The 72,089-nt window shown below is 36.0% G+C and overlaps 2 protein-coding genes and 1 pseudogene across 4 annotated transcripts; 2 read left to right on the top strand and 1 right to left on the bottom strand.

Moving 5' to 3' along the window:
• Positions 1-30,727: 30,727 nt before the first annotated feature.
• On the bottom strand, positions 30,728-31,123 carry LOC140509127 (small ribosomal subunit protein uS8-like). Its single transcript, XM_072616981.1, is given in 1 exon segment — positions 30,728-31,123. A coding segment is annotated over 1 exon segment (393 nt). The 5' UTR covers positions 31,121-31,123.
• A 5,109-nt stretch (positions 31,124-36,232) lies between these two features.
• Positions 36,233-71,131, top strand: ZSWIM2 (zinc finger SWIM-type containing 2). 3 transcript variants are annotated; one of them, XM_072612599.1, is made up of 9 exons: positions 36,233-37,308; positions 39,527-39,603; positions 43,657-43,697; positions 48,170-48,371; positions 52,101-52,352; positions 63,949-64,033; positions 67,448-67,569; positions 68,449-68,602; positions 69,929-71,131. In XM_072612599.1, the coding sequence occupies exons 1-9, from the start codon at positions 37,120-37,122 to the stop codon at positions 70,748-70,750; spliced, it is 1,944 nt and encodes a 647-aa protein (XP_072468700.1). In that variant the 5' UTR covers positions 36,233-37,119; the 3' UTR covers positions 70,751-71,131. The 3 variants fall into 3 exon arrangements, with proteins under 3 accessions (XP_072468700.1, XP_072468701.1, XP_072468703.1); XM_072612600.1 differs by having other exon boundaries at positions 68,512-68,602; positions 69,929-71,122; XM_072612602.1 differs by lacking the exon at positions 43,657-43,697 and having other exon boundaries at positions 37,174-37,308.
• LOC140505972 (T-complex protein 1 subunit eta pseudogene) lies at positions 41,672-42,790 on the top strand (annotated as a pseudogene).
• Positions 71,132-72,089: the final 958 nt, after the last annotated feature.

The raw sequence follows: 72,089 nt of genomic DNA, 5'->3' as shown, positions 1-72,089 counted from the left end.
TATGTACATCCTCATTTGCATTCTTTATATTGTACAGGTAATCATACATTGTCAATTATGTAACTATATAATTGAATGATTAAAATGTTAGGAATTTTGCTTTCTTGCAGCACAACTGGTAAGCTATTTGAAAATCTTGCTAGATAGACATAAGCATGAGAAGCCATCACGAAACCATCACAAACATTCTATTTATGGTGCTTCTCATTGCAGTTTGAAGGCTGTTTTCTGATTTCAACTTATTCTTTGCATATGTTACTATTCTGGGGAATATTCAAATGAACTAGTTGGAGACACTAGTCAATATTCAGGAAAGTTTCTGTGAGAGCATAACCGGTGTGTCAGTGGTAGAAGAGAAGAAAACCATGTCTAAAGAGATTCTTTCCCAGAAATGTTAGAGTGTGCTATATTTATGTGTGTATGTATAAAAATATATACATACATATAATCACACATATATGTGTATATGTGTGGATACATATAGGTGCTAAAAATGAGTCAGTATATGCATATGTACTAAGCAAATTTATCATTTCATATAGTGCTTGTCATTAGTCAGTGAAAAAGTAAATATTTTATACCAAAACTAACTGTTCACTTTCATCATCTGGTTAGATGGTCAAAATTTTTAAAAAAAGAATATTCATCTTTCAGCAACAGAGCTTGGAAACCTCTTCTACTATTTTTTACCATTTATTTGTGTGAGCAAACATCTTTACTTTAGTCACATTTTAAATAAGAATATAAATAAATTTTGTTCAGAATTTCATTGAAACTTTATTTTTTGGCATTGAGCCCAATATTATAAACTTATGTTCAAATAAAGAAGTCTACCATTGAAATTAAGTTTATATTTGATTATTATGTTAAACATCAGTCAAGTTATCACTTATTTCATTAAAAATGTTATTTATATTCCACATAACTTATAAAGAAATGGAATGAGAAAGTTTTACAGAAAAGAGTAAGCACATAATGTCTTGCTAGATTACTTCTTTTAATTCTCACATTAATTTAATTCTCACAGAATTTCCCACATAAAACATTCATAAATATTTTACTGGGTTTTTAATTTTATATTTAGTGTTTACATTAAAGGCAGAATAATATTTTGTATTTTACATTTACAATCATGTAAAGCATGTTTTTATTTGAAGTTGGAGAGTAAAAAATACATCATTTAATAAATTAAATCTAAAAGAATATTGGGAATAATATCTTAAATGGCCCTAGGAATTCACAACATATTTTGTTGTTGTTGTTTTAAGTCATTCACAGAACAAAAATCACTGGGAACCATTGTTGTATATTGTTCCCAGTGAAGAACTTCTATTAATTCAGGTCAGCAACTTCTCTGCAATTTACAACCTTAGGGATTGCCTACAGCACAGAGAGTTTAAGTGACTTGCTGTAGGTCACATAAGCATAGTGTCAGTAGTAGGACTTGAATTTTCTGATTTTAAAGCTGGCTCTCTATCCTCACTGAATCCTTTTGAGTGGTCAACCGGTTTCCACTTGAAGATTTCCAGAGATGTGCAACTCACTATTTCCTGAGGCAATCCTTTCTGCTTTTAGACAGTTTTAATTGTCAGAAAACTTTTTCTTATATCAAATCAGAATTTCCATAACATTTATCCATTTCTACTACAGCTGCCTTTGGGGGAAAAAATCCTAATCTATGTTCTGCTATTATGAACCCAACACAAAGCCTACTGCTAACTAGTCTTTGTCTCCAGTCTCCTTCCCAACAGGTTTTCCCCTATGAACTAAGGACCACGGGACCTTTCCTTCAGACTTGTAGCTAAAATCTTCCATTTGTATTGTCTCTCCCATTAGGGTATGAGCTTCTTGAAAACAGGAATTGTCTTTCCAATTTGCTTCCCCAGCACCTAGTATAGTACCTTCCACATAGTAACCTCTTAATAAATGCTTTATTCATTCATTCTTTTGTTCTGGGATCCAACCAAATTGGCTTTCTTTCTGTTCTTCACTTATGACATTTCATCTCTCATCTCCACATCTTTATACTGACTGATGCTATCACCATTACCACCCCCCTCCATGCCTGAAATGCACTCTCCTTTTAACTCTACCTCAAGAAAGCCCCTCTTTTCCTTTAAGATAGCACTCAGGCACCATCTTCTGCTTGCAGTTTTTCCTTATCCAGACAACTGCTGCTATCCTCCCAAACCAGCACATATTTAATTATTTTATGTATATATATATATATATATATATGTATATATATTCATCTTATATTTATGATGTACATATTTTTAATTGCTTTCTCCCCCATTTATTTTTTGTACTTATGTCCTTAGAACCTAGTACAGTATCTGGTAAGTAGTAGGCACTTAATAAACACCATTTATATTGGTGTGATCTCAGCTACCATCACTAATATTAGAATTTGAAATTTTTTATAAATAAATTTCATTTACTATTCTACATTTCTATATAAATACTATTTTTTATAAAAAATACATCATTCCTCAAATTTGATTTTCCTTCTTTATATTTCCTAAATTTAAATTGTTAATGCCTTAGGCAATGAATATCAACAATCAAATAATATGCATTTTCTTTCAAAAGTTAGGTTTTTTCATTTGAACTCTTCAAAAAGAGATGCTACTTGTTTTATGTTACATTATCTCATTATAGTAGTAACTATAATCCAGTCTTGTAGTGGATGAATTTTTAAATTTGTTTGTAGTAGTCAAGTTATGAAAAGAAACACTGGTTATTCTATATATCTGTGACCAAAAAGGCATTAGTATAAGAGAATTTGGAGAACAAGACAAATAGAAACCAGGTAGCAGACCTACATGATGTACCATACTCTCCCATTCTGCTCTTTTTCTTTTGATTTTGGTTGCATGGCACTGTTTTGTTTTGGTTTTTGTATCATTACCTAGAAATAAAGGTTTATTTCTGTGATATTACTCATCCAAATGTTTTCAAATATCCAGTTGTAGAAAGTCACATAGAGTAAATGTGTGCGTGTGTTCATCCTTCGTTGCCAAAGAAGACCATGCCATCAGAGAAATAATGACATGACTTGCACTTGACTTTGTTTTGAGTGAGGGAGTGCTGTGCAGGTCACCAGCCTCACTTCTCCTCCAGAGCCATCTGAATCCAATGACCCGATATTCATCAGGATGCCTGGAGATGACCCAGGATGAGGCAATTGGGGTTAAGTGACTTGCCCAAGGTCACACAGCTAGTGAGTGTCAAGTGTCTGAGGTGAGATTTGAACTCAGATCCTCCTGACTCTTGCACTGGTGCTCTATCCACTGCACCACCAGCTGCCCCTACATAGAGTAAATACTAACACAATAAAGGAGTTGTTGTGGTACCTTTCACATTAAGTATTTGTTGAACAATGACCCACTACAATTTCAAAGAACTGATGATGAAAACATAGAATTACCTCCATAAGAGAACTGATGAATTCAGAGTATATATTGAGGTATTTTTCCTATTTCATTTTTTCCCTTGATTTTTTTTCTTAGAATATGGCTAATGCTGACATGTCTTGCATGTGTGTGTGTTTATGTGTGTGTGTATGTGTATACATACATTATATATAATATATATATAATGGATTTTATTTTTCTTGCCTTCACAATGGTTGGAAGCGGGGATAGGGGAGGTAAAGAATTTGGAACAGAAAATCAAATTGAATTTTAAATAAGATAGATAAAATAAGCATTTGTTGAATTCATGTAGCTGAAAAAATACTAGTTAGGAAGTCATATTGTTAAGACTGGAACTCTGAAATAGTAACACATAGGCTCTGTCCAAATGAATTCAACCCAAGCCTTATTTCAACCTAAGAAAAAAAAGGTTTATTAAAGATCCTCCATATTGGCCAGACTCTTAAGGAATCTGAACATTTGTAATGCTATAGTAAGTGGGCCAGAGTGAATCTGAGCCACTTCATGGAAACAAGATGGATCTTATATATAGAAAGACAGTGGGAGGGCTCTATGGTTGGCCAAGTAGTCAGGAGTGATTGGAAGGGAGGTACAGGGAGGATGTTGATGGGAGTAGTCAGTAGGCTGGAGTGACTAGAGGTCAGAGGCCAAGAACCAAGATAATGGGGTTTAAGATGGGATCAAGGGTAGGAAGTAGCCAGAGTCAATCCAGAGGTACAGAAAATGAAGGCTTAGCCTAGGTTAAGGGTAACAGAGAATTGGGTGTAGAGATATTGAAAAATTTATAGCCTCAGGCAAAGGCCAGATGAAGCGTGCAAATTCAAAGAGAATTCAAGGTGGGGTTTTCCAGAGCCCATAAATAAAGGAGATCCAAATTCTTTTGGGGTAAGGGGCAAAGGTCTAGGATTGGACTATAGGATCATAGGCTCGTGTGAATTTTAGAACAAAAGCACCTTAGAGATCATCCCAAAAGTGACTTGACAAAGGTCATATGCATTATAAGTGACAGAGCCAAGGTTTAAAATCCATATTTTTTTAACTCCAAATCCAGTGCTCCTTCTCCTACAATATGTTGTCTCCAAGCAACTTGGATTCTATAGTCCAGATTTTGTCACTACTTAGTTGTAATATGTTAGACAAGTCCCTTACTTCCCCCATTTCTAGCTCTTTTTTTGTAATTGGATAGGACTGGATTAAATGGTCTCGAAGATCCCTTCCTGTTCTAAACATCCTGTGACTAAATTTTTCATTTCATTCAGATGTCGGCTTTCTGCAGGCATACATTTTGCTGCAGTATTATATCCTCTTATTCTACAGAGAAAGATGGTAAAAATAAAAGGTAGGTAAGTGAGACCAAAGAAAGCTTTGCAAGTCAAATAAAAAAAAACTCAGGACTAACAAATTTGTGCAATTTTTAAAATTACTTAAATTTTCAAGCTGAAGATAATTTTCCCAATTAGTGTAGTAAATTCTAGAGAGTTAAAATTGCTATTTCCATGCACCTATTTTGATGTCTGTGGTTCATCCTGGACACATTTTCAAAGACATCTAAAGAACCTATCAGTCTTCATGAATCAGAAGACTTTCTCAAAAATGTACAACCACCATGACCATATGTCCAAGCCTCTTTGTAGCACAAAATTAAAGCCCTGCCTAAAGATTTAAGCCTAATACACCATCAAAGAAACACAGTAGTATTGCTGAGTAACCCGAATGATCCTGACAAAAACAAAGCATTTCTTTTAAAATAAACTTGTTTGGCATATCATTAAGGTTGTGCTATTATTAGTTCCAGGCAAACAGATGTCTTCCTGAATAAAATCCAAGCCAGGCATCTTTTAATTTTTTTTTTTTTTCTGGCAAGCTACATACTAAATTGTTTTTTTTTCTCTAGCTAAGTAATTGAGGTGTTGTTGCTACAACGAGGCTTCATTGTAGCTACCGTATTTGACATGAATTTGCAATCTTATTTTTAACTGCAGATAGTGAAATCAGTTTGTTCTAATAAATGTAAATACTGCAATTCCCACCTTTTTCTCAAAAATTTAAAAGTACCCACTTTCAGCTATGGCACAAAATATTTAGAATCCTCTTTGGTAGCACCAACATTTATGCTTTGAAAATATATGTTCAATTTCCTCCTAAAATGTATACAGAAAGCAGATTTAAAACATGACATGATTGGTCCACTATAGTTAAAATAGTTAGAAGCAGTGATATACTGCAGGGTTTTCATGTTACCTTAAGACAGAACTTGCTTTTTTTCAGTTCCTGCATGTTACTTAAATAAAACTTTAATTCATGCTTTCTATTGGTATGTATGATTTTTAATCCATACTAATTTTATTGTACTAGACTTTAACTATATATACTTCTGGGATCAACATAAATGTCAATGATAAATGAAGTTATTTTAATTCCCAGAAAATATTGTTTTTATGTTAACTTTTAAGTGATTTATAACCGTAAAGCAAGTTCATCTATTAGTCTTACCTTCATGACTACGGTAATATGCCACTGACAATTACTACTAGGTCTTTAATCTTAATTGATCATTTTGGTTGCATGATTAATGAAATTTTAACTCTTTTTATCATATTCATCTTAATTTTAAAATGAGCCAAGACTTCAATGGTGTACTTCTTCCATTCCATACCTTGGTAGGCAGTTTTATGAGCTGCTGAAGCAAAGAAATTCAATCCCTTTTTTGGCTAATTGTGAGGCTTCATAAAGGGCTGAGGAATAGTTGATATGGTGTTTGCTGTCTGACAACTCCAGGAGAAATGCCAGGAGCAGAACAGAGGTTTGTACACAATGTTTGTAGATCTGACTAAGAACTTTGATACTGTTAGTCATGAGGGCTTATGGAAAATTATGTCAAAATTTGGTTGTCTGGAGAAGTTCGTCAGCATTGTACGTCAGTTTCATGATGGCAAGCTGCCCTGGGTTCTAGATAATAGCTCTTGTGTCTTCCCAGTCACCAATGGAGTGAAACAGGGCTGCGTGCTTGCTCTCATGTTTTTTAGCATGATGTTTTCATTCATGTTGTCAAATGCTTTCAGTGAGGATGAACATAGCATCAAGGTCAGCTACCACGCTGATGGTAAATTCTTCAATCTGAAAAGGTTACAAGCCAAGACAAAAGTAGAGAGAGTATAGATGCATGATTTTCTGTTTCTGGATGATTGATCACTAAATATAGCCTCTGAAGCTGAGATACAACAAAGTATGAATCAGTTCTCTGCTGCTTTTGTTAATTTTGGACTAACAATTAACACCAAGAAAACACAGGTGCTCCATCAGCCACCACCACACCATCCATACGTAGAACCATTGATTACAGCAAATGGAGAAGTTTTGAATGCTCTGGATAAGTTCACTTACCTTGGTAGTCTACTTTCCAGGGATGTACACGTTGACAATGAGGTTGATGCATGCATTACCAGACCTATTTCAGTGTTCAGGAGGCTCCAAAGGAAAGTATGGGAGAGAAGAGGTATTAGACTGACTACCAAACTGAAGGTCTACAGAGGTATTGTGCTGACCTCATTGCTGTATGCATGTGAAACATGGACAGTATACCAGTGTCATGTCAGGAAACTGAATCACTTCCATTTGAATTGTGTTAGGAAGATTCTGAAGATCACCTGGCAGGATAAGGTACCAGCCACTGAGGTCCTTACTTAAACCACACTGCAAACATTCACATTCTACTTCAGAGAGCACAACTCTGATGGGATGACCATGTTGTTCTAATGCAAAATGTACGATTGGCAAAAAGACTGTTTTATGGAGAACTCACACAGGGCAAGCACTCACATGGTAGTCAGAAGAAGTGATACAAGGATACTTTCAAGGTCTTGCTTAAGAACTATGGAATTGATTGTGTGACATGGGAGACACTGGCACAGGACCACAGCATGGCATGCCCACATCAGAGAAAGTGTTTTGCTCTACAAGCAAAGCAGAATTGAAATGGCTCACAGGAAACACGTGATGTACAAACTTAGAGTATCTACCCAAATGTTCACACAGATTATTTGTGCCCAACCTGTGGTAGAGCATTCAGAGCTCATATTAATCTGATCAGCCAGTCAGACACATTGAAATTTGATTCTAGCACAGTGATGTCATTTTGGTCCTCTTGGAGAACAAAGGACAACAGCCAACCAATCAGCAAACTGATCAGTAAATAGAAGTTTGTAGATGGTGTGTCCAATTATATCATTCTTTGCATTCTCTAGACCCTATTTCCCTCCCATTCAACACCATATCTCAACACCATATAAAAGAAAGCATTGCATATGTCTAAGGACCATTTTTTGTGTTTAAATATTTCCTAGGTCACCATGCCAAACACCTTCACCACCTAGTTGCCCTTCAAACTGGTAACGAGCCCTTCCTCATTCAGCTAAGCTGATCCTCCTAATATTTCTATCTAACTATGCTTCCAACTCATTCATAAACTCAATAAGCATGACATCTCTTCCTTCATCCAAGTCACTGAGAAATGTGTTAAACACAAAGCCATGGACAGAGCCCTGTGGAAGCTCTAAGCACTGAACTCTAAGTCAATACGGACTTAGATACACAAATGCTTATGTAAGTTTAGTGGCCCCTGTTTCTTTTTGAGTTTGACATCACTGGTATATGGCACTTCTATGATCTACTGGTGCAACAACCCTGTCAAAAAAGGACATAAATTTAGCTTAGCACAGTGGTTTCCAGAAAATGTATAGAATGTATATCTAAAATGCTTCCCCTCTTTTAAATAGATTTTAATTGATATATTTTTTTGCTATCACCTAGATTTCTCTCTCCACCCCAAGAGAACTATCTCTTTTAACAGTTTTTTTAAAAAAGAAAACTTCAGCAAAACCAATCAATACATTTTAAAAAATAATCTGAAAATATATGCAATATTACACATCCACATACTGCCACCTCTCGAAATAAGTGAGAGAAGGTATCATTTTATATGTTTTGAGGTCAAGTGTACTCTTTAAAATTTTGCAACATATATTTTCAATTATTTTGGGAATATTGTTCTTTCCATTTACGTTGTTGGAGTCCTCCTATTACTTAACATACCCCACCCCCAAATCCTTCCCTTATCCTTCCATTCCCATTGCTCTAAACCCCTTTCTATTACTCCCCTTTATACTATTCCCTCACCCTCCCCTGTAAAAATTCCTCCCTTATCCTCTCCTCTTTTTCTATCCCCTTAGCCTTTTATTTCTTTCTGAATTTAAAGGACTTTTAGATATATTTATATTGTTCTCCCTTAAACCCATTCCCAATGAAAGTAGGTTAGCAGAACTACCAGCCCTTCTCCCCCGTCTAATTCCTCTATCTCAGTTCTTCCTCTTGTACCTCATTTGTATAAAATAATTGCTTTTTACCTGTTCCTAAGCTGTTTTACTTTTTAAAATCATATACTCAGTTCTACTACAATATTTCTTACAAACTACCCAGTTACTAATAATCTTAGACATATGTTTTACATTCCATCATATAAAAGGTAAATAGCCTGCCCCATTGAGTCTCTTGTAATTAGTCATTGATATGTACCTTATATTTCTCTTGAATCTAATATGTCAAATCTTCTAAATTGTTTTTTTTAACAAAATCCTGAAAGTCTGACAATTTATCAAGGTCCTTTTTTTTCATTCAGGATTATGCTTAACTTTTCTGGGTATGACATTTTTGGCTATAACCCCAATTCTTTTGCTCTTCAACATATAGTGTTCCAAGAAGTGCAGTCTTTTAGTGTCACCACTGCTATATCTTGTGGGATTCTGATTGTGGCACCATCATATTTAAACTGGTTTTTGTTGTTGTTTTTGTTGGTGCTGCTATTACTAATAATATTTTATCCTTGAGCTAGAGGTTTGGGAATTTGATTATGATATTCCTATAGATTTTCCTCATAAAATTTCTTGCAGGTTGTGATCAGTAAATTTTTTTCTATTTTTGCTTTTCCCTTTTGTTCTAACATTTTAGGACAATTTTCTTTAATTATTTCTTATATTATTGTATCAAGATTCTTTTTTGATATTGACTTTAAGGTAGTCTGATTATTCTTAGGTTTTTTTCTTCTTTGTCTGTTCCCCAGATTGGTTGTTTTTCTTGTTTCTTTCACATTCTCTTCTATTTTTTTCATTCTTTATATTTTATTTTATTATTTCTTCATCTCTTATCCCTGCTGACTTCTTCTTGCCCAATTCTGATTTTCAAGAAGTCATTTTCTTCCTTTTGATTCTGGACCTCCTTTTCTAATTGGTTGGCTTTCTTTTCATAATCTTGTTATGGTTTTGTATTTTTTTTGGACTGTTCCTTTTAAAAAAATTTTTTTTCTCAATCTTTCTCATTTGATTTTTAAAGTCTTTAAGTTCTTCTATGAATTCTTTTGGGGCAGATGACCATTTGACATTACTCTTTGGGGTAAGAGAGGTTTTTCTTTGCTTCATTATCCTCTTCTGAAGATGAATCCCCCATCTTCTCCATTCCCATAGTAACTTTCTGTGGTTGGATTCTTTCTCCTGTGCCTGCTCATTGTTTTTATAGTGGCTTATTCTTTGTAATCACCTCTGGTACTGGAGTGTGGAGGATGGTATCACCTCTGGCCTCAGAGGCTCCTTCAGTTCTCCCCTCTAGCTTGGAACTGAAACCAAGAACTATACCCTCCTGTAAGTGCCCCCATAGTCAGTGGTGTCCCTGCCCCACTGCTTCTACACTCATCTGGTGTGTGCAAGTTTCTTCTCCCCCAGGGTAGCATCTCCGCAACATATTTGGGTCTGGTATTACTTATCAGGAGAGATTCTTTCAAGCTTCCACATCTCAGACACCTGACTCCTTAACACAGTCCAGGAAGTGAAAGTTCCTACTGCTGAACCAGGCTACCTACCTCCCAACCTAGCTAGCCCCAGGGTTTGCCACTTACTCTTTCAGTGGAAGTAGCCTAGGAGTGTTTACTCTTCACAGGGCTTAAACCTAGATCACAGGATTTTTCTTTGGATCTTCTGCAATTGTCCCAGAAGGACCACTGTTCTGTGCCACTCTTGTTTATTTTTATCTATGTTCCCCCTGAGGCACTATTTTGTCTTGTTTGTGGGGAAAATCTGGAGGTTCTGTAATTTTGTGGCCCCCTCCACCATCTCCCCAGAATCCTCTGTACATTGATGTAATTATTGTGTATATTGTTCTGCTTACAGGTTAGTATTTCCATGCTTCTCTGCATTCATTATATTTGTTGTTTCTCACAACACAGTAATATTCCATACATGCACATACTACAATTTGTTGAGTCATTACCCAACAGATAGGTATGTTTTTTGGCTCTAAGACTTAACTATACCACACCCCCATACACACACACACACACACACACACACACACAGTGTACATATATACACATGTATATATGGAACCTTTTCTTTTTGTTAATATGCTCCTTTGTGGCATGTACCTAGCAGTAGAATCTCTGGGTCAAAATATATAAACATTTTAGCCACTTTATTTGCATAATTCCAGAACTGTTGTTCTAACTCTAGATATGATGCTAGATATGATGAATACTCCCCTTTTTAATAAAAAAAAAAATGTCACCACATATTTCATGAAAATACATGCAAATTATTTCTTAACTAAAATTTTATTCTAATAAAATTAAGAATTTATTAAAATTTCCATATACCATTAAAGATGCAATAAAATAGTGTAACAGATACTTATTAACAAATCTTCATAACTTCAGTTATAATATAAAATAACTATTAATGTGAAGGGTGGATTTATTTTTCAATGCAAAATTTATATAAATGTGGACTAATTTTGATAATATTGCTATTTGTAATTTTTTCAACCATTAAAAATTGTTATTTTGTCCTTTTCCAACCATTAGATTATAAGCTCCTTAAGGGTCAAAGTGAATGGTCTTTTTTTAGTCCTTATCTCTCTCAATCTATCTGCTGAATTTGAAACTGATGACCACACTCTCCTCTCAGGACTTTGTGACACTACCCTGTCTCCTAGTTTTCCTCCTTCTTGTCTGACCAGTCCTCAGTCTCCTTTGTATATTTGTTATCCAGATTGTGCCCTTAACTGTGTTTCCCAAAGTTCTGGTTTAGGCTCCATACTCTTCTCTCCATAACCCCTCTCTTGGTGATCTTCTCAGCTCCCTTGGGTATAATTAGTTCCTGACTCCTAGATGTATATATTGTACCTCAATCTTCAATTTCACATAAATATATGTTAGAAATTTCCAAATTATATGTCCCAGAAACATCTCAAACTCAACTTGTTCAAAATAGAACTCCTTATATTTTGCTCAAACACTCCTCTTCTAGATGTCTTTATTTCCAACAAGGGCACTAGATCTTTCAGTCTACCAGGTTCATATCATATTAGTTGCCAAATTTTGTTGCTTCTACCTTCAAAATCTCTCTTACATGTAACCCTTTTGTGTCTATTCACATACCTACCATTTTATTTCAAGCTTCTATCACTTTTTACCTAGATTATTCCCACATAATTCTAATTGAACTCAAGTCACTCCTAACTTCAGCCCATTGTCCAAGTCAATAAGAAATTATTAAGCACCCAATATGTGTCACACAGTGTGTTAACCACCAAGCAAGCAAGAAAAGGCAAAAACAATAATAATAATCTTTGCTCATCAGGAGCTCATAGTCTAACAGGGGAATCAATATGCAAACAATTATGTACAAATAAGATACACGTGGGATGAACTGGGGATCATCAATAGAGGAAAGGCTTTAAGATCTCCATACAGTTGCCAAAGTGATTTTCCTTAAGCGTAATCTGATTATGTCATTCTTCAACTCAATAAACTCCTGTGGCTCCCTATGACCTCTAGAAACAAATATAACTTCCCCTAGTTAGCTTTTAAGGCTTTGCCCTAACTTATCTTTACCACCTTATTGTATATTACTCCCTCTCCTGCACTGATTCAGTCAAATCTCTCTATTCATCATACAAGATACTCTCCCATTTTCCTGTCTTTGTACTGGCTGTCCTCCATGCCTAGAACACACTCCATCCTCACCTCAAACTCACAGAGTCCTTCAATTCCTTCTTCCTTCAAGACACAGCTAGAGCATTACCTTCTACAGGTTGCTGTTGTTCCTTCATTTTCAAAGAGGATCAATGATGTCATAGAGTAATGTCTTGACTCATGAATGGATTGGATTTAAGTGAGGCAGAGTTGCACAACGTCATCCTCTCTCATCCAGAGTCATTGAAGTCCAGAGGCAAGACAAATGTCATGATGACTGAAGATGGCCCAGGATGCAGTGGATGAACTTGGAGTCTTTGGTGTTGGATAAAGCTCTAGAGACTACACAACGCATGCTTCAGCTGCCTTCATGGACTTAGGAACAAATTGTTCTCATCCACCCATTCCACTGGGGGAAGTTTTACATGCTTGGAATCCTTTCCTGATCATCTTAACTACTAATACCCACTCTTTCAGACTACCTTCTATTTAACTATTTTGTATTTATTTTCTTTATATTTATTTTGTAAATACATCTTTTTTCTGTCCCTTTTCAGAATATATGCTTCTTTTGAATAAGGATCATTTATATCCTAAGTGCTTAGCACACAGTATATGCTTAACAAATACTTATTGATTGAATTAATATTTCTCCTTGAATGTTCTTTTCCCAAAAATATTTTTAAAGCCCTTTTTATTGTGCTCAGCACTTATTCCAAGGCTAAGTCTGTTCTCTGCTTTACATTGTTAATACTTTTCCAGAACCATGTCACATTTTTTATATTCATTTTGAATTACCTGTCTTTTCTTCCATCAACTATATTGTCATCAAATGAGATCATATTTGTAAAGCACTAACAGAATATCTGAAATATAGTAGATGTTTAATAAAAGCTTGTTATGTTCTCCTTCCCTCCCTTTCCCTTATATGTGCAATACATAAAAAGATATGCAGTCACAATCATCTTTCTTTAGATGGATCTCACATTTTTCCTCTTTGTAATCACTTGTATTATCAAAATTTCATTCTTGAGACTTTTTCTATCTTTCTTGCTTTGCCTTTTCCTTTAGATGATTGACCATAGGATCTAAATAGTGAAAATACTTAATATTTTGAAATATTGTTAACTTTTCAGGTTAGCATTATAAACAAACAACTTAAAGAAATTGTTTATAATAGTATCTTACACTTGGTTTCAAGAACAAAGCATACAGTACACTCTCTGGTGATTATCCTACCAATCTGATTAAACAAGCTGAGCACAACAGAAAGTGCTATATCAGTACAAGCCAACTTGAACAGAGTAGGAAAACACTTCCTACTCTCCCTCCCCCATAGACTGATTCATTTGGTAGTTTCAGTTGACTAATCTCAAAATCACCAAGAACCTCTTGCTACTAGACCATGAATTATATATTCTTCTTGTAATTACTTATCCCTTTCAAGGCAAAATTCCCTTCAACTGCTCATCATTAGCCATCAAAATCATTTGTACTTGCATACCGCTCCCTGTTTCTTCTATCAAAAATAGGGTTCAATTGCCCCCACATTCCAGCATGTTACTAACAATAAATAACTGTACTGTGTGAAAAATAATCAGTGTGTCTAACTTAAAAGCTGTCATCTTTTACAAAGTTTTAAAAGTTTTAAAAAGTTGTCAACTTTTACAAAACTGTGCTAAAGAAAAATTCTTTAAACACAAATTCTAATACACTTATTGTACAAATGGCATAAACCTATTGTTCACTTAAACCAACTTCTTTCCTTTACATGCAACCATGTGAATAAATAACTTAATTAAGGATTTCAGATAGAATTTAATAGCTTCACTAAAGTTATCAAGTTCTACTTTTTCACATTTGTTAACATATCCTCTGTCACTTCTTTAGATGTTCTAAGATGATCTGAGCAGATGTTTTCAAATGGTACTTCCATACCAAATCATAGAATGTTGAAGTTGGGAAGAATTTTAAAGCTCTTCTTCCAGTTCAACTTTCTATCCACATGGAATTCCTCAGCCTCTTCTTGAATAATCTGATAGAGAACTAATCACTTCACAAGATAGCCAATTCCATTGCTAATGTACTCTAATTGTTCTTTAAAACAAACCAAAATTTACCATCCTATAACTTCCATGCATTAGTCCTATAGAACAAGTCTTCTGTAACTGACATCTCTGGAAATATTTAAAGACAACAAAAACTTCTCTCTCCTTAGTTTTTTATTCTCTAAGTTAAAATCTCCAAGACATTTCAAACACTTCTCAAGTGATATTGCTTGCAAATCTCATTGTAAAGTTTCTACTACTGTTTGTTCAACTTCATCTGTAAGTAGGATGTCATAAAGTTTGGTCCATAAAGTCTCTCCACCATTATCTCCACCTGACTTCCCACCTTCACCCCTGTGTCCTAGTGTACACTTAGAAGGAAGTCTCTTCCTGGTTGTGATGGCAAACAAAGTAGGATTGTTTGCTGTTTCTGTTTTAGTGTAATCAAGTGTGTCTGAGTGAATCTTGCCTTTATCAACCAAGAGTCTTTTACTAGAAGTAAAGTACAGAAACTAGAGTTTCTTTAACTAGAAACAGTTTATTTCTATTGTCAGTTATTTTAATGTGATTAAAGAAGATATTCCCCACCTATCAATGAGAAGATTTGTAGGAAGGCTCACACCTTTTGTTAATTTTCTAATGAGGCATTAGTTCTCTACGGTGGTGATGCCTTCCGGTTCTGAAAAATGTATAAGTACTCTGAGGGTGAGGTTTTCCTTTAAGGCTTAGTTTTTGGAAGAAGCCTTGTGTGTCAGATAAGAGGCTGGGAAGCTGCTAAGCAACTTCCCCTTCCCTGCCTTTGAAAACCCAGATGTTGGTGCTTTCTTCTCTGGTAACTACATATGTATGGTAAAGCAGTTGCATCTGTCTGTTGATTAGTGATGTATGCATTGCTTACTGTCAGACAGTCTGGAATCGCTGTCTGTTGATTTAGAATTCTGTGTATTTTGTCTGAAGTTCAGGGTACTGACTTTTTCCCCTGAACTAATTGAATGATACATGTGCTTGATTAAAGTGATTGTTGACCCCTCAAAAGTTGCCTTTCCTTTTATAAATGCAGGTATAAGAACCTGTGATAGCAGGTCCTTCTGTGTATGCTGGGTGCTTATACTGTCACACTGGTCTCTCTGTTGTCACTCTGTTTCTGTTGTCATCATTGGTTTCTATATTCATTCACCCTTCCTGTAATTCTGGGATGTCTGAGAAGCAAATAGTCTCTTCAGTTCTAGTTTTCTTTCTAAAAATGTTTCAAACACATCTTTACTACTAAACGTCCATCTTTTTTTTTTCATTTATAATTAAGCAGAGATTTGCTGGCTAGGTCATCCTGAGCTTCAGTGCTTTTGGAAACAATACTACATTCCCACTTGTATTTTCTGGTGGTTGCAAAATAGTTTTGTGTTGTTTCAGTTTCTTCTCCTTTCATTTAAAGGTCTTTCTTCTGTTTGCTTTATGATTTAATTGTTCCTGAAAAGAAACTGTTCAATTTAATCACTATATGTCTTGAAGTCTTAGGGTTTTTTGTTTTATTTTTTTTCTGGAGGAGATTTTTACCTTCTTTCAATTGATATTTCCTTTTATGGGTTTAGAAGTTCAGCACAGTTTTCTTGTATTGCATTATAGTGTTCAGATGTTTTTTGAATTGTCATGTTCTTCTAAGAGACCTATAATTTTTATATTTTCTTTATACATCCTGTCTTCAAGGTCAATATATTTTGCTTGAACTGAGAGTATGTTTTCTTTTAAAGTTACCTCTTTTTGCTTTTTTCTTTTAGATTGTCCTTTCTTTCTGTGTATTTCCAATTCCATTAAGTTGTCCTCTCTTTTATTTATTTGGTGAAGCTTGCCATCAGAGATTCAAGTTCTTCTTTTCTACCAATTATTTCTGCTTTATAGATCATACATTCTACTCTCTTAATTACAATTTCTTTTTTAATCCACTCAGAAACAATGTGATATGGTTCTATATTCTGAAATTCCACGGGCTACTTTGTTTCATCAAGTGCTTTCATTTTCTTTGTTTTTCATATCTATTCAGAGAGGTCTGAACTCATCTACTAGATCTGACGGCCATATTTCCCTGTACTATTAATGTTTTTCTTGATTTATCTTCTTATGCTAAGGATCTTTGAGTTTTCTTCCTTCTGAGATTTTTGGTAATTTCATTCTTCTTTTTCTCTTTGTTTTCCCCTTTCATTTTCTGACTTCCTCTCCTGTGGTAGTGATTTATCTGGAGGTTGGATCTCAAAGTATCTCACCTTCTTTCCACACTACCAATTCACAGTTCACCACCTTAGGTCTTTGCCCTATGTGACTTTTGAGTGTCAGAACTGACTCTAGCTTAATGCTAGACTCTTGCCATTAGGCTTAGCGGTCCCCACACATAAGCAGTGGTCGATCCTATTCTCTCTGTTCCTCGGTTCTCTGGTCCAGAGGTTCAAAGTGCTTCCATGTTGATTCTACTGCATCCAGGGTTGATTTCTGCAGTTTGGAGTTTATATATCTGAGGGGGACTGCAGAGGAGGTGGGTGGGAGGGGGAAGTTCTAGTTCAAGCCCAGATACATGTTCTTTCCTATTCCTTATGTTCCTGTGCTCTCCAGCAAAGATCTTCTGCAACATAGAACACTGCTATGGAGCTGGCCACTGAAGCCCCAGCAAATTTTCATAGCCTAGAACCTGGATCTTCCCAGCATTGGTAAGAGGGATGAAAAGACCAGATGACGAAGTTGGGTTTTGCTGCAAGTTTGTGGGTCAAGTCTTTGGTTTGGCTAATGTAACCTTATTTGCCAGTAGAATGGTGAGTAGTAAGGGAGGGGGTAGTGAGTGAGATCAGAGTAAGAATATTTCATGGGACTTTTTTTCTAACCTTTTCAGTTCCTGGTATACTAGGTCACAGAGAGAGCTGAAATTGCTTTCTCTCTGGCACATAATTTCTGTTTTGGATAGGTGTAAAAGAAAAAAATGCTTTATCTTGTTAGTCACATGCCCCAAAAGTCAAATATGTTCAATTTCATTGAAAGCATCAATGGGGATACTTTAGTATTTCTTCTCTCACTTCTTTACACTCCAGTTCTGATGGTAATTGATGTCTACTCACCTCCCCCATCCCCAACCCAAACTCCTAGATATTTCCACAGAATCGAACACCTAAGAAGTTCAAGGAAACCCCAGAGACAATCTATAAATTGAATAAGAATTCTCTCAACAACATACATCAGTGGTCATCTAAGTCTCAGTTTGATGACATTCAGTGAGGAGAAATGCACTAGCAGCTGAGACAGTCTTGATAGCTAAAATATTAAGAAGTTTTCTTTACATCAAGATCAAACTTACTTGTCTGTGGCTTCTAACCACTGTTTAATCTTCTTCCCCCTAAGATGAACAAAATAGGTCCTCTTCTATCTGACAGTAATTAAACTACTTGAACACAACTGCTATATCCCTTCTGAGTCTTCTCCAGACCCAATATCCCCAGTTCTTCCAGCTTGTTTTCATATTATATGATCTGGAGAGCCTTACACAATCTTCATCACCACCCATCTATCCTCACAATCATCCATATTTAGATGATCTCCAATTCATCAGTTTGTTCTGAAATGTAATACCCATAACTGAACACAACGTTTCAGATATGTTCTGTCCAGGGTAAAGTAAAAGAGGCAGCACTTTCACCTCCCTAGTACTAGTTCCTTGATAGAATGTGCATTGGTTGAGAAAAAGGACTTTTATTTCTGCCTTTGTATCACAAAGTGCCTGGTACGTGGTAGCTTTGTATTTGATAAATGCTTGCTAATTGAAGGACACTATGCCTCCCAAGGCAACCTAAAATCATATTAGCTTTTTTGACTACTCTATCACACTATTTACTACTACAGTTCACTAAATTCATCAACTCTTTTCAGATGCAGTCCTTGCCACCTGGCAAAGGGTCCTTCATCTTATACTTGTAAAGCTGATTTCTTTTAATCAAAATGTAAGCCTTTAAACTTATTTTTATTAAATTTCATTTTAATCAATTCAGCAAAATGTTCAAGGCTATTGAGGACTTTTTGGATCTGGGCTGTTATAAATGTATCAGTTAACCTTTCTGGCTTTGCACCATCTACACATTTGATAAGCTTGCCATCTATGCCTTTATTGGAATCATGGATAAAATTGTCAAACAGTAGAAAACCAAGGACAGATCCTGGGCATTCTACTAGAGACTCCTTCCAAGTAGACATCAAACCATAATCTATCAATTAAGGTATCAATCATAATCTATCAATGAAGTACCTACTATATGTCAGTCACTGTGCTAGACCCTGAGGATACAAATACAATGAGTAAAACTTGCCATGAATGACACCTCTTTGGGTTGGGCTATCCATTTTGAGTACAATCATCAATTGTTTTCTAAGCTAAGTAGAACAGTTTTGAAGCACAAGTAATAAAGAAATTAAGAGTTTTTTTTTATTAAAAGGAAATACATAGAGTAGTATGATCTTTTGCATGTTATTTGCAAACAAAGACAGAGTCAGGGACAAGAATATGAAGCTATTAGCAGTTAGTAAAGAAAGCGACAGCATTATTACAACTGAATTATTAAAGTAATAAATTATTATAATGCCCTCCCTAGACAAGAAGCTTATGAGACATAACAAAAAAATCAAAAAACCTTGCCAGTTAGTGACCCAAAGGAATATTGTTTTCCTTTGGCTGTCAATATATCAAGATTTTGACCATATCCAGCCTAAAATAGTACATTTTGCTACATTTTCATTTATGATCACTTAATAACACTTCAACATGACATTTTCTTTGAAGTATAGGAACAGTTGAAGCAAGATGAAAAATCTCATAAAATAATGCTAAGAAAGAAAGCAACCACTTTCACAAATCTTTATCTATGCTGGAACAATGAAGATATGTCTTAAAACATCTTTTTGCTATTTAATGTGGGATGAAGCTGATCCTCATATGAATCAGTCAAGTCACCACAAAATAGAAGCAAATGAAACTGTATTACATAGTTACTGGGAGAGAAAAAAAGTTAAAAATATCTTAATTATTTAATACTCAACAAGTCTTCCTAACAAGAAAGCTTATCAGTCACCATGACACCAAAGCAAGTCAATTCTTGCTCATATCCTTTAAAGTATATTTATAAACCAAATAATGGAAGAGGAAAATGTTATACTTTTGACCTTCTACATTGGCCAATTGTCCTCCATGACCTATTTTGATAATAATAAAAAAAGAGAGGGCTACTAATTGAAAAGTAAAGATACAGATGCAGGAAACATACTCATTAGGCTTATTCCTGTATGTGATGATTTTCTGTTTCTGTTCCACAGCGGCAGATTACAAAAGAGATGAACTAATCTGAGCAACTTTAAAACTTAGTTGATATTAATGTATATGGATAAAGAACTTGAAAAGACAATGATTATTACAATGCACAAAATCTTTTTACTTTCAGCTTTATATTTTAAAATAAGTTACTTTAGAATCCACTCAAAGAAACACAAAAATAGATTTGAAAAAAAAAAAAATTAATACTTTGCTGTTATATGCACTATGTTGCACTGACACCTAGTGGTTTGAAAAACTAGGTGGGAATGTTACACTTGATGCTATATAGACAAATTTTTATCATTACCTACATGAACAAATGAAACATTATATATAAATGTGTGCATATACATACATGAAAATGAGTACATACATATAAATAGAAGTACTCAAAGGATAAATTGACCTCAGAGTCAATTTACTAAGAAATAGCTTTGAAAGGAGGTTGTTGACATTTTTGAGAATCTAAAATATATTAGACACCATACAGAACATAATTTGAAAACAATCATTCTAAGAAGCTTCTCCAAAAAAATCTTGAATAATCCCTTATTTGGATTTTGAGGCAACCTTGAGTTCTTGCAAGTTATTACAATGAAACACAAGTTGAAAAGACTTCAGGTATAGCCCTGTAACAGACTTTATCTCCTGTCCAAGAACCAGACTAGCTGAGGACTAGGAGGGTCACCATCACCATCATGGCTGGTGCACAGATGACAGCTTTTGGTAACCTAGGGCTCCTAAAAGAGATAAAACACAAAACAGACTTCCCTCATGGGGCATCCTTCTACTTCTACGGTTAAGGTAGTATAGTGATAGAAAAAGAGATGGAATATGTTAAGAATCAGCTAGCTCTCAGACTAACTATAAACATTAATTTAAAGGATGATAATAAATATGGGATCTTTGCCCAACAGTGGAGAAACAGACTTGACTTCATTCTCATATTCCCAGTAAGAAAGGAAGTTAAGCTCCTTTAAGGCAGGAGCTGTTTCATTGATTTGTGTCTAGCATCTAGCGTAGTGCCTTATGTCATGATTTTGTTGGATTTTGTTTTGTTTGTACTGGACTTGAGTTCATTATGATAGGAAAGTCACAAAAAGGAAACTCTCTACCAATGCAGATCCAAATCTAGTCTACAATTTATAGTTTAAAAGAGGTGCCTGGAGCACTAAGAATTGAAGTGGCTTGCTCAGGGTCACACAGTCTGAATGTATAAGAAACAGGACTGGACCTAGAGGAGTCAGATTTCTGTCCACTACACCATGCTGACTCTCACATAGCAGTTGTTTGTTAAATGTGTGAATGAATGAGTAAAGTCAAGTCAATAAGTATTTCTTAAGATCTAAAGTAGAACAAAAGGTAGTCCTTGCCTTCATGGAACTTATATTCTCATGAGGAAAGATAACATATAAAAGGAATCTGAAAAAAGAAGGGGGAAGGTCAAAGAGATGAAGGTACTTGGCATGGGTACCTGACAAAGAAAGTCTTACGAGTCAAGAGTGCTGCCAGAGAAGAAGGCATGGTTGATCAGCCTCCTTCCTAAAATGATGGTTCCAGGAGGAACCAGCTGGCCAGAGATAGAGGCTGCTGGGGGAGGGCCCTTTTACATGCTTCTTGAAAAGAACAAAGAAATCAATGAAAGAAGACAATATGCTTCAGTTTAGGGGTGGAAATGATATGACATGCCAAGATTATTTCACAGTACAGGCGGAAAAAAATGTCATTCCAAAGAGTATTATACATCTATGCAATAAGAAAATTACTTTGACTATGGAATGAAGGATAAATTAGAGAAGAGAGAGACTTGAAGCATGGGAAATAGTTAGGAGGTTTTGACAGTAGCTTTGTGTGAGAAAAAGAGGCTGAGGTAGCATATCAGTGGAAGTGGGAAGGATGGGAGTCCAGAGAGATATGTCTACAGAATTTGGCAGTATTAAATGTGGGAGTCTGGATTTAAGGGACAAAGAAGAGTCATGAATTATTCCAAGATTTCAAGGCTGGGGGGGTGGAAGGGACCATCAACAAAATCAAAAAGTTAGAAGTAATAGATTTAGGGAGGAAGATTGTAAGCTCTATTTTTTTCATATGTTGAGTGTGAGGTATTGACAGTACACCCCCATGAAGATGTCAAACAGATAGTTGAAAAAACAGGACTAGAGCTTGGGTATATTACAACTAAGGGGAAAGGGTTGAAAGATGCCCACATTTAACCTAATACACTACAATCAGTAACTGCTCTTTCTCTGGCACATTCCTGAGAGAAAAGAGCCATGTGGCCCCCCTCCCAAGACTGAGCCATGAATTATGGGGGAGAGGTGGGGAAAGGAGGAAAGTAGCTCCTAACATATCTGGTGATCAGGTCTGGGATTTTTAAATATATAGTAATGTCTTGTGGTCAATCATGAATGATGTAACCCTTCTAGATTGTAGTCTCTAATGAGGTTTTAATGTGTTGACATCCCATGATCTATAACCATATAATTCTTCTTTGCTAGGATAAGCTACCAGAAATAGGAGGGTGACAGCTCTGTTTCAGTATACAGGCTCTGTTTCAAAGCCCTTGATCTTTCCTTACTGAGATTAGGAAAGGCCCCTATTTGAAATTCCTGAAAAGCTTTCTAAAGACAGTGAAAGTATAATAGCAAAGACAGCTAAAGGTTTAAAAAGTCAGTGGAAACTGGGATATAACAAATAGACATGCTAATTTATTGATGGTAGAATTGTGAATGATTTCAACCATTCTAAAAGTAATATAAAGTTATAAAAATGTTAATACTTGTTCTTACTGCTGCTTTCAAAACCTAAGGGAGTCACCACTGATAGTAACAAAATCTATCTGTAGAAAACTATTCCAAGCACATTATTTGTAATAGATTTTTTAAAAAGTTAGCTCAGGAACTGGGAAATGATTTTTAAAATTGTGATGTATTAAAATAATGTAATATTATTATATTGTAACAAATTATTTTAAAGAAACATGGGAAGAAATATGAAATTGTGCAGGGTGGAAAGAAAAAGATCAAAATAATAATAGATATGCTGAGTACAACTATGCAAATAAAAACAATAAACAGCTACAAAACTCAAATAGTGTTGATATTATATTATTCAATTTAATACAACCCATCAATTTTCAAGGTATTGCTAAACAACAATATGTCAAACACTGTGGGGGCAGTGGACATATGAAGACAAAAATGAAACCATTCCTGCTCTCAGGGAACTCACATTCCATTTGGGGAGACAACATGCCTACACACACACACACACACACACACACACACACACACACACACACACACACACAAACAAACAAAGCAATTTGCTGGGGAGGCACTAACTGCTGGGGAGATCAGAAAAGGCCTTACTGTAGAAGGTTGTGTTTAAACTGAGCTTTGAAAGAAACTATGGATTCTAAGATATGCAGAGATGAAGAAGGAATATATTTCAAGATGGACTTGGAGACAAGATCTGGATTCAAATTTGGCCTTTGATACTAGCTATGAGACCCTGGGCAAGTCACTTAATGTCGCAGAGTATCAGTTTCCTTACTGTAAAATGAAGAAGTTGGACTAGAGGTCCCTTCTTAAATCTGATTCTAAACAAAATAAGGATCCAATAAAATTCATTGAACACAAGAATGATATGATCAGATCTGTGCATTAGAAATATGAATTTAGTGACTATGTATACAACATACTGGAACAGGGAGAGCAAGGCAAGAAAACCAATACATAGAGCTTTTGTTTCTTTTAGGAACTGGTAATAAAAGGGTTCAGGTAGGTAGATGTACCCTCCTTTATAATCGCTTTTTTATTGTTTTTTCTAGGTTGTTTGGGACATAGCTGCTTTCATTTTTGCTTTTGTTTACATCATCTTTTTCATTTCTGTTAATGCATTTTTTCCTTATATGTCCTAATAGAAGCTGAAATGAAAGTTTTCAGCAAACAAAATTTTAAAGTGAAACAAAAAAATGACTCATGTCAGTATGTCATAGCAAAGGATCAACAAAAAGATCACCTCCCATTTTCCTCTCTGAATGGCCCTTTCTTTATTAGTTATGTGATTATCTTAAGGAGCTAGAGGTATACAAGAATAAACTACCTGTAAAAAGAGGTCATGATGAGGAATCATTACAATGTCCTGACCACTTTGCATTTGTTTCCAGGTTGGACTAGTTTCCAGGTGCTACAAGATCCACCTGTAACTTCTCTGTACCTAACACAAGTCCTAGAAACACCAAAGGAGTTTAGAGGATTACACACATAAGTCTTAAGTACACTTCATGAAGAAGACCTGAGTTAGTACTCAGTAAATCTGCTTTATGTGTTCCTGGATCTGTTGGAAATATAATGAGCTTTCATTCAACATTATCGATCAAGGCAATGTAATTCAAGGTATGCCAACATATGCCAGCATGCTTTAGCTCCTAATTCTTATACAGTGGCCATAACAGTACTAGACTTGTAGGAATACACAAGATTTTTCACAAACCCAGCCCAGAAATCCTGGTAGGAATATACATTAGATCTCTGTTTCTCTCTGAACAGCTGACTCAATATAGACTCTCACAAAAAACACTTATCCCAGATCCAAGGATTGAACCCAGATGAAATACCAGTTTACTGTACCTCATTGCCTTTTTTTGACACACACCCCCCACTCTTGAAAAAGGGGAGGAAACAAAAGATAGTTCCAGGCTTCTTCCATCTCCAGGAACTTCACTGGGTACCATTACATTAATATGGACTAAGCACTTCTATTGGACTCATTCTACTTTGAGTCTAGTGCTTTTTCTGGTTTCAACTCCATACAACAAGATGCTCCTCCCAGGATCATTTCTAAACTCACCACCATACACCCTACTCTCCCCTTCAGTTAGAGGACTGAAGGGTAGAGGGACCAAATTCCTCCCAATCTCCTATTTTATAGAGGGCAGAAATTAAACTCTCAGCTCATTCCACTTTACTTCTATTGCTCTACCTGGTTTTAACTATAGGGAACAAAATGTTTCCATATATAGCGCCCCATGGTGTCTCCCCCCATTTCCTGCTGCATTCTGTTTTCTCTCCTTTTAGAATGTAAGCAGTTCCTTGAGGGCAAAGACTTTCTTTTTATCAACTGGATCCCCAGTGCTTAGCACAGTACCTGGCACAAAGTAGGAGCTAAATAACTGTTGGGTTTGTTTGTTTTTTTTTTTTACTGGCTTGGTCTACTGCACCAGGTATCGTACCATTCAAATCAACCCCTAAAAGTCTTTTGGAAATGCCCTATCCATTGCTGGTAATACTCTAAGGTTCTGTCTCTTCCTTTATTAATCCCTCTACTATTAGGCACAGGTGGGGCTTCACAATAATAATCTCATTCATGAGTCAATTAGACTAAGATTCACTTTTGTTACTGCCAGCCTCTGATAATTTAATCAGCTTCTGACCTCTGCTCTTTAATTCCTTCAATGAAGCACAGATACACAGAGATAAGCAGATTTCCACAAAGGAATTCTGTTTTCCTGGAGACCTGCTAGATGAGATTCATCTCCTCTGGATCCCTGCCCAGAAGATTGCTGCCCTCCCCCCCCAAAAAAATCACAGATTTTCAATACAGGGGAAGGAGGGTTGGTCACCAGATAACAAAAGGGTGGAGTACCTCAGTTGAATGGATCTAAACATGAGCTCCCTAGCACTATCTCACCCAAAAGCATAGCTCTGCAACTAACACTCCAGCAAAGCTGGAGAATGGCCAATATAAATAGCCAGAACAGGAAAACTTTCTGTACGAGGCTTTATAATGCTGCAAAAGAGCATTTTCTGGATGGGAAGTAGGGAGGGGGTTATTCTTTGAAACATAGATTCAGGTATGGGATATGGCTGACTGTTCACAAACATAGGAGCCACTTCCTGGGGCATATGAGTCTCTTCTACGGATAAGTGGAACTAATGGTACATATCTTTCACCACTTGGTTTCCAACTCAAAGAAACTTGAGGAAAATAAGTCAAAGGTACTAGATCATTATAGCCCCTTTAAGGCCAGGACAGTTTACCTACACTAAAAAACAGTGAGTAAACAAGTACCCTATTGAAAAGGTATACTTCACAAGATGATTGTTTGAGTAGAACTCACACCTCAGCTCCCAGTTATTATCATGGACCCTACAATACTGGTTGGTTACCATTACCACTCCCCCATTTACTTGATCACAGCTCAACTAAATAAATGTAACAATAGCTATTCCCTTATTTGATCTATGACCTGAATTTAATCTGCCCTTGCCCATCTCTTAGTCCCCTACACACAGCTACCCAATCAATTTTCTGTCCAAGTCTTGAAACTACCAGCCACCTCTGCTACACCCTACCCTTTTTCTAGACTCCTGAAAAGCAATTCTCAAAGCAAGTCCTGAAAATCCTCAAGGCTCTTTCTGGGAGTCTATGAAGTCAAAGCTATTTTCATAATAATAGCAAAATATTTTAATTGCCCCACCCCAATGACCCTACCCCCAACACAAGCCACAGCTAGACTTTGATCCCATTGGTGAGCAGTAGTGAAGCCCCACCCTGGGGATGGCCAACATAACACCTCACCCCTGGGATGACCAGCAGAGAAATTTCTTTCCATAGCAAATTTCCACTCTCAGAAATAGATAAATCTAAACAAAAAATATAAAAGAAAGCAATTAAGGAAGCAAATGAAATTCTGGATAAGTTAGATATGATAGAGCTCTGGGAAAAAGTGAATGGGAATAGAAAGGAATATATCATTTTCTCAGCAGTACATGGCACCTACACACACACAAAACAACGACCATGTATTAGGACATAAAAACCTCACAACCAAATGCAAAAAAAAGAGAAATAGCAAATGTATCCTTTTCAGATAATGCTACAATATCAATTAAATTCCTTTCTTGTATTTATTTAGCATTTAAGTTTTCCCCAGTAACATGTAAAAAACAATTTTTTTTTAACATTTGTGTTCAAAACCTTGAGTATCTAAATTATCGCCCCTTCCCCCTTCCCACCACTTCCCCCACTGAGAAGCCAAGCAATTACATATAGGTTATACATGTGTAGTCATGCAAAACATATCCATAATAGTCATATTGTGAAAGAAAACATAGACAAAAAAAAACTCAAGAAAAATAAAGTGGAAAAAAAACAAAAGTTGCTTCAATCTGTATTCAGACAGGGCTGTTTTCATTAGTTCTTTCCCTGGGGATGGATAGTACTTTTCATATTAAGTCCTGCAGAGTTGTCACAGATCATTTTATTGCTTAGAATAGCTAAATCATTCACAGCTGATCATCTTACAATATTGCTGTTATTTTGTACCTAGTACATTTCACTTTGCATCAATAGATGTAACGCTTTCTAGGTTCTTCTGAGAACATCCTGCTTATCATCTCTTTTTTTGTTCTTGTTAAAGAAATGAAGCCTTATCAGAGAAGCTTACTTCAAAAAAACTTTTTTCATACTTACTATTACTAATTATATTTCCTTCCATCCTATTCCTCCACTCCCATTTATTCTATACTCTCTTCTTTCACCTGTACGTCCTCGAAAGTGTTTTGCTTCTGATTACCCCTTCCCCCATTCTGCCCTCCCTTCTATCACCACCCCTCTTCTCTTATCCCCTTCTCCTTCTATTTTCCTGTATGGTAAAATAGATTTCTATACCCCATTGCCACAGCATCTTATTTCCCAGTTACATGTAAAAACAATTTTTAACATCCGTTTTTATAACTTTAAGTTCCAAATTCCAAAGTTCCAACTTCCTTCCCTCCTTCTCCACTCTCATTGAGAAGGCAAACAATTCAATATAGGTTATACATGTGTAGTGATGCAAAACATTTCCATAAGAGTCATATCGTTTCCTTTTACCCCGATCCTCCTCAAAAGTGTTTGCTTTTGATTACCCTCGCCTCAATCTGCCCTCTCTTCTATCATCACCCCTTTACACCTTCCCCTCAACTTTCCTGTAGGGTAAGATAAATTTCCATTCCCAACTGAATATGTATGTTATTCCCTCCTTACGTCAATTCCAATAAGAATAAGGTTCACTCATTCCCTCTCACCGCCCTCCCATTCCCCTCCACTCTAAAAGCTTTTTTGGCCTCTTTTATGTAAGATAATTTACCCCATTCTACCTCTCCCTTTCTCCTTCTCCCACTACATTCCTGTCCTGTCCCTTAATTTTAGCTTTTAGATATCATCCCTTAATATTTAATTCACACACACTCATTCTCTCTCTCTCTCTCTCTCTACACACACACACACACACACACACACACACACACACACACACACACACACACAGAGTTGTTGCCCTTCATCTTCAAAGAGAACCAAAATGAAATCACCATTGTAAAGTGAAATTTCAGTGTGTCTCACTGTGGCTGATCAGACCAATACGAGCTCAGAATGCTCTACCACAAGTTGGATGCAAATAGTCCATGTAAATATTTGGGGTGAATATCCGAAATTTGTGCATGCTGCATCTACTTTGTGCTGTCTCAATTCTGCTTTGCTCAAAGAGCACAGCATCTTTTCTTATGTAGGCATGCCATGCTGAGCAGTCATGTGCCAATGTCTCCCATGTTACATAGTCAAAGTCAAAGTTCTTCAGAGAGACCTTGAGAGTGTCCTTGTATCGTTTCTTCTGGCCACCATGTGATCACCTGCCTCATGCAGGTTCTCCATAAAATAGTCTTTTTGGCAAGCATACATTTGGCATTTGAACAACGTGGCCAGCCCATCAGAGTTGCGCTCTCTGAAGCATAGTTTGGATGCTTGGCAGTTCAGCTTGAGCAAGGACTTCAGTGTCTGGTATCTTATCCTCCAAGTGATCCTCAGAATCTTCCTAAGACAGTTCAGATGGAAACAATTCAGTTTCCTGGCACGGGGCTGGTAGACTGTCCACGTTTCACAGGCATATAACAATGAGATCAGCACAAGGGCTCTTTAGACCTTCAGTTTGGTAGTCAGTCTAATACCTCTTCTCTCCCAAACTTTTCTTCGGAGACTCCCAAACACTGAGATAGCTCTGGCAATGCATGCATCAACCTCATTGTCAATGTGTACATCTCTGGAAAGTACGCTACTAAGGTAAGTGAACTTATCCATGGTATTCAAAACTTCTCCATTTGTTGTAATTGATGGTTTCACATATGGATGGTGTGGTGGCTGATGGAGCACCTGTGCTTTTTTGGTCTTAATTATTAGGCCACAATTAGCACAGACAGCAGAGAATTGATCCATACTTTGTTGCATCTCAGCTTCAGAGGCTGCATTGAGTGCATAATCACCCGCAAACAGAAAATCATGCACCAACACTCCCTCCACTTTGATCTTGGCTTGTAGCCTTTTCAAACTGAAGAACTTACCATCAGTATGGTAGTTGACCTTGATGCCATGTGCATCCTTATTGAAAGCATTTGTCAACATGGCTTAAAACATCATGCTAACAAGCATGGGAGCAAGCACATAGCCCCATTTCACTCCATTAGTGACTGGGAAGGCATGAGAGCTTTGTCCATTATCCAGAACCCAGGTAAACATGCCATCATGAAATTGACATACAATATTGATGAACTTCTCCAGGCAGCCAAATTTTGACATAATTTTCCATAAGCCCTCATGACTAATAGTGTCAAAGACCTTAGTCAGATCTATAAACTCTGTGTACAGACCTCTGTTCTGCTCCTGGCATTTCTCCTGGAGTTGTCAGGCAGCCAACACCACATCAACTGTTCCTCAGCCGTTTCTGAAGCCATACTGGCTCTCAGGTATATGACCATCTTCCAGGTGAAGGATCAGTCTATTAAGGAGGACTCTAGCAAGAATTTTGCCAGCAGTGACTAAGAGATAGATCCCCCTGTGATTGTCGCAGGACAACCTATTCCCTTTACCCTTATAGAGATGGATAATGGAGGCATCCTTGAACTCCTGGGGGATAACCTCCTCTTGTCATATAACCTGGAAAATTTCAGTCAGCTTTTGTATGAGCAATGGTCCCCCTACTTTGTAAATCTCAGCTGGAATAGAATCAACACCAGGTGCTTTGCCACATGAAAGTAGCCTAATGGCCCTCAAAACCTCTTCTTCAGTTGGAAGTTCAGCTAAGGAGAGACGGACTTCAACCTGAGGTAAATGGTCAATGGCCTCAGCATTTATTGGTGATGGTCCGTTGAGAACACTATGGAAGTGTTCAGTCCATCTCTCTAGGATCATGTCCTTATCACTAATCAATGTGGCTCCATCAACACTGAGTAGCTGTGATGCACCACAGGTTTTTGGTCCATAAACAGCTTTCATGTAATCATAAAAGCACTGTGGATTGTTACTATCAGCATAAAACTGAATTTTATCTGCCTTCTTACTGAGCCAGGAATCCCGCATCTCTCTAAGCTTTACTTGTACTTTGCTTTCGATGGAATTAAATGCTGCCTTCTTAGAGGTGGATGAACTATCCTGCTGGCAAATCCTGTGGAGTTCTGTTTTTCATTTAGCAACTTCTGAATTTTCCCTATCATTTTCATAAAACCAGTCTTGATGTTTGGGAGTGTTCTGACCCAGGGTCACAACATAGAACATATCTATCTATCTATCTATCTATCTATCTATCTATCTATCTATCTATCTATACATACACATATACATATATATACACATATGTACATATATATACATATATACACACATACATATCTATATCTATATACCCTCCCACTACAATAATACTGAGAAAGGTCTCATGAGTTACAAATATCCTCTTTCCATGAAGGAATGTAAACAGTTGAACTTTAATAAGTTTTTTATGATTTCTCTTTCTTGTGTACCTTTTCTTTTTTTCCCATTGGAGCATTTTATTTCTATGTATGTTTTACACTCCTTAGAAAAAGAATCCCAGAATTTTTCCCCCTGTGTGTTTTCTTCTTGCTTCCTCATCGTCCATAATGCCAGCTGAGGTTGTAAGCACAATGAGCCCAAACTGACAGGATGGTAGCATATTATTCTGCCATTTTTCCAGATCTTTCCACTGAACATCAAATCTGGGGCTGATTATACCACATTTGTTTAATCTGACCATGAGGTTCACAACAATTTTTCTTCCTCTGTGATCATCAATGATCTCAAATTTACCAATATAATCATGCTTCATCATCAAGGTAAGAATCTGGACAATTATTTTGGAGCATGGCCTAATGAGAACCTGGCATTTTCCTCACTTTTATGCATTGCTGATGCTTTTGAGAGCATCTACCAGGACATTCATGCACACCATGGTGGCAGCACTGCAAGATGGCAGAACAAGTCTGTTTACCTTTTCATGCTTCTCTTGAGTCTTGTATTTGAAAGTCAAATTTTCTATTTAGCTCTTTTTTTCTCCAAGAATACATTAAATTCCTCTATGTCATCGAATATCAATTTTTTCCCTCAATTTTTACATTCAGTTTTGCTAGTAGTTGATTCTTAGTTTTAATCTGGCTCCTTTGCCCTCTGGATTTTCATATTCCAAGCCCTCTGATCACTTAATGTAGAAGTTGCTAAATCTTATGTTATCCTGATTGTGGTTCCATAATACTTGAATTCTGGCTGCTTGCAATATTTTTTCCTTGACCTGGGAACTCTGGGATTTGGCTATAATATTCCTGGGAGTTTTCCTTTTATGATCTCTTTCAGGAGGTGATCAGTAGATTTTTTTCAAATCCTATTTTACCCACTGGTTCAAGAATATCAGGGCAGTTTTTCCTTGATAATTTCTTGAAAGGTGATGTCTAGGCTCTTTTTTTCATTCTGGTTTTCAGGTAGTCCAATAATTTTTAAATTCTCTCTCCTGACTCTATTTTCAAGGTCAATAGTTTTTCCAAGGAGATATTTCACATAGTCTTATAATTTTTCATTATTTTGGCTCTGTTTTATAATTTCTTGATTTCTCATTAGCTTCCATTTGCTCCATTCTAATTTTGAAGGAATTACTTTCTTCACTGAGTTTTTGTACCCCCTTTTCCATTTGGCCAATTCTTTTTAAGGCATTCTTCTCCTCATTGGCTTTTTGGACCTCTTTTGCCATTTGAGTTAGTCTATTTTTAAGGTGTTATTTTTTTCAGCATTTGGGGGGGGGTCTCCTTTAGCAAGGTTTTGACTCGTTTTTCATGATTTTCTTTCATCACTCTCATTTCTCTTCCCAATTTTTCTTCTCCTTCTTTTATTTGATTTTCAAAATCCTTTTTGAGCTCTTCCATGGCCCAAGGCCAATTCATATTTTTCCTTGGAGGCTTTCCATTTAGGAGCTTTGTCTTCTGAGTGTTTGTTTTGATCTTCCTTGTCACCAAAGTAAGATTCTATAATCTGAGGTTTTTTTCCATTGTTTGCTCCTTTTCCCAGCCTTTGTCTTGAACTTTTTAACTCTTTGTTAAGGCAGGGTTCTGCTTCCAGTATAGAGAGCATACTCTCCCAAGTTTCAGGGGTTTTGTGCAGCTGTTTTCAAGATGCTTCTAGGAACCTATAAGTTTACAGTTCTTCCAAGGTGGTATGATCTAAGGAGAAGTGTTTACTCCTCTCCCAGCCTGTGCTCTGGTCTGTGAGCATTCACAAACACTCTTTTCTGCCCTGGAACTTTGAGGGTTCACTCTCTACTGCTGCCACAAGCTCTGCTATGCCAGTGCTCCTCCTTGCCCCAGGACTGCTACCTAGGACTGCAACCAAGATCTAAGTTTGAACAAAGTAATAGAGTCCTGCCTCAGTGTCAGCAAAGAGATGCCTGTGATCTCCTTCTGACCAGTTGTTTGATCCCCTTCCTATCTGTGGGCTGAGAGATCTGGAAACAGCCATTGCTACTGCTGCTACCACAACTACCAACACCACTGCTGCCATCACAGATCCAGTCCCTCTTCAGGCCTGCTCCTGGTTTGCTGGGGCCAGGCCTACGTTCTCCCACCAAGGTCTGATAGACTCTTCTCACTGACCTCTAAGTTGTCTTTAGAGTTTGTGGGTTGAGAAGTTGGGAAACCACTATAGTTGCCAGTGACTCAGGCCACTGAAGTCTGCTCTAGATTTGCTGGCTCCCAGTCTGTGCTGGCATAGTCTACACTGGATTGAGCTCCTCTCTCAGCCTGGCACAACAGACTTTTCCTATTGACCCTCCAGGTTGTCATGGGCAGATTTGTTTCACTCTTTCTTTTTGTGGGTTCTACTGCTCTAGAATTTATTTAGAGTCATTTTTAACAGATATTTGGAAAAGTTTGGGGGAGAGCTGTTGAGAGATCCTGCTTTTATTCCACCATGTTGGCTCTGCTCCCAAAAATTACATTTAGCAATGGAGAATGGAGATATCAAAAATTAATTGGAAATTAAATAATCTAATCCTAAAAACAACTGGGTCAAAGAACAAATCATAGAAACAATAATTTCATTAAATGAAATGATGAGACAACACACCAAAATTTATGAGATGGAGCCAAAGTGATACTTAGTGGAAACTTTATATCTCTAATTGCTTACATCAATTTAAAATATAGAAAAAGCAAAATGGGCATGTAACTAAAAAAAAAAAAAACTAGAAAAAAGAACAAATCAAAAATCCCCAATTAAACATCAAATTGAAAAGCCTGAAAATCAAAGGAGAGATTAATAAAACTGAAAGAAAACTATTGAACTAATAAATAAAACTAGAAACTAGTTTTAGGGAAGGGGGAAAAGCAATAAAATAGATAAAGCTTGGTTAATTTGATTTTAAAAGGAAAAAAGAAAACCAAATTGCTAATATCAAAAATGAAAGGGATGAATTCACCCCAAATGTAACCCAATTACATGCCAATAACTTTGACAATCAAAATTAAATGGATGAATATCTGAAAAAATATAAATTACCCAAATTAACAGAAGAGGAAATAAAATACTTAAATAACCCAATCTTAGAAAAAATAAATTGATCAAGTCATCAATGAACTTCCTAAGAAAAAATCTCCAGGACCAAAAGTGTATTCTACCAAACATTTGAAGAGCAATTAATCCTATTAGTATATAAATTATTTGGAAAAATAAGCCAAGAAGAAGTTTTATCAAATTTCTTTTATGACACAAATGTGCTAATAATAACCAAACTAGGAAGAGCCAAAAAACAGAAAGAAAATTATACACTCATTTCCCTAATGAATATTAATATAAAAATTTAAATAAAATACAAACAAAGAGATTATAGAAATATATCACAGGGATCATACACTATAACCAAGTAAGCTTTATACCAGGAATGTAGGGCTGGTTCAATACTAAGAAAACTATCAGCAAGACTGAGCATATCAATAACAAAACCAACAGAAATTATATGATTATCTAAATAGCTATAGAAAAAGCCTTTGACAAAATATAGCACGCATTCCTATTAAAAACACTAGAGTATAAGAATAATGGAGCTTACCTTAAAATGATAAATAATATTTATCTAAAACCATCAGCAAGCATTATCTTTAATGGGGATAAGGTAGGAGCCTTACCAATACAATCAGGGGTAAAGCATGGATGCTCATTTTTTACCTCTATTATTCAATATTGTACCAAAAATGTTAGCTATAGCAATAAGAGAATAAAAAGAAATTAAAGGACTTAGAATAGCAATGAAGAAACAAAATTATCACTCTTTGCAGGTGATACTATGTTATACTTAGAAAATCCTAGAGAATCAGCTAAAATATTACTTGAAATTATTAACAACTTTAGCAAAGTTGCAGGATACAAAATAAACTCACATAAATCACCAGCACTTCTTTTATCAACAAAGTCCAGCAGCAATAGACAGAAGGGGAAATAACATTTTAAATAACAGCAGACAATATAAAATATTTGGGAGTCTCCCTGCCAAGACAAATCTAGGAAGGAACCATATGAACACAACTATAAAACACTTTTCACACAGAGTCAAATCTAAACAATTAGAAAAAAATATTAATTAGTCATGGGTAGGCTGAGTCAATATAATAAAAATGATGATTCTACTGAAAATAATCTGTTCAGTGTCATACCAAACTGTCAAAAATTATTTCATATGGCTAGACAAAATAATAAAATTCATTTGAAAGAGCAAATGCTCAAGGACAGCAAGGGAATCAATGAAAAAAATGCAAAAGAAGGTAGTCTAGCCATAACACATCTCTTATGATGCAGTAATTAACAAAACAATCTGGTTTTGGCTAAGAAATAGAGTTATGGATCAGTGGAATAGAATAGGTACAAATTACATTGTAGCAAATGACCATAGTAATCTAGTATATGATAAACCCAAGTATCCAAGCTTTTGGAACAAAAACTTATCATTTGACAAAATCTGCTGGGAAAACTAGGTATACATCAGTATCTCACACAGCATACTAAGATAAAATCAAAATAGGTAAATGACTTAAACATAATGGGTAATATTACAAACAAATTAAGAGAGCATGGGATAGTTTATCTGTCAGATTTATGGATAAGGGAAGAACTTAGCACGAAAGAAGATATAGAGAGCATTACAAAATATAAACTATCTTGGGGGCAGTCCTCAATAATTTTTAAGAATGGAAGGGGGTCTGAGGACCAAAAAGTTTGAACTGCTACTCTTGAATAATATTTGCTGGCCTGCTCTGTCTTTCTGCCTTGGAATACAATTCCTTGGAGTTTAATTAGTCAAGTTTAACCAACTAGATTTATCTAAGAAAAAGAGGGAACCAAGAGTAGGGGATATCTTCCCCACTGGTTCTCTACTTTTTCAGTGTGCATTTTAACTCTTCTATTAACCACCACATTTAGTTTAATGACAAGGGCTAATTATAATCCTAGATGCTTACATATCAAGAGCTCTTCTTACTAATTCTAATATAAATACAACAGGTTTAGGGTAGTTGGTGCCCATGGCATTTTACCCCTGGATACTAGCAGTCTTTATCAAAATTGCAGAATGCCTTTCTTTGTTTCATTTAGGAGGGAAAGTGAAGACTCAGAGCAGGCCTGTGACTCAAATGAAAACTTATTATGGATTCCAACACAAAAGTGAATTTCTTTTGCAGAGCTATATATCAGTTAGGACTTTGGCTAATCTACTGACACTCACATCCAAAGCTCCCTCCTAAATTACAAAGTTAAATTCACAACAGGTCAACCAATTATTTGGGGAAAATGTAAGGTAGTTAGGCATGGATCACTAATCCCAATCACCGAAGTTCCAATCGTGTCACACACTTAGGTCAGTCTCCCCCCACCCTCATCTCTATAGAAAGGATGTGTCCACTCAGTGGACTGCTCAGGATCATTGATGTTGACAGGAGACTGAGCAGTGTTCAATTCTGTCACCATTGAGCTCTCACTATGTTCTTAGCAAGCACTGGAGATACAAAAAGAGGCAAAAGACAGTCGCTATCCTCAAAGAACTTACAATTTAATGGAGCAGAAAACATGGAAACATGTAAATATATATGTATATACAAAGCAAGTTATATAGAGAGAATAAATAGAGAATACTTAAAAGAGGGGCAGCTGGTGAATAGCCAGGTGGGCTTGGGGTCAGCAGGATTCATCTTCCCGAGTTCAGTCAGCTTCCTCATCCATAAAATTAGCCAGACTACCCTAGTAGCTTTATCAAGAAAGCCCCAACTAGGGTCACTGAGTCAGACACAACTGAAAGGCCTCTGAACGATTCAACAACAAAGGGGGAGCATTGGAATTACAAGGGGTTGGCTGTCTGAACTCCCTTCTTGGAAGGTGATGCCACCACTCGCAAGCGAAGCCCTCAGCGCCTCGCCTCCTCCTCCCAGCCATCTGGGTCCAGGGACAAGACACAGGTCAGGACCGGAAATGGCCGGGGGTGGGGGGGGTGGTTAGGGCAGGCATGGAGACAAATGGCTTTAATAGTTTAGAGAGGCGATCCCCTCCCCTTCTCCCCAGCAGAGAAGGAGCCACGGAAAGCAGGTCCCGGGCGGAGGACTGCAAGGCTAAGGGCTGTGAGACAGTCCGCGACTCCCCCAGCAGGTGGCTCCAAGCTGACAGTCTCCTCGTGGAGCCAGCCGCAGAAGAGGGAGGGGCGGGGAAGAAGTGGGAAGACGCGCTTGCGCGCTCCCGCTCTGCGCAGCCGCAGTCCAGCTCTGGCCTAGAGCTGATGGAACTCTCCGCAGCCCCAGGACAACCGGCCCAGCGCGCACGCGCGCTTGTGGTTGTCTTGGGAACCTGCTCGCCTCTGCAGCCGAATGCCAGCCTGGGGCCAGCGGGAGGACGGCTGCTGTCGTAGGAGAAGCTGCGGCAGCTGCGGTAACGATGCCTCGTGGCCTGGGCGGCGGCGGCGGCGGCGGCGGAGGCCGGGGGTCCGAGAGGCGGCGGTGTGTGAGCGACTGTCTGAAGAGGCACCAGGACCAGGCCCTGAGCAGCCATATGTACCTGCTGCGGGAGATGGGCCCCACCGGCTTCCTGCTGAGCGAGGACGAGCCCAATGGCGGCAAATATCGAGTAACCCCGCCCCCAATCCTCCCCCCCCCCCCAAAAAAGCCAAGTTCCTCCCCCTGGTGTGGGCTCCAGGCACGGACCCTGCGGCCCCTCGGGCTCTTAAGAGCTGCGGAATTAGAGCTGAAGGACTCGGCTCCTGAAGCCCGGGGTGGCCTTTGTGTCGGTGTGAATGGGAATCCGGGGGTTATCCCTTGGCAGCGGTTACACCGAGCATCATTAGATGGGCAGAGCGCCTGTCCAGATCTCTCATTCGTCCTCACGGCAGCCCTGGCAGCTAGATGCCATTATCATCCCCACTTTGCAAGTGATGAGCTGAGGCAGGCAGGGTCCCGGCGTCCTGAGGCTGGGTTTGAGCGCAGGCCCTGCTGGGTGCAGTCTCCACCGCGTCCCTTAGCCGCCAGATGAACATCTTCCAGTTCAGGCCTTGACCCATGTCCGGCCTTTGGCACATGAGGAAACTGAGGCATAGAGACTTAAGTTCAAGGTCGCAGCCCTAGTAGGAGGCAGAAGCAGGATTTGGAAGCAGGTCTTTCTGACTCCCAAGGCCTGAATTCTATCTAATGCCGTACCACTTCCACCTACCTTGGTTACTAATAGCTTATATTTTAAGGACAACCTGCAGTTCTTCCACCTTCTACTTACTTTGGAAATTTCTCCATAAAAAGTCTTTCTAAAAAAAAAATTGCTCAAAAAATGCATTTTGTTAGAACCATTATCGATTTGAGGAAAATCTAGCAGTTTTTCAGAGTGTTACGTACAAGTCTTTATTTTCTTCTAAATATTCTTAATAATAGTGACAGAGCATGGCCTTGGATTCAGAAAGATCTGGGTTCAGGTCCTGTTTGTGAAACCTACTAACTGAGCAGAGGAAAGTCACTTAACCTGTAATAACTCAAATATTATATACTGAGAACTTGTCAACCTGCATTGCTGGAGAGACTTTCCACAGAATCCTCTCTTATTCATGAGATCACAGAGGTATACAAAACATGTATTCTTAGCTGATTTTTGGAAAGTGCTTCAAAACTGGAAAATTATAAAAGCATACATTATAATAAATATAAATTCAACTCATTAAATGAATAAAGCATTTCTCACAAGTACATTTTGTTGCTGAAAAAAAAAACCAGTTGTCTGAGAAAATTGTATAAGCAACAGTGTATCTACTCTTTGGACTCTTTAATAGAAAAAATAAGGACAGGGAATTCCCAATTGAGGAACCAGCCTCTAACAATGCAGATCTTACCTGCCTCTAGTAAGAGAGTTGCCTAGAGCACTGAGAAGTTAAGTGAGTTGCCCTGGATCACACAGCCATGTTTCAGAGCAGACTTGAACCTAAGATCTTCTTGGCTTCTTAGCTTACTTAGCTCATTTAGAGGTGTCACACGTGGAACTTGAAGCCACACGTTGGGTGATCAAACCAGTTTAAAATGTAGTTCCTATCTGGTTTTAATGTGTTGATGTATTTTTAAAAGAATTTGTGGTTTTCCAAGTTAGTATGCAGTCTGTAGGCAGCCTTTTGTATGGTTTAATGGCCCATGTTTCTGTTTGAGTTAGACCCTCTTATACTACAACGCAAGGCCTGGCCTATTAGGTTAGATATAAGTAGAACTTTTTTGACAGTATTGTTAAATACTGCAGTAGAAAGAACATTGGATTTGGAATTGAAATGCCCAGGGTCATTCCGTGTTCAACTACTTGATACCTATATGAGTCTGAGTAAACTACTTCTCAGCCTCAGTTATCTCTTCAGTAAAGCGAGGATGTTGTACTAGTTGATCTCCAAACTCTAAATCCTCTGATTTTGTAAGTAATAGGCATGAGCTTTCATTTTTAAAGAAAACTTTTAAATATATATATTTCTACCTGCCTAAAATGTAAAGGCTACCTACCTGAAAAGAGAATATGCTACACTGGGGGTTTGCCAGTCTTTTCTGAAGAACCACTTTGATTTCCCCAGTTTTACTACTTTAATGGGTACATTATTACACTGCCGATTGCTGATGTAGTTTCTGCATCAGAATCTAAGAGCAGTAGCTGGCTTTCAATTGGACTGCATAAAATTGACCAGTAAATTATGATTGACCTATTCGGAATATTTACAGTAGATGACTTGGCCAAGTTTCTTCTAGCCCCGTAACATGACCCAATTTTGTTTTCTAACTATACTGATGATTAATTATAATTGTAATTTTAAAATATAAATATTTTTCTTTAAAAGGTTTTCCTTGGAGATCCTCACACATGTAGCTGTTCCACATTTCTGAAAGGAAATGATCTTTGTAAGCATATCTGTTGGTAAGTGATTTAGTGTTCCAGGTCTACCACAAGCAAGTTTCTCAAGGTCATACGTCTATAATTTGCCTTTGTGTGTTCATCCTTCGTTGCTGAAGAAGACCATGCCATCAGAGAAATGATGACATGACTTGCCCTTGACTTTGTTTTGAGTGAGGTAGGGCTGCACAGTATTTTGAATATTACTAGATTAAAGGTCATTCTTTTATGAAACAGATAAAAATGACTTTATTTTTTTTCTCTTATTTAATCCTGCTATGTTGCATGGTGCTTAGAAAGTGAAGTGGAATCTACTACAAATTTTGTAACATTATGTGGTTATATTATATATTTTTTAATTTATGTGCTAAAATGTTACCGTTAGTGTCTACAAATATTTGATTTTCCTGATTTTTATGAAATGATGATAAATTGAAATGTGAACTAGAAATTTAAAGCCTCACTGACCTATATCACTAAGTTATTAAAAATGAATTCAAAGAATCAGAATACAGAGATTCTCTAGTTCAACTACCTTTCATTTTATAGTTGAGCAAACAAAGGATTATTATTTCTTAATCATTTTGCCCTACAATCTCAAAGACCTGTGTCTTTCCAAGTACCAACAAAGGAATAAAAAAATGTCCTCCCCCTTCTGGTATTCTTCCTTATAAGCCAAGAATGAAAGAATATCCCTCTCCTTTATCCTTCCACCCTACACACATGCAGAGGATAGCTGGCCTATCAGTGTGAAGAAATATAAATAAGATTCTCCAAAAGTATATATCCTGTAGAATTAGAGCTTTCTTGTAAAGTCAAACTCTTTTTTTTGCAAGAAATTCCATACACTCACATACACACACACACATACACATATACATGTATATGTATATATAAGTAATTCTACATATATGTGTCTATATAAGTGTGTAAATATATATCATGTTCATATTTTAATCTCCTAAGCCAGTTTTTAATTAAACTCTACTTACCTCATTCTGCTACCAGTCACAAAACGTGTGTATATAACTTGTGGACAGATGTCCCTAGTTCTGTATTTTTATGGGCCAAGTTTGAGCTTAAGGGCTGACATTCCTCCAGAATGCTGGGAAGTGAGGGAAGAGGTAACTTTTGATACTTCTCTTGAAAACTGTGATTCAGGAACTCCTGTCACTTAGCCCCATGATTCTCTTCTTCATTGCTGCCATCTTAGCCTGAGAATCTATGCCACTGCTTCTCTGCCCTCGGAACCAGGAACTTGGTGTCTAAGAACTCTCTTTTTTTTTTTTTGAAATCTCATGAAAGAGAGCATGTACAACCTAATGGAGCCATTAGTAATTCATGGAGTATGATTATGGACAGGCTACCAGTGCTATCCCCAGTCTGTTACCCAGGTTTTATCTTCCCTCTCTACTTTCTAGTCTGTGCCCAGCTTTTTGGGAATCTCTCTAAAGGACAGTCTCTGCAATTGACTCTCTTTTTGACAGGCCTCACACAAAGTGGGACTTCACTATCTAAGACAATCAGTTAATTCACAGTCCTGAGACATGACATGTAGCATCTTCAGTGAAACAATAATGGTAATACCCTGGTAGAGGTCTCCTAATTCTTTCATAGGTTATCAACTGACATCTAAACAATGATTCACTACTACATAGGCACACTAAGTTGATCTAGGAACTTCCACCTACATACATACATATATACATAGATACACATATATGTACACATACATACCACACACATATATGTATAGGGCAACCAGGTGGTACATTGGATAAAGTAACAGGCCTGGGGGACTCATCTTCCTGAGTTCAAATCTGGCTTCAAACACTTATTAGCTATGTGACACAGGGCAAGTCACTTAACCCTGTTTGCCTCAGTTTATTCATCTGCAAAAATGAACTGGATAAAGAAATGGCAAAACACTGCCATATCTTTGCCAATAAAACTCCAAATGTGGTCACAAAGGATCAAACACAACTGAAAGTGACTGAACAACTACAAATATATATATATACATGTGTATACATATATACACACACACACACATATATAAATTTATAGGTATGTATATATATGCACACATAAAGTTATACTGTTGTGTAATATTGTATAATGTAAAATAAACAAGTGATTTCAAAATATTAAATGGGGTGAAGTAAATATTTTTAGTGCTGCAGCTCAAGATGACTGGCATCAAGAAGGTTCAGGGCTGTGCCCTGGAGGAGTCCCAGGTGGTGGCCAGCGTTGCTTTTAAGAAAAGGTTCTCTTATGCAGGTTTCAAGATATAACCCAAGAAGTACGCCAACCCCACAATCGCCCTGCTGAATGTCAAGCTGTAGCTGAAGGCTGAGAAGGACAATGCTGAAGTCTGAGTACACACACACAGTGGAGGATTACCACGCCATCGTGGATGCCAAGTGGAACATCTTATCGTCTTGTCCAAGCTTCCCATTGGGAATGTGGCTACTCAGTATTTCACTGACCAAGACATGTTCTATGCTGGTGTCTGAGGGAGCATCTGCACAGGACGATGATGGCCCCCAGGGGCCTCTATCCAGACCAGCGTCAATTCTCTGACCCTCGATGTGCTTCCAGCTTTTTTAGGAGACACAGATTGGAGGCAAGAGGTACAACTTCCTCACTGGCTGCCCCAAGTCCTTTGAGGAAGCTAAGCATGCCCTCCATGATGCCATCTTGATTGTTTGCAGAGTCATCAAGAATGAATTCAGTGGTAGCCCGAGGTGGGGCAGCTGGGATGGAGTTCTCCAAATACTTGTGGGACTATCTCCCGCAAGCAGCAGTTGCTAATTGGGCCTACAGGAATGCCCTGGAGATCATTCCCCGACAGCTGTGCGACAACGCTGGCTTCTATGCCACCAACATCCTCAACAAGCTCCAGGCCAAGCATGCACGGGGAGGCACGTGATACGATGAGGACATCAACATCGAGGACAACTTTGAAGCCTTCGTGTGGGAGCCTGTGATGGATTGTATCAACACCCTCACTGCTGCTTCCGGGGTGACTGGCCTCACTGTGTCCTTGGATGAGACCATTAAGAACCCATGTTCAGACATGGATGCCCCCACTCCACTCCACCCTTGAGGGTTGGGACTTCACTCACTGAAGAAGGCCCTTCTGCCTACTCAGCTGTCTACAAGACCAGCAGTTTAGTTGGTGTTGAGGAGCAAGAGGGGACAAATGCGCCTGGCTCTGTTAGAATTCCATTTCTTCAAAAATCATATAATTAAGAAAAGTATTGACAGTGTTTTTATGTTTTGGTTCCTTTGAGTGTTATAGATAGTATTGTTGGGTTTTTTCATTCTTCTAAGTTGAATATCCTCTTTGTTCAAGGAATTATACTGGTCCTGTCACAATATAGTTGCTGTTTTACAATTTGTTCATTCTCTATCTCCAGTTATTTCTATTTTATGACCTTCTGCAAAGCCAGGGAAACCAGACATTGCATCTTGAGTTTAAGATTTCATTTCACTGTCCTACTTTGAAATCTTTTGCATGGAACACATAATTATAATATTAAATAGAGGGATTCTTAGACCTAAATAAGTAATATATCTATTAATTTTTTAAATAAGTCATCTTTCATAATCACTGGTAAAATTGGACATATTTTCTGCATAATATTAATGTGAAATTTTGTAGGAAGAAAGCTATTTTATATACCAGAAGAATGTTATTATTTAATCTAAGGAAAACCTGATGATTGTTTGGATTTTCTTTTATAAAGCTTTTCTTTATATCCCTGTAATTGTAACTATAGCCCACAAAAGTTGTGCAGAATCCTCCAGATAAATCTATTAACTATTTATTTATGCAAATGACCTCTTTCTCTATATTGCTTTGTTTGAAAGAGCTAAATCACTAATTCAAGCATTTAAACAATTAGTTGGTTTTAAAGGTATACTTTCTCCCACTCTTATACTTAAATAACATAAACCTATTAATACTTTTTCTAATTTAGGGTGACATTATGCAACTAATGACTTTTAAGCTTTAAAGTACTTAGTCTGTACTTAACTTTTTCTCTTTTCATTTATCTAATTATGGATTAGGATATTATTGAAAAAATTCAAACTTCCAAGAAATCATGAATGTAAGTATCCTTAGTGTTATCTGAGATTTATAGATGTAAGAACATTGAATTTAGAAACTTTTAATAAATTCATTTACGTAAATCTGTTCCAAATGGCAGAAACTCTATAACTTAAAGTTTTAATATAACTGATTTTTGTTTAATTTCTTTAAATTTAATTTAATTTAGTTCCTTTGCATTGCCAGACAAATATAATGCACTGCCATCTATCTGTAGTGCAAATTGTTACTTTACATAGTGGAATTCTTTCATGGTCTTCATGCTTTATAACCTATTTTAAAATTCAAAGCACCTTTTAAACATATAGGGTCTTTTGATTGGTCAGTGACTGAACAGGCAGAACTTTATCAATATTTGCTAAGCAGTGTTTCACTGTTTGGATCTAGAACATTTTGTTGGAAGATGAATGTAGAATGAAATTTTGTTTCATATACATTTAGAATCCAGAAATTGACAGCTGGTAGAAAATGTCATTCAAAAATGTTTATTGACTGCAATCATTGTCCTCATGCAAAAGATGACATTTTTAAAAGTGAAATTTGTCATTTTGCTCATAGTCATGAATAACATCAGTACCTCAAGCAACTCCTCCCTTCTTTAATAAATTGTTGAATAAAAAGGTGGCCCTTTTGAAGGGAGCTCTTTTGCAAAGCAGTAAAATAGCAGAACATAATCTTTTCTATCTCTGTATCCACTTACAGATTCATTCCACTGCTCCCTTACTATAGATATTCTTCCAACACACTGATCTCAACCTTCTCTTTTTTACACTCTAAAACCTACTTCATAAGTTTATTACAGGAAAGGCACTTTTTAGATATAAAAAAAGCCTATAAAATGTAAGCTCATGTTATCCCTATTGTCACTGAAAAAACTCAGGGCATTCTGATTCATCTGTCATTTCCATGCACATAAGAGTCTAATCAGTTGGTTCGGCTCCTGACCTCCAGATTCCCATTGCCAGCTGTCTACTCAACATCCTATTTGTATGTCTCAACACATTGAAAGGATGGGATATATGAAGGAAGTAAAGTAAAATAACGCTTAACATCTCTAAAACAGATCACATTCTTTCATTCTAAAACCTTCTCCTCAGCTTAATTTCCCAGTTTCAGTCAACAGTATCACTTCTCTGTTATCAGTGGATTTAACCTGGAAGTTAAGTTTTTTGTCACCTGCCCTGTACTTGATCATATATGTCAGTTCTTTTATATTGTATTTCCAGAATGTCTGTCCAGTTCTTCCCCTCTGTATTATCCCTACTGTTATTACCCCTTTACTATAAGCCTACTAAGTTCTTCAATGGCCTGCAACCAATTCATATTTTTCTTGGAGGTTTTGAATGTAGAAGTTTTGACTTGATTGTCTTCTTCTGGTTGTTTGTTTTGGTCTTCCTTCTCACCAAAGTAAGGTTCTGTAGTCTAATTTTATTCCCACTGTTTACTCATTTTCCCAGCCTATTTCTTGACTTTTTAACTCTTTGTTAAGGCAAGGTTCTGCTTCCAGTATGGAGGGCATCCTGTCCCAAAATTTAGGGGTTTTGTGCAGCTGTTGTCAGAGATATTTCTAGGGACCTGTAAATTTTCAGTTCTCCAAATGTTGTATGAGCAAAGGTGAGGTGTTTATTCCTTTCCTGGTTTGTGCTCTGGTCTGTGAGTGAGCACTAGAATCTTTTCTACTTTAGAACTGTGAGGAGGATTCCCTCTCCACTGCTGCCACAAGCTCCATTTGTGGGTTGCAAAGTCTGGAAGCCACCACAGCTGGCAGTGATTCAGTGCCCTGAGGCCTGCTCTAGGTTTACTGTCCCACCTTACCCCCTAGCCTCTGAACTGACCCCTCCCCCTTGTCTGTGCTGGCTAGGCCCACACTGGACTGGGCTTCTTTCTCAGTCTGGTGCAACAGACCTTTCCTGTCAACATTCCAGGTTGACTTGGACTGGAAATTTGCTTATGAGGGCTCTGCTGCTCTAGAATTTGTTTACACTCATTTTTACAGGTATGTAGAGGGTTTGGGGGAGAGTTCAAATGAGTCCCTGCTTTTGCTCCACCATCTTGGCTCCACTTACTTCTCAACTTAAACTCAAAAAAATCTTTTGAATCAGTGCCTCTACCTTTCTTTTTACTCTTTTGAGTCTTCTGCAATCTAGCCTCCAGCCTCATCTTTCAACTGAGTTGTCATCTCCTACCAAGGCTCTCTTGTCAAATGAGATGGTCTTTTCTCAATCTTCATCTTTCTTCATTTCTCTGTAGTATTTAACATTGTTAATCACTTCATTCTAAGTAATTTCTCCTCTCTGGGTATTCATGGTTCTCATGGTTTTCCTACTATGAGAAGGTCTAAGTCACTTTTCCTAGATCTTGACCCTTATCATGGTCACTAATTGTGAGTTTCCTCCAGGGCTCTCTTTTGGGCCTTCTACTTTTTTATCTCTGTTTTTCTTATACTTGATGATTTCATTGAGCTCCCATAAATTCAGTTATCATCTCTCTGTTTATAAATCCAGCATAGTCTCTTTCCTGAATCCTAGTCCCACATCACCAACTGCCTGTTAGATATTTCATATGTCCATCCTGTATGGATCTCATACTCATATTAAAATTCAAATGATTATTTTCTCCGCAAACCCTCCCCTTTTCTGAATTTCCCTATTATTTTTCAGGGCCCTACCATCCTTTCAGCCGGATTGTCAACCTCAGCGTCAACTTCAGCTGCCCTCTCTCTCATGAACCCCGTATATCCAGCTTAGTTGTAAAAATCTTGTGATTTCTTTATCCACATTACCTCTCACATATATCCTCCTATCTCCCTTCATACAGCCACCTACCTGGTTCAGGCTCATGTCAATTTTCACCTAGACTATTGTGATAGCCCCATAATTTGTCTTCCTGACAGATTTCTTCCATTCTATTCTGCCGTCAATTCAACTATCCCAAGTAATTTATCTGAAGCACAGATCTGACCATGTTGTACACTTGACCAATAAACTCTTGTGGCTTCTTTTTCTCTAGGCTCAAATATGAAATCCTTTGGTATTTAAAGCTTCTTACAACCTGGTGTATTTCTGTTTTTTCAATTCTTTTTGCCTTTTAATTGTACTTCCTGAGTTGTTTATACAGTCTAATCCAGATTCCAAAGTGATTTTCCAAAAAAGCATAGATCTGACTATGTCATCCCCTTAGTCAATAAACTCCTCCTTCCCTGATCATCCCCCCACAGCATCCAAAGCTTCTCTCAGGTACCCTTCCACATATGCTGCATGTATCTTATATATACCTATCTCTATACCCATCTCCCTTACTAAAATGTAAGCTATCTGAGGATAAAAACTATTTTCAACACATAATAAGCATGTCTATTCAGCATATAGGAAGCTTCTAACAAATGTTTATTGATTGATTACTTGAGTTGTTTACCTAATGTAACATGACTAATTAGTGTTAGCCAAGCCAGATCAAAATTTACATCTTCTGTCTCCAGACCAGTACTTTTTCTGTCATATACAGAACATGCTTGGTTTTCCACTTTTTTTGTCACTCAGCCTATAGCTCCCAATTTTGTAATTTCTTCACCAGATTCTTTGCATAGATAACCCCTTTTTCATTTTCCAATATCTTTTCAGTGGAACACTCCCTATCTACTAGTTTTTCTTCATTGGTAAATGGAATTTGAAGCTTCTTTCTTTTCCCCATTTGTTGTCCTCTTTTATCTTCTATAAAGGTAATAACAGTTCTACACTTGTCATACCTAAAAATACTCTCCTTCCAGAGGCATGCGTCATATATATGCATTATCTCTAAATTTCATTTAACTTATTCCATAGTGCTTTTTATTAAAGGTGTATATCAGTAGGGCCATCTACCCTTTAAAGAATCATATATAACTGACACACAGATGAGCCACGGAAACTGTATTAATAGTTACATACAAGTTTCTAAGGATTCACTCCAAATATTCCACTCCATATATTGTTTGGAGTTTTTAGTTTTATTTAACTTCATTTTGCAATTCTTTTTCACATTTATTTTCTCTTCCAAATGTATGCTTTAAAAAAATCACTAGCAGTTCTCTACTGTTACTTATTTGACACTTCTTTTATTTCTTTTCCTCCCATTCCTATGGATTTATATCTGTTCTATCAATTCTTGTTATATATGTGTGTGTGTGTGTGTGTGTGTGTGTGTGTATAGGCGATTTTATAACTAACACCAAACCCAGACCCTTTCCACATACTTTTTTTTCTTAGCGGTGATAAAGAAGAATTAGCCTCCCTTCTGTCCATAAATAACCAGATTTTCTGTTTTTGCAGAAAATAGGTATTTCAAAAATCAGTCAGAATTGGCTATGTATCATTTACCCAATGTAATTTTTCTAATGTTTGAAAGAAAATTTCAGTTTTTATATAAAATATTTTAGTAATTCTTCAATTTAAAGTGATTATCAATGAATCTTAATTTTGAGTGTATTTTCCTCAGATGCTTTTCAGTTGGGTCTTGTGGAACGAGAAATCAATGAATTGCTATGGGGATTACATAAAGTCCAGACTCCAGGACCAACTAAGAGACCACATATTGAAACAGATGGACGCATCAAACAGAAAGAAATTTGTTCAGATGATATCTGCCCTATATGTCAGGAAGAGCTCCTCGAAAAAAAGCTACCAGTCACCTACTGCAGGTTATTATTCTCTTGAGATTAGAAAGTTAAGGAAAAATTCTTTCTAAAATTGACTTGCCTTCACCATTTACAGAGATGGCATATGGTGATTCATTAATACAGGAACAGTATGAAACTTTGAATGTGATGTCAGTACCAATTCAATTGATTTAGAGTTACTAATGGTGATACAATGGAAAGGCTAACTTAAGAATCAGAGGGTCTGGGTTCAAATCCCAGCTCTAGTACTTACAAACTGTGAAACCTTGGACAAAAGAGTACCTATCTGCCTCAGTTTCCTCCTTGCTGAATAAGAGAGTGGAACTAGAAGACTTTTGGATCCCTTTTCAGTTTTCTCAATCTATGAACCTGTTAATTATGAGGTTTCCCAAAATGAAAAAAACTAAAGTTTTTTTATAAAAGATAGCCTATTGTAAGAATAATTTTCATGTTTCCTATGGTAAATTTTAATGGATCAAAAATTAAATTAGACTCACAAAATCAATCCTAGCCTTCAATTTACCAAAATTTCAAAATAATGTGTGTATATACACATATATATGCATATATATACACATGTACATCCATAAGTACATGTGTATATACTTTGAAGGTGAAGAAATAAAGTAATACTATTTTATTTATGGTGGTACTTACTTAAAATATAAAACTATTCTTTCTCCTTGGTATAGTAAAATACCTTACAGTTTTCAGAATCTATTTTTAAATAAAAGTACTTCAGAAATTTATTTGCACTTAAATATTTGAAGGGTAAATAAATTTTTGAAGTACTTATCAATATTTAAATTTAACAAATTTAATTATTTAATATATTTGTGGCAATATATAATTTCTATTTAAATATTAATTTAATAAAACTATTTTAAAATATTATTCATGCTAATCTACCTTCTTAAATAATATTACATTCCTTCCATTTCTTCCATTCATTTCCATTAATAATTTTCTCCCAAAATTGCTAGGGAGCTTAGTTTTCTATACCTGTTTTATCAACTTTTATCTGATTTAAGAAAATATCCGATTTCCATAGTGTTTCCTGAAGTATTAGTAAAAAAAAAACAAACAAACAAAAACAAAAAAAAACCCATATAATTATAAAATTGCTGGAGTGGATAATACTTTAAAAGTAATCTAATCCAGCCTTTGCAAAACATAAATCCTATTTACTGCATCTTGAATATTAGCTTCAGGTCTCTGCTTGTGATTGATAAACAATTCATTATCCTCCAAAGCAACCTATTCCATTTTTGGACAGCCTTAATTATTTCAGGATATTCCTTACTTTATATTGAGCCAAAAGTTGCTACCCTAATTTCCATCAATTGGTCTGACATTTGCCTTCTGTTGCCAAACATAAACGATTTAATATTTTGCTGCGTGATAACTTTTTAAATATTTAAAAGCTTTAAACCCCTTAAAGTCTCCTCTTTCCCTTCCTAAACATTCCTAGTTACTTCATTCAATTCTTATATGATTTGCTTTTGAGTCTCCTTACAAGTCTAACCACATTCTCCCCCCAGCCAATGTGTTGTAGCTTGTCTTAAGCCTTCCTAAAATGTGACCCCCAACACTGGACATAATCAACACTCCAAAATATTCCTCTCTTCCCCCAACTTATATTTATGGGTTGTTTTTTAAACCCAGGAACAAAATTACTCCAATTAATTTTCATGTTGTTTAGGGATGAGATACTGAGATATTTGTGCATTCTGATTTAGTTGTGCATTGTGTTATCCCTCCCCTAATTTGTGTCATTTGAGAAGCATATTATCTATGTCTCACTGAAATTACTAATAAAATATTGAAAAGAATACAGTTAGGGATAAGACCTTGGGGTAGCAATCCTCTATAGAGCTCCTTATATTGATCCATTAATCAACAGTCTAGGTTTGGTCAGTCAAACAGTTCCAAACACCTTTCTCTGTAAGGGTATTATGAAAAATTGATGAAGTGATACCTGTATGAAATCCAGTTATATTATGTCCCTGGATTTTCCCCATTATCCTATTAAGTAACCATATCAAAAAAAAAAAGTGTGCTTGTCCACCATACAAAATTCGCTATCAGTTCATATAGACTCATAGTGACTGCCTCTTCCTAAAATGCTTATTCTCTGTCCCTTTAAACATCCATTCTAGAATTTTTCCAGCAACCAATGACAAACTCACTAGACAACAATTAACAGTCAACAGTTATTTAAAGTCTCTATCTTCCATACTTTTTAAAAAATCTATTGTTTGTATGCCACAAGTCCTGCAGCATCTCCCCCATTCACTACAAATCCTTGAAGACAACATAATTTTTAAAATCTGAGGTTTTTAAGATACAGCAATATATAACATTATGGTAAGTGGGTACGATTTTTAAACTATAATAAGTAATTCTCACAGAATTCTATAAATCCTGCCCCAACCTCTCTGCTAACCTCCAACCTCATGTTACCAGCTGCCTTGTAGTCATCTCTAACTAGCTATCCAATAGACATCTTACTAAAACAGAGCTCTTTGTCTTTCTTCCTAAACCCTACTCTCACCTTCCCTATTATTATAAGTAAACCACACTATCCTCCCAGTCCCTCAGGTTTGAAACCTAATAGTCATCCTCAGTTCTTCACTATCTCTGACCCCCTCCCCCATATCCAATCTTTTGCCAAAACCTAAAATTGATTTCACCTTTGCATCATCTCTCAAATATGCCCCCTTCTGTCCTCACACCACCACACTAATGTATGCCCTCATCACCTCATGCCTAGACTATTGTAATATCCTGCTGGTGAGCCTACCTGCCTCAGGTTTCTCCCTACTCCATCCATTCAGGCACCAAAGTGATTTTCCTAAAGTGAAGACCTGACCATATCACTCCCCTACTGAATAAATTCCAGTGGTTCCCTATGGCCTCCAGGATCAAAAACAAAATAGAGCTGTTTGACATTCAAAGCCCTTCATAACCTAGTCCCCTCCTACCTTTCCAGTCTTTTTACACCTTACTCCCTATCACATACTCTTCCATTCAGTGACACTCGCCCCTGGCTGTTCCACAAATAAGACAGTCCATCTCTCAGTTCCTGAAGTTGTCTCCTATGCCTGGAACACCCTCCCTCCTCAACTTAACCTACTGACTTCCCTGACTTCCTTTTAAGTCCCAACTGAAATTTCATCTTCTACAAAAAACTTTTCCTAAGCCCTCTTAATTTTAGTGCCTTCCCTTTTATTTCTTTTTTATCTTGTATGTACTTCTTTGTTTGGATTTGTTTACATGTCTCCATTAGATTATGAGCTCCTTGAGGGCAGGATTGTCTTTACCTTTTTGAATCCTCCATGCTTAGCAAAGTGCCCGGCACATAAGTGCTTAATGAATGTTAACTGATTGATTTATTGATTGGTAATTTTTTTTCATTTTACAAATAAAGAAACATTAATGAAATAAAATCCTACAATAAATCAATAGAAAGGATAAGTTGAAATTTTTCTGGTCTAGCTCTTCTGCTTAGCACTACTAGAAATGTACAATTTGGTAGAGACAAATACATTATAACTGGAAATCAATTCAGAACTATGTCTTATGAGGGGAAAAAGTTTTAGTAACTTTCTGATGGTAACAGTTAACTTGGTATGACAATTCTTGATGATAGAGTTAACAGAGAAACAAATTGGATGGTACATTGAATAGTTATAATGTTATTGGTAAAAAAAAAAAATAACTTTTGCAAATTCTCTTTATTTCTACCAGGTATGGTTGTGGTAATAGCGTTCATATAAAATGTATGAAAATATGGGCTGATCATCAGGATAAGTCATCAAAAAACTCTGTTGTCAAGTGCCCTCTGTGCAGGGAAGAGTTTGCACCTTTAAAACTAATTTTGGATGAATTCAGAAACTCTACCAGACTTGTGACAGCAGCAGAGAAAGAAAAGCTTAACAAACACCTTGGAATTCCATGTAACAACTGCAGACAGTTTCCAATTGAGGGAACATGTTATAAGTAAGTATCAATTGCAATTCATTTTAAAAATTTGAAAAGTAGCCTTTATTTTTCACAGTTTTTAAAACTTCTTAACCCATTAAGTCTTAGTTGACTCATCTTAGCATGCAAATGACTCTTCAAGCCCCTTCAAGAAGAGCCCAGGCTCTGATAGGTGAATCCAAGCTGGAAAAGCTTTCAAAAGTATGGACCCTCAAACAGATTGTACATCAGTTGCCTGAGGACCAACTTAGCTAACTTATAGAGAAGACCATTGCCAGAAGGTTGACCCCTAGAGTATTGAATTTAACACTCAATAGTTAAGGGCTTCAAAATTTTATCCTCATAACTTATGGTTCTTTGTTTTGATTCCATGTAATCCCACAGCTTTAAAACAGATTTCCAGAACAAGAGTTCTAGGCATGGCATCTTTCTTTGGTGACTCTAGCATTATGACAGGCAACTAGAGAGTACTTCAAACTTTACCTTTCTACTCTTTTTGCACTATTTTCTTCCCATTTGTGAGATCTTGAGATTTTGTACGCTGGGGTTTCTTCAACTGGGTCCATGAATTTCTAAAAATATATTTTGTTAACTGTATTATAGTATAATTAATTTCCTTTGTGATCTTATTTTTTATTGTATACATTTAAACTGTTATTTTTAGAAGGGGTTCAGAGGTTTTACCAGACCTCAAAAAGGGTCTGTCATACAAAAAAAAACCCCAGAGCTAGAGAAGCATAACTACATAGAAGAGAATCTGTGCTTTGCTACAGCCCAATACCCTTAATTTTATTTTAGTCAATCAACAAACATTTATTAAGCATTCTGTGCTAAGCAGTATGGATACAAAGAAAGGTAAAAACAGCCTGTGTTCTCAGAGAGCTTATAGTCTAATAATGGTAGAAATAGCATGCAAACAACTACATACAAACAAGATACATAAAGGATAAATTGGGAATTATCTCAAAGGGAAGGCCTTAGCATTGAAAATAGGGAAAGACTTCTTGCATAAGAGGAGACTTTAGCTGTGACTTGTAGGAAGCCAACAGAGATAGCAATGAAGAGGGTCAAAATTCTAGGCATGGGGGACAGTTGGTGAAAACAATCTGAAACAAAGACTTGATCAATCAAGGCTCCTGATAATACCATCTTTTTTAAATGACTTGTTAAAATCTATTGGCATTTCCTTTTTTTGTCAGCTTTCCCATATATTTTTAAGAAGAAACCGTTTCCTTGTCCATTCTACTAAAGCATTTGCTTCTGAGTCATTTTTGGCAAATATTTTGAATAAATCTAGTTTTTATTTTTTTATTTGTCTTTTAAAATAAAAAAAGAAATTTCTGGCCTTGTTTCACTCTACTCTCCTTCATATGGGAGTACTACTGTATGTTCCAACCAAACCAAGCTAATATATGTTGCTCTATCTAGTTCTGTCTTCTAATTCCATGCATTTGTCCAGGTTGTTGACCAGGCCCCATTCTCACCTGGTAAAATCTTTCACTTTCTTCAAGAATCACTTTATGCTTCACCTTTTCCATGATATTTTTCCTTATTCCCTCACAGATAAAAGTGATCTCTACCTCATATTTTTTGTTTTTATTTAGGCTTCTCCACTTTGTTTGGACCTTTTCTTTTCCCTCATATTCTTCTTTGTATCATACTTATTTGTGTATGAGACAGTGCATGAGATCCTGGACCTGCAGTCAGGAAGATTTAAGTTCAAATTCAGCTTCAGACACTGGCTCTATGACTCTGAACAAGTCATTTAAGCTTCTGTGCCTCAGTTTCCTCATGTATAAAATAGAAATAATAATAGTACCTGCCTCTCAGAATTGTTATAAGAATAAAATGAGATAATATTTATAAAGCACTTTGAAAACCTTAAGGCACTATATGATAACTTGTATATGATATTTTGTATATGAACAAATAATCTTCCATTAGACTGTAAGCTGCTGGAGGGTAGGGGGCTGCAATTTTTATCTTTGCACCCTTCATGCCTAGAACAATGTTTAGCATACATTAATTTATTAATAAATATTTGTTTAATTGTTAAAGTATGCCATAATCCTAACTGATGCTCAGATTAATGGACTGAAAAACACTGTAAGGTCATCAATCATAAATACATATAACTTATACTCATTAGGAAACCAGACCAGTAAAAACTTTCATTAATTTTGAAACAAAAGTATTCTGGCAATTCTTAGTTAATTAATTTTTAGTTTACTAGAATATCTTGAATCCCAGTTTATCATCGTTTTATTATCAAGTTTTTGTTCTTTAGGAAATTTTATGGTGTCCTTAATGTTCAAATTGGAAGAAAAAGAAATAACCAAGTGATCATGATGTTTTTTTCTTCCTCCAGTAAAGGTAGAGACTTAATAAAATTTTCAAGGATATATTGTGCTCATAATATTTAATATTTTTCATAAAGGAATAGTATGAGAAATTTTAGAAATTTATTTTAGTGATTTCAGAAACTAAGACTATACTCAAAATATTCATTTTTGTAGTTTACATAGTCTAGTGACTCTTAAGTATGCTATAATTTTTCTTTTCCAAGTAAGTCAGAATTTAGTTCATGAAGCTTTTAGAAGTCTCAGCTAATTTTATTTTTACATATTTGAAGTAAATTATTCTTACTCAGTTTTCAATTTCTTATGGTAAGTAATAAATTAAAAGATATCAGGATAGCAAGAAAATATACGTTATATGTGTGTATATGTGTGTGTGTGTATGTGTGTGTGTGTCTTGCATATACACTATAAGAACTATGTGCTTGGGATCCTCAGGGAGAAACACCTGTTTTTAGAGTTTCTGTATCTTTGTATCTTTTTTTTTTTTGTATATTTGTATCTTTTCCACCCATCCTAGTTCATAAGCCAGTTATCTTCATACAGTTGCTATTAAATGATTTTGATTAAATGAATAACTCCTAGGTTATGGAGGTGGGGAGCGCAGAGGTAGAGTATGGGAACTAACAATGACAAAGGGTAGACATAGGAGGAAGGATGCTATCGTAGAAATACTACTAAACATGGAGTCAGAAGCCTTGGGTTCAACTTGTGATTCTTCCACTTACCAGCTATGTCACTTTCACCCACCTGGACCTGTTTCCTCATTTGAACCATGAGAGGATTTGATAAGATTATCTTTAAGAACCTTTCCCATTCTATGACCTATCATATAGGACTGCGTGATTTGCTTTTGAGTTCTGTAATTCTGTGACTTTCCCAAGTATTAAGTTATTGTCTTTTTACAGATAACTCTCAAATCTCTAAATCTAGCTCTCTCCTAGTCTTCATTCTCATACTGTCACTTGTCTTAGAGACATTTCCAAATAGATGTCTGATAGTTCCTCAAACTCAACTTGTCAAAAATAGAATTCATTCCTTCCCCTAAACCTGACCTTCTTCCTGACTTCCAATTTCTGTTGATGTTACTTCCATCATGTAACTCAGCCAGTTTTGCAATGTCCACATTATCCTAGATTCTTCACTTTTCTCCCTAGGCCTCAATCAGTTTTCAGGTCATTGATTTTGTCTCCACAATATCTCTCAAATCCCTCCCCTTTTTTCCACCACAGGGCCATCACTCTAGTTCAGACCTTCATTATTTGTCATTGGGACAATTAGAATAGCCTCCTAATTAGTTTCCCTCTCTTCTTATTTTCCCCCACTTCATACTTCTTATAGATGCCAAATTGATATTTCTAGAACACAGGTCTGACTATTTCAGTTCTCTGCTCAAGAAGCTCATTAGCTCCCTATTGCTTTTAAGATGAAATACAAATACTTTTCTTTTACATTTACAGTCTTCACAATCTGACTCCAGACTTCCCAGCTAAACTGGCCACTTTATTCTTCACATATTATATAACTTAGTAGTATAGGAAGAGAGATTACTAAAATAAAAATAATCATGGAAGGCTTCATGGAGAGAGTATGCTTAAACCAAGCCTTTAAGAAAGGGTAAGATTTAGAAAAGTAAAGAATGAGGAAAGACCTTTCTAGGAAAGCTATCACATATACTACTTAATCATAATCCCATCTCCATATCTTTGGATGAACTTCCTCTATATCTGAAATGCATTCATTAACTCTTAACTTCTACCTCTGAGAATCCTTTCTTGTCTTCAAAACTCAGTGCATTACATACCCCCTCTGTGTGACTGCCTCTTTCACCCCAAAAAACAAAATAAAACAAAGCAAAAAACTTTGTATTTACTCTGTATATATTTGCATCTACTTAGATATGTATATGTTGTTTCCCTTGATAAAATGTAAACTCGTTGAGTACAGGAGCTGTTGCATTTTATATTTGTACACCCAGCACCTAGTATAGCCTCTGTCACATATTAGGTATTTAATAAATACTTCTTGATTGGTTGTTTGAAAGGCAATACAGAAGTACAGGTGGATTTAATTAAGCCTATACAAATCAGAGAAGTATAGAGAAAGGAAGAAGGATATAATGAAGGACTTGTAAACCATTGCCTTAGGTAGAAGAAAAATAGATCAAAGGTGACATAAACAAAATTTACTGTACTTATACACAGGGGTGGGTTTTTTTCCCATGATAGACTAAAAAATCAAAATACAAAACAGCCATCAGTCCTGCAGTGAAAATGATTTGACAGTGGAAAAGGAGTCAGAAGATACAAAGAATTACACAATTCTTAGATCATCAGCTAACACTGATTTAATTATTAGTATTCTCAGTATATAAACTTCATCCAGTTGCCAGTGAGTTGACACAGTACTAGAAGTAGACTGCATCTAGATTTACATTCTTGCTATAAATGAGTGCTACAATAAAACTTTCAAAATATAGAAAGAATCGGGAAGGTATATTGAATGGATCCCCTATGGAGGGTTTATAGAAAAACTTGGAAGAGAATTACAGAGATTATGAAGGGAACATAGGTTTTTATGAAGATACAAAGATACGAAAGCTTTGGCCTGTGCTAGTGGAAAAAGACCCAACATTTCTGTGATCATGGTTACATTTCTTAAAGTACAGATAGTCTGTCTATGGATCTCTATGTTGTATAGTCTATACATTGATCTACATATAGATTATAGATAGGTATCTATTTATATAGAGTAGGACTCATAACCATTAGTAAAGAGCCATGATAGAGAAGAATGTGGATCAGGTAGAAAGCTAGAATAAAAAAATCTGGCTGTGACAAATCCAACACTTAGTGTTCTATAAATGTAGTTAGTCTTTCAACTATATTGACCCTTAAATTTTCACATGTAAAACATGAACAATTAAACACACACTGGTGATTTCACAGTGTTGTTGTATGCAGAGTTGCGTAAACCTTAAAGTGCCAAATATATAGTTGTTACGTTCAGAATATAACTGATTAGAAGACAAAAAAATGATCAGTTATAGAATATATTATACTATAATGATAGAGAATAATAATGTTCATGAGAGGCAGCCTGGTATTGTAGAAAGAAACAGCTAGACTTGGAATCAGGAGACCTGGGTTTGTATCCTGGGTCCAGCACTTACTAGTGGTAAAATGAAGATTTAAGATCCCTGTAGATCTTACCTAAAAGTTGTTGTGAGTTAAGTGAGATAAAGTTCTATATAGGCTTTGCAAAACTTAAAGTACTTTGTAAATGTCAATAATTTTACTGTTGTTTTATTATTTTAGAGTTTCTGAATTATAGAAAGTTTTCATCTTAAGTCTATTGATCATCAGTTATTGTGGAGTCTACATAATCATTAGATTTTTTTGAACACTCATTGAAAAATGCTCCAGGAAGATATAGTGGCACTGAGACATTCACAGCGCCTTTGGCGGGCATGAATATGCCAGCACAGTTCTGAATCGTAAAATACAACAGACTCTCCACATGGAAGATGGAACCAGAACATTTATTCAGACACCAGAAGTCAAATCCCAACATCAGAAAGCCAAATCCATCATAGTAATAAAGAAATCTATACACAGTAACAATGCAGAGAGCAACACCAGCCCCAAACCTTCCCTCTATTAGGCTTCCTGCAAACCAACTCCCTTAAACAAATCACAAACAAACTCTCCCACTCACACTAGTTGCTGCCTTTCCCAACTCTGACGGCTTTCTAACTTCCTCTTAGATCTGCTCTAGTTCTGCCTCCTCCTGATCCACCCTTCCTGCTCCACCCCTTCCTATTCCATTTGACTTGATTCATGTAACTCTGGCTTCCATGTGACTTAAGAAGATCACATGGGAATATTAATGGATGGGAACGAGCTTTCCATTAAGCAGCAAAAATACATTATCAATACATTCAGCCCAAGATCTTTCTTATCCATTAGACAGGTCAATTGGGCAACTGGTATCAACAGAACTTTTAAAAGGGATAACAGAAAATAAGCACATAAAACAATATTTTAGGGTGGGACTTGAACACAAGCACTGCATCATTCCCCCCTTGAACCACTGAAAGGGGCCCAAAATCATGGGGTAAAGGGTGAAGGTTTCTAATTCTATAGCAACTTCCTGTTGAAATTGGATATCCCTGCCCCAAGAGGTCCCATTCAAGAGGTCAATTCTTTAGCTGGCATCCAGAGTTTGGTCAACATCAGGTCCAGGGGTGACACATCACAGTCATTGACAGGAGATGACATCCAGCTTAAGTGATCAGGCATCTACAAGTGGAGGGTACTAAGCCTGCAGAAAACAAATCTGACAAACAAGGTGAACAGACAAAAAGCCAAAAAGAAACAAGGAGAAATAACTGGAAGCACAGTAGATGTAGGGTCAGCCATGCTTCTGGAGTCCATGAACCTGTTATAGCCTCATTCACTGTTGTTTACTGTTTTGGGGGGCATCATTCTGGCTAGAGGTAACTGAACTGGGGCCTGGCCAATTTCTATTCTCCCTGCAGGTGTAATGAATTTGGATACAATGTTTCAGGAGGATCTGTAGGGACAGTTATTATTTCCTTTCTCAGCCTAATATCAAGCCCCTTTTCTCCATACATTTTTCATAGTTCATTAGTTGGAATGACATCTACTCTTCCAAAATCTACTACTGCTCTTAATAGAACAGTAAACAATTCTTGTCAGTCTATTCTGACTTTGCATGTGCTGGCTATTTACTCTTCTCTCAAGAAATTTATCTGTTTCACTGATTTTCACCATCCAAGGTACCAACAATTCTCCCATCCTTTGGGTGAACTGACTCAAAATATCTGTGACTTCCTACTGAGTAAAATCTTCAATTACCTCCCCAAACACTGTGTGGCCCCCCCTGATTCTCCTGCTTCTGCCTGAAGCCTCCCATGCATCCTGCTAGTAGGTGTTTGGTTCCTAATCAAGGCCAGCCTGTGCAAGGGCTACGTTCACCTTTTGCTTCTTTTTGTGAGCTAAACTAACAACAGCTTTTTCTTCTACCACCTGAGACTTTCTAGCTTGCTCTTCTAAGGGAGAGTTTGAACACTGCACGATAAAAAGCTTCTCATGCAAACCAGCCAACTCCTTTTCCATCTGAGCTTTCTCTTCCAACAGCTTGTCTCTGCTTTTACACATAAGGCAATTACTTGTTAGCAAGGCCCAGCCTCTCCAACATACCCCTGCCAGTTCTTTTCCTGGTTTTATTGGTATTACTTGTAAACACCTTTCAAAATCTCTAGGTTCTTCTGTCTGTAGCCTTGTGGTTCCCAGTTTTCTCAGAACCCTGGGCTTTTAGCCCATTCTTTTGCTATGGAGGAATAAGACAAATCCTCCTATCTTGGGATATCCATTTCTTCCTCTGAGGCCTTTCTGCCTCCAAATAGAGGTCAGATATTTTGCAATCCTATCCTTGTTGCCATATGTAGTGCCATTGCAATATTCACAGTGCCTACGACAGCCACGACTATGCCAGCACAATTCTGAATCACAAAATACAACAGACCCTCCACATGGAAGATGGAACCAAAACATTTATTCAGATACCAGAAAGCCAAATCCCATCACCAGAAAGCCAAATCCATCATAGTAACAAAGAAATCTATAACAATAACAATGCAGTGGGCAACACCAGCCCCAAGCTGTTAGGCTTCCCATGAGCCAGTTCCCTTAAACCCAAAAAGACTCTCTTAAACAAAATCATAAACAAGCTTTCCCACTCACACTAGTTGCTGCCTTTCTTAGCTCTGACTGCTCTCTTACTTCCTCTCAGCTGTACTCTAGCTCTGCCTCTTCCTGTTCCATTCTTCCTGTTCTACCCTTTCCTATTCCATGTGACTTGACTCATGTGACTCTGGCTTCCCTGTGACTTAAGCAGGTCACATGGACCTATTAATGGATGGGAAAGATCTCCCCATTAAGAAGAAAGATTGTATTAACAATAAGCAAAAATGCATTATACAGAAGATTAAAAGTAGAAGGGCCTTGGTTTGTTGTTGCTTTACATTAGTCTTAAATATTAAACTATTCATTTCCAATACATTGCAGGATGGAATTGAACAGTGAGATTGTTTTAGAGTTCCTCTTAAATGAAGTGGTCAAAGAAGGACATTATTATCTGTATGAAGTGAATTTTGAGAATATTAGAATACATATATTTATATGTAATACCTTAAGTGATCAAAAGTCAAATATGCATAAATTGTAAATTAAAGATTGCATTTCTCCATTGATGCCCTTCATTAAGGTGAATAATAAGAACTGAGAATAAACATTAAGCAAGAAAAAGTAGAAAACAGTAATAGTTAATGCCATTTATCTATATATTGGTATGTCTATGCAATAAGAAATATTGCCTTTTTGAGACAGTGTGGCACAATTCCTAAAGAAAGAGCTGTCCTCAGAGACAGGAAGATTTGAATTCAAATTTCATTGTTAACACAAATTGGCTTGTGACACGGGACAAATCACTTAGCCTTTCATTGTTTTGAAAAATTCTTTTAAGATTTTAAGTTACAGAAAAAATGCTAATAACCACTGATAGAAGAACTTTTCACCTATGGAGTTCTCTATACAAATGAAATGACAGGTCATAGCCCTATCTTATATTGTCTTAAGAAAAATCTATTTAGATATATTCATAAACTGATTGGTGTGTGTAATCCCTCCACCAGCACAAATTACAATCATTTCCATTTTGCTTATGTCTTCTTGTAAGTCTTCCATAGATGATTCACCCAAAATGGAGACTTTCTTCTGATTCTTTTATTATTTAGGGAGTACTAGAGCAGTATTCAGGCTATGTATCTGTTATCCTTTTCTCTCATTAAAGACTGACTCATCTCCTTTTCTGGTCATATATGTCGCTGATGATCTCTTACTTCTTTCACGCAACTCATTGTAGACAAAATGCTATAGCCTAACTACACCCATCATACATCTTATCACTTCTCTTTGTGACATCTCTGATTTTGATTCTTCAGGGATCATGGTGGTCCATGAGTCAGAGCCATATACCATCAACCAAAGAATAGTAGTTTCAAAAACATGCACCTTTAAGCAGTAAGTAGCTTGAATTCTTTGAAATACCTATTTAATTTCCTAAACATTATCCATCATTATCTCTTATTTAATTCTGAACCCAATTCACTTATTTATTTGTAATGACTTTGCCCTTTTTTCTTATGGTATATGATTTATTCAGTGCTTACTGTGTCAGATGCCTTCCATATTACTTTTCAAAGAAAATACTTTGTACTTAAGTACTATGGAAAGTGAAATTCTAGGTAATAATCCAATAATCCAAAAAACCTTTGAGCTCTTTTGATTCTGAGCCCATAATTTTTAACAATAATAATAATAATAAATTAACATTCCTATAGACTTTTTCAGGTTTACAAAGGTCTTTTCAAATTTTATTCTCACAACAACCCTGGGAGTAGAGGAGGAAGCTGAGGCAAACAGCAGTTAAGTGACTTGCCCACACAAGTAGTATTTGTCTGAGGCAAGATGTAAACTCAGGCCTTCCTGATTTCAGGTCTGCCTCTATTAACCGCACTTCCTAACTGCCACTTTCTAACATAGTCTTCATTATACTCACCTGTTCCCATCTTTGCACTGAAAATATTAAATATTAAGGTATATTTTGACTTAATCAGGAGTTTATTCAATTCTTCATAGAATTTTCTCTATTTCCTCATCCTTAATAAGTACTGAGTCATGAGTTGTAACTGTCTTTATATTTTCTTCTAGTGTTTATCATTAAGAGTGCAAAGTCGAATGACAAATTCTCCAGTGACATAATGTTAGTTGTTGCCTTCAGACTCATGATGAAACCAATTCTGTCAACTCCTTTTTTTGCGTTTCCTAGAAGAACCTTTGAGCCATCTTTCTATTAAGCTACATTTACATTCTGTACTTGCATTCTGATTTCATTACACATGAAAGTGTGGATATAGAGATCTGGCCTCAGAGCAAGGAAGAATTCTGTTCAAGTCCCACCACTGACACATACTAGGTATGTGTCCCTAAATATATCATTTAATTTTTCAGTATTCTAGGCAACTCTCTAAAACTCTAAGCTGCAAAAGAGTGCTGACCTACACTGGTAAAAGAAGTTTCTTCACCAAAGAGTCCTTATACCAATTGAAATCACAGATCTAGTTCTTCCTATGGCTCAGTACATGAACATGGATATGATTCGGATCTCCTATAATACCTCACATCATTAATCTTGTACAAAAAAAAATTAAACCAACTTAGAGAACCAATAGTTAATGTCATTATGTAATTAAAAACTCTGTGATTCTTAGTACTCTTTACCCTTCTTTTCCACCTGTGCCCTGTGACAACAGGATGATTCTACACAAGAATCAGAGACTATTATATTTTTGGGTGCTTCCTGGAACACCATCATCAAAAATTTCATCACCTCTAGGCCAGTCTTTTAATTATTACTCTCTAAATATATTTAGCTAGGCTGGTCCTTGCACAGCAGCAGAAACAATCTGTTTGGAGGCCCATTCTAGCTGGATAGAATATGCTAGAGCTTGTACCCTGCTGTCATGAAACTAGATCACCTTTCTGCCATATGAGGCTTTGTAAGAGAACTTTGATGGCAATTGAAAATTATATTTCCACAAAAAAAGGTAAATTCTCATCTGCACTTTTCATACTAATGAGTGAATGTATTTCTTTATGTTCACAGTGTTGTTTCAATAGCTTTGAATAAAATCAGAAGTCAATTGAGGTTTTTTAAACATCCTATAAAATTTACCTTAAAGCAGTAAGTTTGAATTTTATCATTTCAGAGTGACCCATAGTATAGTTACATGCTAAACTATGTTCTTTTATTTAATCAACAAGTGTTTGTTGAGTACATACACTTACTTATCTCTGTGCCAAGTAAAACAGGGTATTTGGCCTCAGGAAATATAATATAGCTATTCCTGACATGAATGACATGGGTGAAACAATTAGTGAACAAGTTAAATGGAAAGGAATGCTAAATGCCAAACTGTTAAATTCTACTATAGGAATAGAGATGAGGGCAAAAATAGACTTCATGGCCAAGGCATGGCTGGAACCAGGCCTTGAAGAATGACTAGGATTTTAAAAAGTGAAGAAAGAGCTTGCTAGGAAAGCTATTGGACACTTAATTATAATTTTCCAAAACATTTGGATCTAGCATTTTCTTTCTTTTGGTATTTTTAGGTGCACTGAATGTACTGAATATCACCTATGCCACGAATGTTTTGTTAGCTCTTGCCATCCTCTACATATTTTTACCTTTCGAAAGGTATAGTATTCATCTCAAACAATTTTTATGTTCTCCAGTATAGATTCCATAGGCAATCCAAAAATACATTTGAATTGTGATGATAAACTGCATTGCATTTCTTATTAAAGCCTAATATAATCAAAAGAGGGAAAGAATGGGCAGAGAAGTTTTAAAAAAAGGGAGAAAGGTTTGGTGTAAGGGTTAACCAAGGAATAGCTAGAAATAGTAGAAAAAGTTGAATAGAGATGTGATTACAGACCAAAACAGAATAAATGACACTGGTGAAGAACAAATATTTGGTCTAGATACATGGTAAAAAATGACAATATTGAGAAAAGTTGACTTAATGATACTGGACAGCTCATTGAGACTCAATACTTTTTGTTTTGGATATAGTCATGATTTTGTTGATATCTACCAAATAGTCATTAGCTAGTATATGTCACTTCTAAATGTATAGATGATGACAGGTAAATGTTTTATGATAGCTTTACTTCAGCCTAAATTCAGAAATGCTTAGCATCACATGTAATTTCAAACAACATTAGTTAATGGGCAAATTAACTCATGCTTTCAGCCAACAAACATTATAATGAAGAATTTTTTACTATTAATAATAAGGTTGAACCTTAATCATAGAATTACTTTTGGATGGCAACCATTGTTAGGAAGCATTCCCTTACATAAAACTTTCACTCATTTCACCTTATTTTGGGTGAACAAACAAAATAAGTCTAATTAACCCATCCCATGATACCCTTTAAATATTGGACCATAGTTACCCTATCCCTTTTAAAAGTCTCTTTTCCAGGCCTAAAATACCCACTTCTTTCTAATGATCCTTCTATGGCATGATCTTTCACCATCCTTATATCCCATATCTGAATATTCTCCAACTTGTCGATATCATTCTTAAAATATGTCCAAAACTGAACACTATACTTTAAATGTGGCCCAAGCAGGGTATAGTACAGCAGGACTGTTAACCTCCTTAGACCTGAACATACATCTCTCTTAAAATAGCCTATGCATGCATTAACTTTTGTGGCTACCCTATGATACTGGTTCTTGATATTGAATTTTAGGCTCCCTAAAACCTCCAGATCTTTTTTTCATATTAGCTGTTTTCTAACCATGCACCCCTTATCTTGTCAAGATAATAGGCATTTATTAAGCTTTTACTAAATGACAGGAACAACGTGTTTATGAAGTTGATTTTTAACCTAAATGATTCTTTATATTTGTCCCTATTTCATCCTATTAGATTCATTCTAGACAACATTCTATTCTGTTGACCCTTTCACATTTTATGAGTATATGAAATATGTCTTTATCCAAATCATTGACACAATGATCAACACAGGCCAAAGAAAGATCTCTGTTATACTCCACCTGATTTCATTCTAAGGTTGAAATAATAAAAATCCTTTGTGTTCAACCATTCAAATACTACTGAGATCACATAACTATTATGTTTGGGCCAGAAGTGCCAAAGACACATCCCACAACATTTTCTAAGGTGATGTGAACTAGATTAAAACATAGTTATTATCTGATTTTAATGTGTTCACATATTGAAAAATAAAAGAAATAATAGGGTGGTTTTCTAAGTCAATATGCAATAGCCTACAGAAATCCTTAAGTAAGGTTACCTTACTGGCCCCTGTTTCTATTTGAATTTACACCACCGATCGAAACCATATTTTTTTGTCCTTCTTACAAGGATAGAAGGAAAGATTTTGTCAAATTTTTCCTAAAATGTAAAATATGTAATATTCTTCTAATCTACCTGTCTTGTCAAAAAAAGTTAGTTCAGTATGACTTACTCTTTGTGAAATTACTCTAGCTCTTAATGATTGCTGCTTCACTGTCTAGATGTTCACCAAATAGCCATTTAATAATATTTTTTAGAATTTTGCTAGAAATCAAAATCAAGCTCACTGGCTTATCAAAAATCAAAATCACTGGCAGCCTCTACTTTTTATTTTCAAATAAGACATTTCTTCTTTTCCAATATTCCTCTCTTCAAGATCTTGCAAAGATTAGACAGTGTCTTAGCAATCACATCTACCAATTAAGTCAGAAAGCATTCATCTAAGCCTCTTCATCTCAACTCTTCAAAGACAGGTAAGTGCTCTCTTACTTTTCATTTGATCTACCTTTTCATGGGTTTCAGTTGCCTCTTAATTATTTTTGATCTATTGTTTCCAATCTGAAAATTCTATTTTTAGAGAAAACAGAAGCAAAAGAAAAGAGAAGAGAAGTCCTTCTGCCTTTTCTCCTGCCATCTACTTTCATAATAGTCATTCTGAGCAGTAGTCTTATTCCTTCTTTGATCTTTCTCCTCTCTCCAGCATCCCATTAAGTTACACTTTTTGGTTTCTTTAACATTCCTCACCAGTGTTAGTTTATTCAAACTTCACCACTCCAGACCTTATTCTTATAGAATCATCTAGTGCTTTTATATTCATCCTCAGTTCCCTAACTTTTTTTTTATCTTCTACTGAATGATATTTAAAATCTGAAGTAGTTGATGAATTCTCTGTGTGTCCACATCAGTGTTTCTAAATGATGCCCCCATTTCCTCATTAGAATCATTTTTCCATACATAGTTTAAGTGCTTCTTATGCCTGCTGACTGCCACATTTTCTAGAATTTTAGGGGCATGGGAACCTATTTATTCTTTCTTTGAACCTTTTAAAATCTTCAGTTTTTCTGAAACCCAAGATATATGTCTAAACTATTTTGTCTTTCTTTTCCATTTCTAACACACCTTCTGAAATGGAGTGGTTATTTCCACTTAAGTTTCCTATTATTTTTATCTCAGCAATCAGTTCCTCATTGTTGGTGAGAATCAGACCCACATTAATTGTTCCTCACATTCTTTCTGCCATTCTTTGAAGATGAAGTTAACATTAAGGCAAGTCAATTAGCTTTTCTATTTCTGACGGAGAGAGCAATCCTAGGTAATGTCTAAATCATTGAAGTCCTTCATCTCTGCTATATCATGCCTCCATTCCAGGCTAACAAAGGAAGAATTCTATTTGATTAGAAATTTATAAATGGTGTTTTTCTGCTACTTAAAAAATATAATCAAATGTAAAACAGTGATGAATAATAATATCTGATTTCCATTTTAGATAAAAGAAGATAAAATGTGGATATAGCAAAATAGTTCTTATGAAACTTATTTCATTGTTTTTAATAGTCTACCTTAAAATATGCTGTGATACTGCAGCTCTGTGTTGCAGTGTGAAACATTGTTAATTGTAATATAATATAAAATAATACATAGGTTAGAAAAGATAAAACTTTAATAACTATCTAAATCTTTTATAATTTATTTTCATGTCACTAGTTTTTAACTATAAAGTTTATATAGAAAAATGTCCTTTGAATTACAAAATAATTGCCTCTTTTTAACTAACACAGAAGAGGAATCAAAGGTGGAAATTACTAGAAAAAAATCCAGAGTTATGTCCTCCAGAGAGAATTATAAAAAATACAGAACTTACAAATCAGACTGAAGAAGAGATGACACACTTTGAAAAAAGGTAGGAATCACGTTTTAAGTAAATTTAATCCAGATCTAATCATTTATGAGTTCTCAGGTAATTTCTTCCCAATATAAGTTATTTCAATAATGCTTTCAAGATTGACCTTTCTAGAAGATAAGAAGAGTACTTTCCTTTGAAGATCCCTATTTTTGGATTTCCCTGAACAGATATATAGATTAATGATGTTTAATGAATAATGAATTCCATTAAATGCTCATCTGTTAAGTTCCTCCTATCTCGTTGAGGAAGAAAAGAAGTTTTACTCCATAACCCTACGTTTTTGTGAGATAGAGAGCCTGCTACACTTCCCCTTATCCTTCTGCCCCTTTATGCTCATACTTCAGTAATCTATAATTTCATCAGTGTCTGCTGTTCTTCCAATGTATAGATCACATCCTTTCTATGACTTAGTGCTTCTTTGATCATGACTGTGTCTGAAATATTAATCACCCTATGGATGATAAACCTAGATTTATAATCAACAAAATAGTAAGAACCACCCCACAAATTTCTTGGGGGACTAGTAAATCTAAACACAATTCTGAAAAAGATAAGTTGCAAATATACATAGTGTTTCATAAATGTTTGTTTAATTGAAATATCATGGAATTATTCTCTGAATTAAACCTCTTTAAGTGTTTTTCTATCTTCTCAAGTGGTGTTAGAACTGTATTGTTCAGGATAAGAAATACAACAGATTTTTTTCAAACTTTATATTTCATATAACTTTATTGTCTTTAATTAAATAAAAACCCTGGGGGTAATAATTAGCATTCTCTTTTGTTATGAGGTACAACATTGTAGCAGTAATATAATTATTTTATGACATGTAGCCATAAATCAATATTTATACTTGCATGTTTCTTCTTATTTCAGTATCATTTGTACTCCAAAGCATGTAGTAACATCTCTTCCTCTCATATTAATTACAAAGAACAGTAAGCTCCTGGCTCCAGGGAACCAGTGTCGACTTTGTTTGAAGGCATTTTGTCTTGGTCAGCATACAAGAGTATTATCATGTAATCATAAGGTAAAGACAAAACTTAATAGAAGTCTGTCCATGTTATTTTGGTCAGCCTTGTTCCTTCATTTCAACATTTAACTATATTTCATGGCTTCATACTTAGGTAAATACAAGAGTGATTTAATAATCTATTATATCACTTATTGGTGCTGTGCTGGAAAGTATACAGAATGAATAAATAGACTAAGGATGGGAAGTTCAATCCCTTTATTATACTTTGCAGAAATTTGGTGTTAAGAGAAAGCAGAATTTAATATCATAGATTCTTAGAACTAAGAGGACATTAGAACTAAGAAGAATGTCCCACCTCTTATTAATCTTTTTCTCCAATAAAATGAAATTAGAGTTCAATATTTTGGTCCTTCTTATTGTCATGCTGCATACATTTAAAGCGGGATGTTAATACTTATATATTTATCTTATCAAATGCTTTAGAATTTTTGAATGAAACATATTGTCTGCCCTGGGGTGATGGTACATGTATACAAGCATTGCTACTGGGGAGACTGAGGCTGATGGGTTACAAGTTTGAGAATTCTAAGCTGCATTAGGGCCAACTACCTGTTTGGACTAAATCCAGCACTAGTGTGGTAAGTCCACAAGAGCAGAGGGCCACTGAGCTACTACCTAAGGAGAGACAGGTCAGTCTTAAGTTGGAAACAGAGCAGGTCAAAAGCTTCCATGACTATCAGCAGTGGGGTCAAGTTTGTGAATGGTCACTGTACTTCCAGCCTGAGTGAAATAGAGAGATTCTGTCTCACCCTTCCCCCCAAAAAGTATATGAATATGTGTATGTGTATGTATATGTGTATACATACACATATGTGCATGTTTATAGATACACATATAAACACATATGTGCACATATTTCTACATATAGATATGTACAAATATATATACATATATATATATACACTGCATATTATATAAATGTATGGTAATTATTGTTCCATGTGAACTAAAGCCAGAGTCTCAAACTTTTAATAATTAATTTTTTAAAGTTTTATTAATTTCTGCACTAGAAAATAAATATATGGATATATTTAAATGGAGTTAATCATTCAAGAAAATTTAATCTTGAGTCTTTAATATCACCTGCAAAAGAAATGTTTATCAGATGACTCAAAATTTAATCAGTACATAAAATGATAACTCAGATTCTATTTAAGAGGTCCTGGCTTATCAAAAATTCAAAACATACCTCTTTTAGAAATGAAGAATACCTTTAGTCTTTGTTTAATTATTATATTATTCATAGTTTGATGAGACTTTATATATTGTATTACTTATGATTATAACCAAGATGATTACAATTCTAATATTTTTTTTAAGTTTCATAGGAAATGTATTGACGACTGGTTACTAAACATATGTAATTCATGCCCTATTGATGGTCAAACTGTCTATAACCCTTTAATCTGGAAGAATTCACTGATTAATGGACACATACAAAAGCAAGTACCATATTCAGCTGCCACTCATCTGTCAAAGCAGGTGTATCCAGAACTTTTTATACCTGGCACTGGATTGCTCTTTAAAGAAAACAAATTTGACCACTTACCTGAAAGATCTAAAGATAATTTTGAAAGACTCAATAATCATCGAGATTCAACAGATTTAAATGGGAATGTAACAGTAGATAGTCTACACTCTTTGCAATCAAGTGATCCAGATTCAAGTAAATTCATCTTTGATTATAAAATAAATCACCATTTCCCTAGCTTTCTTCAGGATTCATCCCTTAGTGCTACAGGGAAAATGTCATCTCAAGTGTTTCTTCCTTCCATTACCAAGACTGGAATTTATGCTAAACCTGGAAGCCCATTTGTCAACAGAAAGTTATATCGCCCTGAACAAAAGCCAAAGGGGAACAGAGAGCCTCGGTGCATGGACAATCTTACACTGAAGAAGATTCTTGCCACTAAAATAAGGATTGACCGTGAAAATTCAGATATTACATTTCCAGGGATTTTTCATCATATGGCAAACTGGGATACAACTAACCCTAGCTCATCCAAAAGGGAGAATAATATTATGGGAAAAATCAGACGAAACCATGGTCTCCTGTCAAGAAGGCCTATATCAGATACTTTAAATACTGAAGCTCAAGAGTCGTCTTTAATAATGGAAGGAGTTCCTCTCTGCAAAAGTTAATGTGAATATTTTCTAGGATTAAAATATATTTGCAAAAAAATAGCATATTTTTTGCTAATTATAAGTACTATTCTTGATCCATATATACATATATAAAAATGTGTATCTATATATACATAAATGTATGTATTATTCCTTTACGTAATACACATATCTAGTTATCTGTGAATAGCGTTATCACACTGTTTATTTTACTACAGACAATTTAAACAACCTAGTCCCTAATGAGGGCATAGATTTGAATATTCCGATGAGAAAACTTTAAGAAAAATTATTTTTAGATCATAATGAATTATGAATAATTACCAGAACTCATGATCATTTCAATAATTGCATGGGTTGGTTTTACTTAAATAAAAGAAATAAGCTTTCTTGAAATGAGTTGCTGATTTCAGATATCTTAAATTGTTATATGGCATGCAAATAATTTTTCCTGGCAATGTAATTTGTCACTACCATTTTTAAAAATAATGAGTACAGCATATGATGTGTATAGTAGCATACAGTCTACAGGGGAATTAAGAGGTAGGGGTTTTATTATGAATTTTTTCCTTGAAGTATTATGTTTATAAACCAAATAAGAATAAAATCTAGTCATCATGCCTTACTTTTTGTATTTTCACAGCCTATATCACATCTATAGTTGTTTGCATTTTATTTTTGTATCAGTTTGGCAGATTTGCACCATGGAATTCATTGAGATGACTAGTGTCAGAGATTATATTTTAATTTTATTTTTGTCTCAGGAACACAGAGTTAAAATGTTTTGTTTAAGGGATACCACTGTCATATTCTTGTTCTGTTTCTCACTTTTCTATAATTTGTTAGGTTTTCACATCTTTTCATTTTCTAAGATATTAAACAATTTCTCTTCTGCCATAGGGAAAAGGAAAATGTTCTCTCTCTAGATAGAGTTTTGACTAGTTGGAATGTGATGTCTCTTCCAATTTTTGAGATTCAGAAAATTAAATTTAGTTGTTAAGGTGTTAATAGAATACCACCTTCCCAGATTTATTACACATTATTCCCCTCACACACTCACAATCTAATAACCAAACTGGTCTTTTGTTATTCCTCACATATAACGTTCCATCTTTGTGCCTTTGCATGAACTATCCTCTATGTCTGAACTGTACTTGCTCCTTACTTCTGCCCCTTAGAATCCCTAGTTTTCTCCAGAGTTTAAGTGCCACCTTTCATATGACATCCTTCCTGATCCTACTAGCTATTATAATTCCTTAGAGTCCCCAGTTACCAATTCTTATTGTCTGTGTATTTGTGTGTTATAAATGCACACATACATATATACACATAAATGTATATATAAATATAAAATGTA

This window comes from Notamacropus eugenii, chromosome 5 (genome assembly GCF_028372415.1).
Source record: "Notamacropus eugenii isolate mMacEug1 chromosome 5, mMacEug1.pri_v2, whole genome shotgun sequence".
NCBI lineage: Eukaryota > Metazoa > Chordata > Mammalia > Diprotodontia > Macropodidae > Notamacropus > Notamacropus eugenii.
This window is presented reverse-complemented; position numbering and strand designations above follow the sequence as displayed.

Coding starts and splice junctions, on each gene's coding strand:
- ZSWIM2 (XM_072612599.1), top strand. CDS start 37,120: ATGCCTCGTGGCCTGGGCGGCGGCGGCGGCGGCGGCGGAGGCCGGGGG. Junction 37,309..39,526: donor CCAATGGCGGCAAATATCGA/GTAACCCCGCCC, acceptor TTTCTTTAAAAG/GTTTTCCTTGGAGATCCTCA. Junction 39,604..43,656: donor CTTTGTAAGCATATCTGTTG/GTAAGTGATTTA, acceptor ATTATGGATTAG/GATATTATTGAAAAAATTCA.